General features: G+C 35.8%; 1 protein-coding gene and 1 long non-coding RNA gene across 3 annotated transcripts; both read right to left on the minus strand.

Annotated features, from left to right (window-relative positions):
• Positions 1-5,622: 5,622 nt before the first annotated feature.
• On the minus strand, positions 5,623-27,604 carry LOC149545169 (ankyrin repeat protein). 2 transcript variants are annotated; one of them, XM_089790551.1, is made up of 6 exons: positions 27,224-27,604; positions 26,230-26,300; positions 24,365-24,453; positions 23,981-24,088; positions 23,707-23,782; positions 5,623-6,185 (listed from the first exon to the last, which is right to left on the minus strand). In XM_089790551.1, the coding sequence occupies exons 3-6, from the start codon at positions 24,411-24,413 to the stop codon at positions 5,924-5,926; spliced, it is 495 nt and encodes a 164-aa protein (XP_089646677.1). In that variant the 5' UTR covers positions 24,414-24,453; positions 26,230-26,300; positions 27,224-27,604; the 3' UTR covers positions 5,623-5,923. The 2 variants fall into 2 exon arrangements, with proteins under 2 accessions (XP_089646677.1, XP_089646676.1); XM_089790550.1 differs by having other exon boundaries at positions 24,365-24,413; positions 27,224-27,599.
• On the minus strand, positions 16,878-20,015 carry LOC149545170 (uncharacterized). The gene is made up of 2 exons (XR_016353538.1): positions 17,170-20,015; positions 16,878-17,063 (listed from the first exon to the last, which is right to left on the minus strand). It is a non-coding gene; the product is annotated as an uncharacterized LOC149545170 (long non-coding RNA).
• Positions 27,605-72,089: the final 44,485 nt, after the last annotated feature.

Consider the following 72,089-nt stretch of genomic DNA (forward strand, 5'->3'; position numbering starts at 1 on the left):
GTTTGCTATGGCTATGCAAGAAGCTCAACTAGTATTCAACTCTCCCTAGAAATCTAGCCCAAACATGGAAGCTCCAAAATATATAGCAATTTATGGAAAATCTCACCCTATATCCTCATGTGGGAAGTTTGGAAAGAAAGAAATAGGAGAATATTTGTGAACGAAGAGATGACATTAACCTCCCAACTCAACAAAATGGAAGCCAGCATAACGGAAATATTGAATAACAACCTAAGAAACTCAATGAAAGAAGGGAAATTTAGAGAATGGGATGCCGAGATGTAGAAAAATTGGAATCACCTCATACACCCTAATGGAGCACTAACTCCATTTGTGAATCAATATTGGAGAAATGAGACACTTAATGTCAAAGATGTCATGGTCATGCAATAAAATTATTAAGAAGAGTGATAATGAGATTGGAAGCACTTTGGCCTAATAGATCACATAATGAGCTGACGTGATATTATTGTCTCTATAGGATGCACCATAGGTCATCACTGCCTAATAATTAAGGAAGTGAATAAAAAAGCAAGCAAACAAAGTGACACTAAGTACAGCAAGGCCTGACATCATATAGTTTAGAGGATCTTCAGAACTATTTGAACAAGTTTAAGCCATTATATTACACAATAATGGGGAAGACCCGTTATTTTTCTATATGTTCTACCCCTATGTATTCAACTACAGTTGGCATTTCGATACAGAAGCTAGCAATAAAGACACATATCTTTGGATGGGGCTGGTATAAATTGTAGTTTCTCTCTTTTTGTTTCTCAGAAGAAAGGAGATGGAGATTTTACAGAGGTTCTAGATGCAATCAATGCTTTTCCTGTTAGTAACAAAAGTCTTACTTTCATTCATGTCCAGCTTGGAACATTACTTGTTTAATGCCGAATTTGGAATGAAGTGAAGTGGAATCATGGTAGCCAGCTCATAGGTTATATTAAATACAAAGTTTATGTATTAAAAGGCATAGACATTCGACCAAGTAAAGTCTGTGTTGCTCTATGACGTCTTACAACATGTTTTTGAAAGATTAACAATGGTTGAAGCATTAATATAACAGAGGTTTTGAAATGGTATGCAAACGACCGAACAACAATATTGGGCCAAATATATAAGCATATAAGTTAAGTCCAAACAATGGCAGTATTTCCAGTAAAGAAAGTAGGGAGAAGCCTGTGAAGAATGAATGAGCTTCATCCGAGTTCCCAAAATATTGTTTGCAACACCTTTGATAAGTCACGAAAATATCAGACAATAGCACCTTTGAAATTGCATTTACTATAAAAGGAATAATAATGTACAGTGATGCAATTTTAATCATGAAGGACCTGCTATGAAGGTATAAGGATTGATATATCGGGAAAATCTGAATTGCAAACATTCACATGAATATTCTATACCTCACTTATCATCCAACACAAGCATTAGCGATGACAATGCCAATTTTACAGTCAGCATCAGTGTGCCAGACAAATTAACATTTAAAAAGATATATTGTTAAATTTGATGTTTACAAAAGAAATCACTAAGAACCATGAATGAAATCTCTTTCATAAGCACCATTTTTTGGGGGTATTTAAATCATATGTTCAAAAATGCATAGCGCATAGAGCAATGACGACGGCAAAGAATAATGGAAACACATATTGACAATGATGATTCGAATCTCGAGGATACCATAACGTGTTTTTTGCACTCAGGAATCATCGGCACCAATTAATATTGCAAGTTAAAGTATTAGAGAAAAGAAAAGGAATCATGAATGGGCAAATACTTTGTGATCCTATGTGTTAATGCAGAATAATCAAACGAAACTTTAGCCCTCATATTTTGTAGAATTGTTGAAGCTTTAATGTTTGTTGATCGATATTTAACATCACTCTTTTTGTTGCAGGTATATGAAGGAGCAGGAGCACTAGGCGTAAGTCGAGGCTTCGAGATCGAAATGTTTCAGTGATCACAAATTTGAATTATATTTTATAGCCTCATGAGGATATTCAACTCGCAGGACAAAGACTTGGATGCCTATAGTTTCCAATGCCTCCGGAGGTTTCATAAATAATTGAATAAATAACTCAAAAAACTGCGCAAATCATATGTAGGAACTACCTGATTAGTTAATCATTATGAAGAGGTGCAAAGTTTGATAAAGCAACCGATGCCTTTTGGTCCTTTATAAATATATGATGAAAAGTCAAAAAAGACACAACTCATATTATATAAAAACTCTGAATATTTCTGAAGCATATATGCTATCAAATTTCTTCATTGGCAAAAGAGTGGATTTTGAACCGAGCTCGTAGATGTCAAACTGTTGGGCATAAATCTTAAATGTTATTTGAGATCAAGTTGTGTTGAGTAGAGCATCAACGTATGAGTGTCTTCAATACAATTTTGCTACAACATAATCAATAGGATTTTTTATTTTATTTAAAACATTTAGTGTCATAATACTATATAGTTCATCCTCTTTGATTATCTCTCATTTTCTGTAAACAATTAGTTGTAAGTGGATTAAATTATTCATTGCCATTTGAACTTGATAAATACAAATATTGTGAGATACTATAATTGTTTCCTTATTTGTATCTATTTTGTCTTTATAAGAGTTAAAACATCATAAACTAGTTCAAATATGCATGAATACAATTGATTTGTCACATCTTGATGATTAAATTGTTTATAGATTTGATATACATAATATCATAGAGTTGTATGTGAAAACATATAGTTTTGACTCTATTGCCCCTTGAATTTTGGTACTAATCATTACCTTGCTCATAATTCTCAATCTATATGATGGCAATAATCTAGTCTCTTTCCTTTAAGGGTTTGATATCTATTTGTTTAAATAATTTACTTTTGATCTTATTTCAGCATTCACAAATTTATTAAAGTAATCATATCTTCGATGATTATTACTCACTTTAAACAATCCAAAAGTTTCCTAAACCTCTTATTACGTAGCTAGCCAGGGACCAAACTATAGTAGCGATGGCAGGCATTGATGGCTCCGGAAGCAATCATCGATCTTAGGATACTGAGTGAGCAGGGGCCAGCGTGTGCTCCACTCCAATTGATTGAGTAGCCTTTCTCGTCAGAATGAGCAAGTTCGAGCATCAAGTCAACTCCACGCTATTGCTATTCGATCCACCTGGTGACACCAGAAGAGAGACTAGGGATGAGGGAGATGTTAATTCTATGTGATATGACTGACCCGATCCCCTGTTCATTCAACCTCAATCCTATCACCATATCGAGATGAATAAAGGCCATTTCGAAAAACAATCATTGCATTAAATCTATCTGTTATAAACATTTTAGATCTAAGGTTGTTATCCAAGATTAGGTGCAACCGCCTTGGTTTCGCAGAGCCAGAAGCACAAAAGATCCATATCAAATTGATTGATCCTGTCAAATTGACCATAAGATTCCAATCTGCGATTTTGGGAACCAACACACCCTACTCAAACTTACCTCAAGTCAAACAAACAAGCCAAAATACATTGCTAATGGTAGACTCCTCCTAGAGGTTATATTATCCATATACCTGGTCATGGTATATTAAATAAACATCATCATCGGATACCTGGTCATGGTATATTAAATGGACATCGTCATTGGACCCATATTAATATACCTAGTCATGGTATATTAAATGAACATCATCAATCAAATATTATAGTTTATCATGTAAATTTCTATATCAATATAAATGGAATTATAAACTGGTTGTGCAAAGGTTCAATAGATAGTAAGACCGATTTGAATTAGGCATTTCATGGTTCAAGTCTGATCTCGATCTAATTAGGAAATGCTTTTAGATTATAGCAGCATAACTAGATTTAAATCATGACAAGTCTCAAGGTTTACGACTTTGTTTTATGTGTCTCAGAGACGTGCACAATGCTTCAGCAACACCTCAAAATTAGTTAAACATAACAACAGCTATTACCAGTGGTTGTAAAACTAATGTCAAGGATATAATACCAAAAGGAAATTTATAGACCCTAGCCAAATACTAGACAATTAGAAAGACAATCAATACTCATCAAAAGGAAGTAATTTCACTTAAATTTAACGTATGGTAATTGACTATAATCTCTATGTAATCTCCATACTACAGAATAAACCAAGGGAGCAATTATGGATTAACTCAATACAACAAGTTAGGTCCTAGTAAATACAATCAAAATGCATCATTTCAGAATTTTCTACAACTGTATTATATGGAGTAAAGTAATGAAATATAAACGGTTATGATAGAAGCAAATATCTATCCTAACATGAACACTAAACAGTAAGGACTAGAAACTCAGACTAAAACTTAAGAATGAGGAACCAGGTCACCTGTACTTAAACAGAAACCCAAACAGTATGAAGAATTTATATCTAAACAGTACTATTGGTTAACTTTGAATCCAGAAACCATTAAAATAAATAAGAACTAAATATATATTTTAAACCATACTCTGAAAAGCTCATTCCTTGCCAAAGCATTTCAGACTAACAACGCTCATAACAACAAATCTTAAAGAACAGAACAGATCCTTCTATGTAGCGTAATACTGGAATATGAAGTTAGCGATATAAAAAGGTATTAGGAGTTAACAGCAAATCTCAATCACCTATTCAAATAAATAATCAGAAGGTATGTTGAAATAATAAATGTATGCTAAAGAGGCCAAACTAATCAAGTTAAGCTAAAACAAACATATACAATTCAAAGGTTATAGAGATCAACTAATGAAAAGCACAAAAGCTAAAAGTTTTAAACTATAAAATTATGACTTATTAACATATTAGTAAAGACCTTAAAAAGATTCTAGATAAACAACTACTAGATCAAAAAATTGTTTCTAACCTATTTAATCTTGACAGTTAAATAGCATATATGTTAAAGATTCTTTGTTTGTAAATGATATAAATGTTTGCTAACAATGATCTTGGTCAAGATGAGTCATTATGCAGTGCCCCTCAAAACAAACGAATACATCTAAACCTAATAAACAACATGGAAAGAATAGATCCAACTAACTAACAAGGAATGGAAGACATAGCCAGCTTCAGATCAACGGAAAGGCTTGAAGTAACTACCGTAAAGGTAAATGCAGAAAAGAATGGACATTATTCATAAACTCAAATTTGAAGCATTGTAATGTATAAAGAAGAATTTCATAAAGGAAGGTATGCCTTCCTGAATTTTCTCAACGAAAGGGAAGAAATGATGTAAGCGATTATGCCTTTTACCGATCAAATATATATGATCTTTGGCCCAAGATCCTTTAAATATAAATATATATTATCTTAGGCCTACAATCTTTTGAATAAAATATATATATTATGTTTGGCCCACACAAATGTTTGAAAAAAAAATACAGCCCCTTATCAGATAGGGCAAGGAACAGTAACATAATATAAGTTGGCAATATTAATTATTTTTAAATCAAAATTTAAAAAACTAAAGATTTCTTTCTTACCTCAAATTGCCAATTTCTGTAACCAACCAATTCCAACACAAAACCTGAAACTATCGATACATATGTGGTGTAAGAAACTAATGAAGTTTATGTTTTTCAGTAGATAATAATTTTATAACTCAAATGCAAGATGTGAAAGAACTTCACTAAATTTACAAAGCTCAAATGCATTGTGCTGATACACTTTTACTCGGCTTCCAAAAGGTGCTCGCTAGTAAAAGATGATGTAACTCTTTGTCAGACCTCATTGAATATATAATAGCTTTGCTTATATATGCAAGCCTGAGCCCTACCATCCCAACATATTATACATTGATAAAGCAGTTCGGTGGTGAAGCCAGCATAAAAATTATGCAAATACTTGTAATTACTCACCAGATGAATCAACCCCACCGTAATTGTCAACTCAGACTTTATCAGATCTCATAATATATTCAATTTTCATCAGAACTTTCATAAGCCAATCCCAACAAACCTCCACTGGCTTGTTCTTTTGTGTCCCCTTGTTGGGATAAATCACTTCCTTGATTATTGCCAACAGAATTGACTTTCGGCACAACAATTTCTACTGGAGAAACTGATGATCCATTAGCTGCTTCTGGTGATTTACCTCTACTTGTAGTAACAGACAGATGACCAGACACTCGCTGTCTCTTGGGCTTTACCTCTAAAATATTCTTGAGAAGTACTTGCTGCCTGCAAAACACGTGAAAAATAAAACAGCAATGAAAAGCATACACTACTTATATTTTTCTTTGTAAAGGAGATTCATCAATATCATAGCAATGTAACGGCAACAGCATATCCATTATAAACAAACCTTCTAATGACAGAACAATATCACTAATTGGATCTGTGACTATTCTTGCAGAAAAAGACCAAGGCCTCTGATTCATTTGGTAACAAACTAATGCACCGGACTATTTGTATGATAGCAGTTGAATTCAAATGGTCACCATCTCAAAATATGATCATTGTCATACAAACTAGAGTACAACAGGGACTGATATTTTTGAAAGACATTCCCTCTTTTACTCACTCATATCTAAAATTGTGAAAGACTCGCTAATTACTTATAATAGGAATCAGGTAACGGAGTAATCATCCTCTTAAACACTGCTGGAAATCTGTTTGGAGTTGCATACAGTCTTTTTTAACCTCTGGGTTAAATGTTAATTCTAGAAAATTACCATGCATCTGCCATTTGTCATGTAGAATCCCTAGCATCTGCAGGCCACACTGACTGTAATGATCCTCCAGAATCAGAATTGTTTTTCTAAAAGACAATATTATACATATATATCATATTAATTATATTATATTAGTGTCAATATTATGAACTAATATATTATAATTAATAAACAATACACAAATTTCTTATAAATAGAACCCCAGAAGGTTTCTAATTTTGGGCTGCGGGTTCAAACCAGCCCAGGCAAATTTGAACCCAGGCCAAATCGAACCAGAATTTCAAACCGGTTCAAACCCAGGCAGGGTTCCTGGGCCAAAATGGTGAACCCGGGTAACTAAGCTAAAAAATAAGCAGACAACTTTAAAAAAATCTTAAACAACTATACAAAAGCATCAGGGCAAAAAATTAACTCAGAAAAATCAGAAATCTTCTTCCTCAATACACCATTAGAAAGAGAAGATTATATTTGCAATGAACTAGGCTATAAGAAAGGAACCTTCCCATGCAAGTATTTAGGAATATTTCTGAAAACAGAAGCTAAAAAAAACAAAGCTGGGAGCAAATACTGGAAAGAATAGATAAACACACGGAAGCATGGAAAGGAAAATGGTTAACCAAAGCTAGGAGAACAACGAAAATCAAAGCAGTACTATCAGCATTACCCACTTACCAACATGTCTTCAGCTACCCAAGAATATCAGTAAAAAAATAGAAACGGAATTGAAAGATTTTTTTTGGAAAGGTACAGAGGATAAAAAGAAAGGCAGCTCTAATACGATGGGACAAAATTTGTACGCCTAAAGAAACAGGGGACTAGGAATTAAAAATCTAGATTGGTAGAATGAAGCATTAGGAGCCAAACAAGTCTGGCGAATGTATCAAGAAAGAGACAGCAAATGGTCCAAAATAATGTATAGTAAATATCTGAACACAACAGACAGCACATCTCTATTGAGAACTAAACCCCCCCAAAGGTTTTGTAACTTGGAACTTCATGCTAAAGTGTCGCCCTTTGATTTCAAAATTTGTAACTTGGGATATTGGAAGGCAACAAAGCCCTATTCTGGGGACACTCATGGAATGGGCACCCCCCTAGATCAACCAGACATCTTTATTAATGCTAAAACTCTACTTAGTTCAGCATGGGGAACCAAGGTTGCAGATTATATCCTATATGACCCATCTAACGAAGAAAACCCATGGAGATGGAAATCCCTAGACAATGTGGGCCTATCGCCAACAAAACAGGAGAAAATTGAATCTATTCTTCGTGAGCACTCAATCAACTACTACAACAGGGAAGATAAGCTCATTTGGGTGGCCTCCAAAGACGGAATGTATAAGGTGAAGGATAGTTACAACCTAATAATCAATTCACAAAGATGGGAAGCAATAAGTATGTCATTAAACCTCTACTAGGACCCAACAGGGCTACCTAAAGTAGGTATTTTCTTATGGCCACCTTCACAAAATCGAATTCTAACAACAGATAGATTCAAGAAAATGGGATTTGAAGGCCCATCTAGATGCACCCTATGTAAAGAAGACTCAAAAACTACAAAACATCTATTTTATCAATGTAAATATGCCAAGGAATGTTGGGAGTGGCTTAAACTTAAACTCAACTGGACTGCCCCACTCCCGAGGATGTGGCAAGACCGCCTGACAGGATGGCCTAAAGAGACTAATAACAAAGTGTATGGAAAACTCGAGAATATCACCCTAGCTATCCTAGTATGGGAGATCTGGAAGGAAAGAAACAGACGGATCTTCAATAATGAAGAACTTAAAGCTACATCTCTCTTTAACAAGATTGAAGCAAAGCAACACAGAAGTTATAAAATGTAACCTTAGAAAGACGACAAAAGAAAGCTCTTTCTTGGAATGGGATGTAGAAATGAAAAAGAATTGGCAAACATCTAATTAATCCACCTCTCATTTATGAAAAATAGAATAGTATAGCCAAAAGAGAATGCAGATGGGAACCCCCACCTAGAGGATGAAAGAAACTCAATTTCAATGGAGCCTCAAGAGGAAATCCGGGGGTAGCGGGAATTGGATGTATAATAATGGAGGAATCCGGAAACTAGATCATGAAACGAGCTAAACCCCTGGGCATAGCTTCAAACAATATTGCGGAACTTGAAGCTTTACATGAAGGACTAAAACAAAGTATTAAATTAAAAATCAAGAAGATCATTATAGAAGGAGACTCAAATCATCCTAAACACACTCAAGAAAAGGAAAACCCCTAATTGGATCTTGAATTCTAAACTAGAGAAAACCCTCAATCTAATGGACAAATTTGAAGAAGTAAAATTTAACCACATATACAAAGAAGATAATATAGAAGCAGACCAATTGGCCAACAAAGAAACGGACGGAGAGAATATACTTCTAGTTGTCAACAATCTAGTTTCTTTAGGTAATCATGAATCTCAGCCCCTATTTACTTTCTTCACCTTTGGTACTAGGTTATATGATTAACTCTTCTTGTGTATTCTAAATAACGCTTAATACTCATCTCTCTAAGTACCTATTACAGTTAGAAAACATATTATAATCATTAAACTTACGCGCTGCTTAAGACCATACCCCGAAATGTAATTTGATATCGTCGCTGCTTACTTCTCTCTAGATCTTTCCAGACTACCGAGATAGTATTTATAAATTGGCAATGTGTCATTTTACCTCTGCGCATGTTCTGAGTTGTCTTGATATTGGCAAGGGTAATTGTTAGTATGGATACAAATATTAGCTTGTGTCATGCTATAGAGGTCTGCACTATGGCTTTTCGAGGTAATGTGAAGCCAAAGAGATGGAACCGATTGCTCAACCCTATAGATGATATGAGCAGGGTAGCCAATAGCCGAGTGCTAGGCGAAGGAGTCTTTAATTATGATTTTTCCTAGAGAACAAACAGCGATATTGTAGGAGCATGGATTGGGTGCTTAGCTAGGGCCAAAGTTGTGAAATGGGATATCATCCGGCTCTACTATAACGTTTTTGACCCAATATGGTTGGTAGGTTTAGAGCAAGTGGTATTCAATATGGTTGGAAGTTTACATGTCTCACCCACCTGGGAGTTTTGATTTAGCGGTTGTGCCTAGATGCCCAACCTTGGTCATTCAAGAAAACATCCTCTTTTTCCAAGAATGGATGAAGATGGAAGCCAGTATTCAATTCCTTCTTTGGTGGAGAGGTATTGTGAAGGATCCTTCCAAGGATTGGCTCCTACATTACCTCCAATCCTTCAATGCTTACATTCATCCGGGAGTTGATTTTGCTGACGTCGAAGCCGTGGAGTTCTGCCTTCCAAATTTAGACAAATCAAGCAAAGGTAGGAACACTTTTGAATTTCCTCCAGGATCCAGGGCCAGAGACCTAAAGGAAGCTGCTGAAATCATTATGGTATTTCGGAAGAAGGAAGGAGGAACCTAGATTTGGAATTAGGCCTGACAGAGATGGCTTATTGGTTTTTTGGCGCTTCTCGATGTCAATGTGCCTCCAGCTTATTTAGTGTGGTTTTTTTGTTAAGGCTGCTCATCTAGTATGTCAATTTAGACTTACTTGGCTCCTCAGTTTAGGGCAGTTGTTTTTCAGTACTTTGTAATTTTCAGCCATTAAGGCTTTCAGCATTCGGTCTCGGATAGTTTTCTCTTAAAAGTTAGTTGTTTACTGGTTACAATTTTGGCAAGCCTGGGACTAATCTATATATCTTGACTTCGATGTATACATGTTTATATTATTAATATACAGTAATTATTATGTATATTTATATCTTGTCTTACGGAACTTTGGTTTAATTTTCCTAATCCTGGCTTGATCACATTTCCAGGGCTTCTGTTAATTTTGTAGTTCTCTTCGGCATTTTTAATTTTCTATAACTAAGCTTAGTAAATATTATAATAAATACCTTAATCTGGTATATGACTCCTCATACTAGATCTTTACCTACCTTCTCAAGTTCGCCCCTGTTCGGTATGTATGACTTCCATGGTTTGCATCATGTTGTTGGTTTAGTTCGCCCTGTTCGGTATGTATGACTCCCATGGTTTGCATCATGTTGTTGGTTTAGATGATCCGTAAAATAGGTTTGACAATTTGTAGACTAATATTAATCATTAACTGGAGTATACAATATAAACTTTAGCCCAATCATATAGAAAGTAAAGTGCATAAATTAAGTGCTATTATATCTTTAACCTAAAAACTGGCTAAATAAAGCAGCCCAAATCAGACAACAGTAATATTTTAAATTAAGTTGAATGAAAGAAACTAAAGGATAACTAGCCAGGAAACCAGGGATATCAACTTTGACATTTTTTACTAATAGTACTATCATTATGTTCAAGTTGCATTACTTATCAACAGGTAAGCGAGGAGAAATTATTTTATGAGAAAGATAGAAGAGGCTTTTGCAAGTAAACTAAGAACAGGACGAATTTGTCACCCTCACCCCTGCTACTGACTAGTAAATTAGGATCGCTATATTGTATTGTAACTTCAAAATAGGAATCCAAGCATTAATATTGTATTCAAAAACTAAAATTGAAAGTTGGTATCTGGGGTATGCCCCTTTTAATCATGTAATAATAAAGGACTTCCAATCCCAAGCAAGACCTGGAGGTTTTCTTCTCCATTCTTTTTCGGCCGTTCACTGATCAAAAAAATTAAATTTAATACAAATAATAAATGAGACCATGTGAATAAAACAACAATAGTTCCTAACAGAATTAATATTATTTAAATAAGTCAATTTGGGAATTGTTACAATTTTGGCAACTAAATTTTATATTTTAAAAAGCCAGCCTGAAGATGGGACACGGCAGATTGGAACTGAATCAATTTTGTCATTGGTTGAAGATACAGCCGAGCTATTAAACTTGGAATGATTACTCCTTTCGCTAGTCCATGGCTGGCCTAGTGGAGGTAACGACACAGGGATTGCAAGTGAAGAAATGTTATTCCGCATACAGATGGTACCTTACTCCTTCCAGAGTTAACATATGGTGATTTACTCCTTCCAGAATTAACATATGGTGATTTGAGCATGTTGTTGGGTAAGAGATCAATCACAGTAGGCATTGTCTTTTACGGCAGGAAAGACATAATATGATCCCAAGTTGGAAAGTTATCAGGTAACTTGATTCCAATCTTCGCTTCAATAGTTTGTGCCAAAATAAATAAGAAGTGTGACGTCCCTAACCAGTACAGAAAGAGTTGTTGCTCATGAAGATGGTCAAATCATTGAAATGCAAAAGCAGGGATGGTATTTGGGCACTAAACTTGTTAGCACTACTTCAACAGTTTCAATTATTATCAAGATAAGAATGACAATATTACATTAAAGGAGGGGAAGACTTGAAACTCTGGAGATGTACATTAGAATGGAAAGGAAAGAATATAGGCAGCAGCACTCTACATTCAAAACTACCCAATTTAATTCAAAAAGGAATACAGGTGCACATTATTGTATTCTCATGGCAAACCAATTGTGTTGATTCTTGTTTCCAGATTTCATAAGTGAAACGAATTGTCTTGTAAGGGATAAAAAGTCAATTAAAACAATTAAAATCGTGCACTGTTATTTGACTTGAATATATGCCACAGAAGTTACTGTATTTAATAGTAGTTTACAGCCAAGAGCTGATACGGAAGTCTGAAAATTTTCTTTAGAAAAGTCTGAAACTTTCAGTAGAAGTCTGGAGCTTTACACTGACTTTTGTTCAACCATGTGTAGGTCATATAATGCAAGCAAGAAACTAAAATAAGGGTACATGGGCAATATGATCCAAAGTGAACAGAGCCTAAAACAAAAAACTCTCTGAACGGTATAAGATCTAAAGTAAAATATGTATTTATCAAAGATCATCATAGAATGTTTTTTCTGTATTCAATTTTACAGAATTCAAGGAGCTCGTCTTTAATAAATTAAAGAAATGAAGAAAAGCCATTGATTATTGAATTATGCATTGCCCTCTGCACTTTACTTGAAGATGTTTGTCCACACATTCCAGGAGTCCAGAGTATCAAAAACAGCAATTCACAAGTATATTTTTCAAAACAAACAAGTTATATTCCATAAAAGAGAAACCTAAAATTATCAAATCATAGAGGTTTCATTTGATTTCCTTGCCCTTCCCCTTATAGTTCTATGCTGGTCTATCCAAAGTGTACAGCACATCAAGGAGCCCATCTTTAATAAATTCAAGAAATGAAGAAAAGCCACAGATTGTCATATTATTCATTGCCCACTGCACTTTACTTAAAGATATGTGTTCACACATTCCACAAGTCCAGAGTATCAAAAACAGCAAATCACAAGTATATTTTCCCAAAACAAAAAAATTATATTCCATAGAAAAGAGACCTAAAATTATCATATCATAGAGGTTTCATTTCATTTTCTTGCCCTTCCTCTTGTAGTTCTATGCTGGTGTATCCCACGTATACAGCACATCAAGGGCAGTAAAGCATTCTAATATTTTAACTGTGGGAAAAAATATTCTACAGTCAAACTAAATGTAGGGTTAGCAGACCAATGCAATGTCTGCCAATGACACCAGTTCCAAATGGGAACCACTACATTTCTGTTAAGGAGTTGACCCAAGGGCATTCGTCATATAGATTAACTGAAAATATTTTCTACTCTTGCATTGTAATAAACACAACCAGCTCAGGACGGTACAAAGCAGCTCAGCATCTTAAAACTTAACATGGTATAATGTCCTATGATGCAATCAAGAAACTGTGTGTGCATGCAGCTATAAAATAAACATTGAACAAAGCCCTAAACTAAATACTTTATGAATGTATAAAGAAAAAAAAAACTATCAAAAGTCTGTAATCACTTCTAGTTGAAGCTGCCACAACTTTTAAAAACTTTTCCAATGGCATAGAATATTTTTATTAGTTTCTTGTTTTGCAGATGACAAAAACCTAAAATCTTAAATTAACAGAAGATGATTAAATTTACTTAAGTAATGATTGCAAAAGTTCTATTTCATCTTCTTGCCATCTTCACTGTTCTATGCTGGTGTATCTCATGCGTCCTGAATATCAGGAACAACAAAGCATTCCTAATATTTCCAACCAGGCAAACTTATTCTAGTAACAGTAAGCTAAATGTATGGTTAGCTCCTTACAAAACACCACAACAAGCACTAGTGCACCATGAGGAGACCAATTAAGTTCCCCATACACGATGCCAACAGGTGTGATGGCATGCCACATTTAACCTCTCCAATAGAATACCACCACACCATTTCTCTTGGAAGATAGCAATCAATATAAGGCAATCATCTAAATTAACTACAGACTTTCTGGTTTTGCCTTGTAACACTTGAACACAACCAGCTTGGGATGCTAAGAAGCAGCTTTTCAAGTCTCAATTCAGTATAGGTCATACAATGCATGCAAGACACTAAAATGAGGATGAGAGACTATAAGATCAAAATAAGCAAAAACCAAACTAAGAAACTATATGAATGAAACAAGATCTGAAGCAAAAATACATTTCTATCAAAATGTCTGCAATGGCTTCTCGTTTAAGCTGCCATATCTTCCAAATGCACTTGCAGTGCAATAGAGTGTATCTTTGCTTCTTGTTTTACAAGACAAGAAGAACCATAAATCTAATAATATCAAGGATGATGAAATCTATTCAGACATCTTAAGGTTAATTATGAATAAGGAAAGCAATAGAAGCAAGTAATAATTGTAAAGGATATATATTTCATTTCCTTGGACTGCTATACTTCTGTTCTGGCACATCAATGAATCCTAATATCATAAAACTGGAGAGCAAAATATTCTGTAGGGTTAGCTCTTCGCAAAAACTGCAAATCAAAGCAGTGCTGCGGCCTGAGCAGCCCAAATCAATTTTTGCCCATCACACCAAGCCAACAAGTGGGATGGTGTGCCACAATTAACCTCTCCCGTGGAATACCACGCCACTCCCTTTCTCTTGGAGCATGGTGCTCGGCCTAGGGCAATCACCATAAATTAACTGCAAATGTTTTCTGATCTTGCCTTGTAAAGCATTAGATCACAACCAGCTTAAGATGCTGAGATACTGCCTCTCAAGACTCAACATGGTATAGGTACCAGGATGCAGGCAAGACACTATAATGAGGGTAGGAAGCTAATCAATCAAAACTGGACAAAACCTAAAGACTATTTTGATGAATGATATAAGTTCTAAACCATAAAAAAATATCAGAAGTCTGTGATGGCTTTTGGTTTGAGCTCTCACATTTTATTTTCACCTTGCAATGCCAGTGATGTTTCTTTGATTCTTGTTTTATAGATGACAAGAACCCAAGTCTTAAATTTATTGAAAATGGTGAAATCTACTCAAAGAGGTCTTAGGTTCTTTCGAAATGAGAAATGCAACATAAGCATGTAATAATTACAAAAGTTCTATTTCATATACCTGACCTCTGCTCCGCACTACTTGTTCTGTGCTGGTGCATCCTACATGTACTTTATGTCAACAGCAGCAGTGCATCCTAATATGGTAAAACTGGGGAACAAAATGTTCTATGGTAACAGAAAATTTAATGTAGTATTAGTTCCTCATAAGAACTGCAAAACAAAGCAGCAGTGTGACCTGAGCACCCCAAATCCAGATCACCCATCACACACCATACCAACAAGCAGTATGGTATGCCAGATTTAAACTCCCCCACGGAATATCGTGCCAGTAAATTTCTTTCGGAGGATAGAACTCACCCGAGAGTAATCAGCATAAATTAATTTCAAAATGTTTTCTGGTCTTTGCCCTGTAAAATGCTCAAACTCAACCATCTTAACATGCCCAGAAACCACTTATTAAGACTCAACATGTTATGCTCAGAAACCACTTATTAAGACTCAACGACGTGGTATAGCTCCCACAATCCAAGCAAAACACTAAAATGAGGATAGGAGGTTTAGAGATCAAAAGTGAGCAAAGTCTACAATAAAGGAACTCTAAGAATGATATAAGGTCTAGAGCAAAAAAAATTATCGAATGTCTGTGATGTCTTTTGGTCTAAGCTGCAACTTTTTCTGAGTGCTCTTGCAATCCATAGAATGTTTGTTTCTTCTTTTACAAACTTCAAGAACTTCAAATCCTAAATAAATTGAAAATAACCACTGTTACCAGGAGACATGTCTCTCCCCCCCTCCGAGATGTGACGTGTCTCCAAGAGTTTCCAGAGACTTTGAAGAGGGTGGAAAACATCATGACGGAGTCTCCAAAAGTCTCCATGCCTCCAAACCAAAAAAATGGAGTCTCCCACATGTCTCCGCCTTAAAAATAAATTTAAGGCATATTATTATCGTCATACTAGATACTAGACAGATTCTGATTTTTGTTTATGACTTCCAATTTTTTGTTTGCATATCAGCAATTTAGCACCAAACTATATATTTTTCAAGGTTACCAGGAGACGGGGAGGCTTAGAGGTCTCTGGTACTGGTACTGGTACCAGTACGGCAATTTTTCAGAAAAAGGAGAAGGGGGTACTTGGAGACTGCAATTTTTTTTAATAGTTTAAAAAGTCTTTTACTAAATACAAAATTTGAAAATAGTAATACTGTAAAACTAAAAGACTAAAGCAAATAATAATAGTAATGTCACATTAACATAGAGTCAAATATTTGACAACTCACATAATCACAATATTGTATTTCATTGGTCTTAATTTTTGCATTAAAAACATTAAAATGAGGGCTAAAATATATAACATTATATTTTACATTTATATTTTACCAAGAGACTTCACTTTTTGGATTAGGAGACTGGGAGACTTCAGGACATTTCGCCATGAAGTCTCCAACCTTTTTTCAGGTCTCCGAAGACGAAAAGTCTCCAAGACTTGATATTTTTTAATTTCAAATTTCAATATGTAATGAATCTAACAATAATCTCATCCATTATTAATATGATACGATGATGATCATATGCGATATTCAGAAATCAGATATGACAGATATTAAATGTATTTTTTCAAATGTGCAAACTTCTAAATGTTGAATGTTAATATTTTTAACTTTTCAATGTTCACTATTCTTGTTTTCAAAGCACTATGTTATTTATTAATCTGATACGATGATGATCATATGTGATAATCAGATATCAGATATGACTATGAGATATGAAATGTGTTTTTTCAAATGTGCAAGCTTCTAAATGTTGAGTGTTAATATCTATAACTTTTCAATGTCCATTATTCTTTTTTTCAAAGCACAATGTTATGAATCATCCGTGGTATTTCTTAGGAATTTGAAAAAATGATATCTCCAAAAGTACCCCCATCTCCTGTTTGAAAAATAGCCGTACTGGTTCCAGTACCAGTACCAGAGACCTCCAAGCCTACCTGTCTCCCGGCAACCTTGAAAATAACAAAAATAAACTCAGATATTTTTAGACTGTTCACGGATGAGGAAAGAAATAATAAAGTAAAAAAGATTTGCCAGGGTTATATTTCATTTCCTTACCCAATGCACTTCTAGATCAGTGGTAGTGCATCATATATGTACAGTGTATCAGCAGCATAAATGCATCCTGGCATTATAAAACTGGGGAACAAAAAAAATTATATTAAATAAAGTAAATGTGGGATTAGCTCATTGCAAGAACTGCAAAACAAAGCAGCCCAGTTCAATGTTCGCCCATCACGCCATGCCAACAAGTGGGATGGTGTGCCACGATTAACCTCTCCTGTGGAATACTAAGCCACTCTATATCTCTTGGAGGATGGCACTCTGCCTAGGGCAATCATAACTGCCAACATTTTCTGGTCTTGTCTTGTAAAAACACTTGTAACACATACAGCTGAGGAAACTAAGAAACAGCTTTTCACGGCTCAACATGGTTATTTTAAGGCAGGGGTCCCATGAAGGGATCTTGGGCTCTAACTTTTTAGGAGAGGTCCCATGAGAATTTTTTGCGAGTCTTTTCCTCCAAAGTAGGAGCCCTTATTTTTTCGCCCTCTTAATTTGAGTGAATGAAAATGGGGTGGGGCCAGATATAACCCCCCCAGCTTAGAAAAAATTGCTGCCATGTGTCAACAATCTGCTCACTTTTTTCCTACTAAAAAAATCAATTTTGAACAAAAACAATGTTTTTAATTTTTTTATTTGATATTTAAAATTTAAAATTTCCCCCAACTTTCTTCATTTAGGAGCTGAAATTTTTAAGCTACAATACACTATATGATTCATGATACCACTCACCTTTAAACATGCCCAAACATTCTCAGTGGTGACTGCTCTATTTTTAAGGAAGCCTACCTCTATGGGACCCCAGCCTAATGCAACCAGGACGATAAGGGTAGGATGCTAAAAAATAAGATGTGTACAATGTTTCTTGTTTTTCAAAAATTAAGAACCCTGAATCTTAAATTTTATTGAAAATGTTGAATCGCACAAAGGAAAACTTAGGTTTTTTACAAATCAGGAAAGCAATAAAATTAATGATTGTAAGGAGTCTATTTCATTTCCTTGCCCTCTGCAGTGCATTCCTCATTGTATACTAGCACATCCTATGCATACTGTATATCAGCAGCAACAGTGCATCGTAATATTATAAAGCTGGGGAAGTAGAAAAAGAAAACTAAATGTAGGGTTAGCTCCTCACAAGAACTGCAAGACATAGCAGTGGTGCGGCCTGAGCAGCCCAATTCAATCTTTGCCCATCACACCATGCCAACAAGTGGCATGGTATGCCACGTTTAACCTCTCCCGTGGAATACCACGCCACTCCATTTCTCTTGGAGGATAGCGCTCGGCCTAGGGCAATCATCATAAATTAACAGCAAACACTTTATAAATGTGGAAAGCGATAGAAATAAAGATTGCAAAGACTCTATTTCATTTCCTTGCCCTCTGCGCTGGATTTCCCATTCTCTGCTAGTGCATCCTATGCATACAGTATATCAGGAACAACAGAGCATCGTAATATTATACAACTGGTGAATAGAATATTCTGTAGAAAAAGAAAACTAAATGTAGGGTTAGCTCCTCGCAAGAACTGCAAAACATGGCAGTGGTGCGGCCTGAGCAGCCCAGGTCAATCTTTGCCCATCACACCATACCAACAAGTGGGATAGTATGCCACATTTAACCTCTCCCGTGGAATACCACGCCACTCCATTTCTCTTGGAGGATAGCGCTCGGCCTAGGGCAATCATCACAAATTAACTGCGAACATTTTCTAACTTTTGCTTTTAAAACACTTAAAAACAACCAGCTTAGGTTGCTGTGACCAGTTGATCTAAGCTTTCCATATAATAAATATACTGTAGAAAAAGAAAACTAAATGTAGGGTTAGCTCTTCGCAAGAACTGCAAGACATAGCAGTGGTGCGGCCTGAGCAGCCCAATTCAATGTTTGCCCATCACACCATGCCAATGAGTGGGATAGTATGCCACGTTTAACCTCTCCCGTGGAATACCACGCCACTCCATTTCTCTTGGAGGATAGCGCTCGGCCTAGAGCAATCATCATAAATTAACAGCAAACATTTTCTAGTCTTGGCTTGTAAAACACTTTAAAAAGGCTTAGGTTGATGTGAAACAACCAGTTGATTCTAAGCTTTCCATATAATCAATAGAAATATAAATCTACTTAAAAATTATAATTTAAATCTAATGCTAATTTATTAGGAGAGAAAAAGTGGGGTCAAGACAGTGTGTGTGCTACTAGAATATAATCGATTACCAAGTTCAATAACCCAATCAGATAACTAGTTCATAAGATGACCAACCTAACACGCTATCTAATTAATTGTGCATATTTCAAAGGAAACAAGTTGACAAGTAATTTTATAAACTTCCAACTAATTAACACATAGTTCATAAGCATCAATCAGATTAAGACAAGATATTCAATAAACCCAAGGGACTGGAACATAAACTGCTGCACCTGTTCCAATTTAAGATTGCATTTCTCGATATGACACTCACTTTGAAGAACACTTCTAATAATTCTAACAATTTATTTAAATAAAAGTAGAGCCGCTCCTCACAAGCACTTCACAACAAAGCAATGGTGTGTCCTAAGCAGCAAGCTCAATGTTTGCCCATCACATTATGCCAACAAAGGGCAAAATGTGCTACTTTTCACCTCTCCTACGGAAAACCACACCACTCTATATATTGGAGGATAGCTCTCTGCCTAGGGCAATTGTCATAAATACACATACACATACATATTCTGTTGTTTTGTTTTGTAAATAACTTATTTTAAAATAACCATCACAGGGTGCTGACACACAGCTTCTTACACCATGCCAGTCACAGATTTGGCAAAAGAAACTAAACATGGCATGTGCAAAACCTAAAAGAGCTAACAACGACTCTGTCATAGTTATTAGCAAATCACGCAATACAAAAATGACAGATATGACAGCTTAGTCTTGAAGGTTTAGGAGTTAGCAAAAAAGGTGCTCAAACTACACTGCAAGTAATATTTACTGATATTACAAGTTACCCATACCATCTTCAGAAAATTAAACATTTTGCTCATTGGTACTACTTACAACAAGAAGATAATTGTTCTGTCCAAGCACATCAACCATTATCAGCAATGTTCCAAAAGATTTGAAAAATTGAAATAAATAAATAAATAAAATAGACATATTTCCTAGGATCTTTTAAATAAGCCATTAATAAATGTAATATCCTACAGTGCAAGATTAAGCACATAAAATACAAAACTCTTTTATAAGTCCATCACTGAAAACTTCTGAAGTTTTCTTCGTGAGGAATATGTCAACCTCTCTAGCCCTATGTCATAAACTCCAAAACCACTTTTACAACTCTCTAAAATACCTTTGGAAATAGACCAAAGCAAACTTGTCAGAATATGTACACTAGAAAAGCCAAGCATGAATACAAAACCTATGCAAGCAGAGCCTCTGAGGCAATTAATTAAAAAGCAGGGAAGACAAATAAATTTAGGTATCATTTTCCAAGCGGCACAAACTGTTGTGTAATCAACAATTTCTATATACTAGAGGATTCAACAAATAATTAGGGTTCTTGAACAATAGCTAACTAAATCTTAATAAAGGAAATACCAGCAACAATTACCCAACTCGAACGCTAGGAACCTGAATTATTCCCTTTGAGAAACAAACCAAAAACACAAAATAAGTGGAATGTTAGAAACAATTTGCTCAATGACGGGATGGAAGACAAAACCTGCCAGTATTAATTGATATGATCATGCTATCTCCTTGAGTTGTATAACTATAGACAACAAGTTCACATTACACTAAGTTACAATAATCTTGATTTTTTTGGATGTTTGGGAAAATGGTATAGAAGCACCCAAATAAAGAATCAGTCACTACCGAGCATCAGTTCTGTGCGAGCCAACTAGAGAAGTTTATCTTGAGATTTGTACAAGTCCTTGTGGGGTCGGTTTACCCTATTCTATATTGTTCAGGAACAGTCTATAAGCCATTTTGGCAAGAGATAAGGATCTAGATCTTTCTATAAGCCGTTTTGGTCTCGGAGGGTCAATTTTCCTATGTAATAATCTAGAATGTTCCCTAGACCATTTTAGCTTGTATAAATTGAGTCTTCGGGTTTAGAGTTGGACAAGTTTTTTTTGAGTGAAGTTGCTGTAGATAAAAGTTTTTGGATACAAAGTTACGGGGAGAAGAAATCTGTAGGAGAGCAAGTGTATATATTGTTCATTTGATAAATCAATTAGATGAATATTATTATCTCTCTTTCTGGTGCTGGTTCCATTGTGTTTTTGCTTCCGTTGAATTTATCTCTACATCATATTTTTTACTCCTGGGGACAATAGAATCCAAGTCCCTTGGATTGGCCTTCCTCTTTCAGGCCTTCCAATTCTTTGGTATTTGTTGTTTGTACTCTTGACCAGTATCCAAATCAACTGTCATATGTGTGTAAACTTTTGCAATATTTAGATGGAACTCCTGCAAACCTACAATGAATGGATTAAATGGAACCTCATTAAATATGACATCACCAATTTGAGTTACTGTAGGAACTGTTGCATCCTTTGTTGTGATGTCTTTATGCTGCAATATCTCCATGCTTGGAGACAAATTCATCACTATTGGAGCCTCCTCTATGCTCTTAGCTTCATCATAAGTCTTCCTTGCTACTAGTATCCTTTTGATAGGCTAGACCACCTTCTTTATTAACTTCAAATGCCATTTCTTAGTTGCATTAAGGACCATCACATCCAGCTCTTTATGAACCGTTTCACCACAATGCTCATCAACCATTTCAACCTCTTTTCTATCTTCAAGAACTTTTGTATCATAAGTTTCATCAAAAACATGTTGTTGCTCACCTTGTATATATGCATCACTGTGTTCATTTGGTATGTCAGCATCGATCTGTTCATCTAGTATATCACTATATCAGCATCAATGTGATCAGGTTGTTCTTTCAACGAACAACTCTTCTCTTCCAATGTCTCAATACAGGCTTCTGTAATATGAATTAGTTGATGCTCCAAATCTATATTTTCTTTTTCCATATTTTTCTGCAATTCCTCTTTTACTCACACTAAATTTTCTTTGCGCTTTCTCAGTTCCTGCGTTAGGAATTCCATTTGTTCTTTTATCTCTTGATCTATTATGGATTCCTCTTCTCTTTTCTTCCTTTTTTCTTCCACTCTTTTCCTTGCTTCTTCCTTCTTCTTGTTCTAAAAATCCCAATATGAAACCCATGCATCGAATAGTATCTTTTGATCATGAGATAAATCTCCTCTTGTGACCATTGTCTCCTATCTAGGTTCTCTCCACTCAACCTAGTCTTTTGGCCACACTTACAGGTTCTTTTCTCAACCCGTCACAAAATCCAATTCGCCTTAGAAGTTGAAAGCTTCCCCCAAGCTTTTCCCAAGCGCCTTAGGAGCTTTCCCCAAGCTTTGATACCAAAAATGATGCAAAGATAAACTCAATGGAAGCAAAAACAAAAAAGAACCAGCACCAGAAAGAGAGAGATAATAATATTCTTCTAATTAATTTATCAAATGAACAATATATAAACTTGCTCTCCTATAGATTTCTTCTTCTTGAAGGGAAGGGACTCCGAGAGGTAAGGGAAGATAGTCTGTGGGCCTCCCATCCTATCTAGAGAACTTGATACCGGTTGCCTATAGAATAATGGGACTTCCTTCTTTCTTTGGATCCTCTGGTTGAGCTAATACATACACCCTTTTAAGTTGAGACAAACCAACTGGGCCAATGCTACTAGATATGGGCAACATTTATCACAAACCTCGGTCGGATGCTCTGTATTCCACTCCCTTCCCCCTACAGCAGCTCGGTTTCTCATCTTCTTTACTCAACTATTATCGGGAATGGGTCACCCCTATAGAATTGTAGGCAGCCATAGAATTGTAGGGGCCCTTTAGAATAGTAGGGGTTTGGGTCATAACTTCATATCCAAAACAACTTCACTCAAAAAAAACCTGTCCAACTCTAAACCCAAAGACTCCATTTATACAAGCTAAAACGGTCTAGGAAACACTCTAGATTATTGCATAGGAAAACTGACCCTACGAGACCAAAATGGCTTACAGAAAGATCTAGATCGTTATTTCTTGCCAAAACGGCTTATAGACTGTTCCAGAACAATATAGAATAGGGTAAACTAACCCCACAAGGACCTATACAAATCCCAAGATAAACTCCTCTAGTCGGCTCACACAGAACTGACGCTCGGTAGTGACTGATTGGCATATGTACATTCTTTATTTGAGTGCTTCTGCACCAGAAAATAGGTATTTTGTTTGCAGTTCTTTGTTGCTTGGGATAACAGGTTATTTAATTTCAAATTGCATAGTGCATTGCCATACTCCCACTTCTTTTGCTAGTAAATCATTGCTACATTTTTTTATATCAATCTAATGCACACTATGTTGGTGCTTATGTTTCACATTCTAATTTTGCCAATCCTATCCAGAACCACAGGCAGGGCTGCAAAATACTATATAGTAAAGAGTTAAAATAAGACTTTACTGAAGAGAGCAATTATATACCTAATCCCACTCTTGGGCTTTGGTTCAACACGAAGTGGTTGGATTGATGGTGAAGAATCAGCTAAGTTGGCAGCTCTGTGCAAAGATAGTCAAGAAAATACAAGTAGTCCAAAAAAAATCAGGAACTTCTAACAATGTAAACATGTTCTAATAAGAATGGTCATCATGCTATGCAATTTTAGAATATTTAAATATATATAATATTGAAGACTAAAAGAATATTTAAATATATATAATATTGAAAACTAAAAGAAAATAGTTCAGCCAAAGGATATCTTAAAGGCTGCAAATGCACGTTTCTCAGTCCTCCTACGGAGCCGTTCAGCATCCTCCTCAGCTTCCATTTGCTCTTTTAAATAAAGCAGATCATCACTGTCTAAAGCTGCAGTACCCTCAACCAGCAATCACTACGTCAAATCAAATATCCGAAACTTCACAATAACTAAGGCAACCATGTTTTGACTCTCAATATGAGAGCTGCCACTCCAATTAATACCAAAAATTTGGGAATTGTTAAAAAGACATTCAAAATAATAATGTCAACACATTTATACAATGTTTTTCATCTCACACATACAAATTTAAAACTAAACAAGCTATATATGCAATACAAACATTAAATCAAAGATACATAAGCACAAAAATGAAAAGAAAATACCCCCTCGTCCATGCAAATATCCCCCACGTTCTCCAGCAACTTCTTGCATCTGTTGTTTTCAAAGCGTATAAGATGAGGTGCCAAGAACCCTGTCAGGGCAAGTTATCAGAAACATGTAGCCTATAGATGAAAGAAACACTAAATTAATCTATCTTAAAACCATAAAACTTTACAAAATGAAATTCACAGTGCTATGTCCAGCACAAAAATCTGGGACAAGACAAGTTATTTTAACTTGGCAACTGTTGTTTTCAAAAGAGATCCACAAGATATGCCGAACAACCATAAGAAAGGTCGTTTCTTGCATCACTAATTTCCAGAATATACAGATAACAAAGAAATTACTGCATCCTGATGTTTGCTAATGTTTGCTCATCTGTAAGATAACTCGTATCTTGAAATAATTGCTTAATAATAAATCTAAGAATGACTCCAGAAAATACAGGCAGCAAATAAATTACTACGTCCTGACCATATTTTCGCTGACTTTTGCTGATTGATGAGACTGCTGATTGCCTGATATGTTATATAATATTATTATATATCTAAAAATGCTAAAATTTTAACATTTCTGGATGTTTTATTTCATCAAGGCCTGACCTACAACTAAGCAGATTACAATCTATCGGCTATCCTAAGAAAACTGTCAAGAATTTGAGAATATTATATCTAAGAGATACTGTGTGCTTAAGTTATGAACCCACATGTAAAGACCAGTACTAAGTATTTCTGAGGGTCTATATTAATAGCAGGTCTAAAACCAACATTTGAATGCAAAGTTCGCTGACTCAGACTCGATGAGTAGTCGGTCTAAAACCAACATTTGAATGCAAAGTTCGCTGACTCAGACTCGGTGAGTAGTCAACAAACCCAAAACTTTCAACATGTGTTACTTGTAAAATTCAATTACACAATTAATAAAATTAACAATTGACATTTGAAGAGAGAAAATTCATGGTTGCATAGCAAATATATGTGAAAAACACATTTTAACCAGCAGTTAACCTGTATTGACATAACCAGCGGTTAACCTGTATTGACACTATTGCCCATGGTCCTTTGTGACTATAAAACAACAAGTTGAACTTGTAAAAATGCGCCGAGACGAAGAAAAAAAATAGAGAGTACTCAGCAACTCAGAGAGTTAGCAGACAATGATGGATCACAGAGTGTGATCAGAACATTGATTCAACAAATCAAACTAAATCTAAACCAGAAGCATTGTATAATTGTTATGCCAAACCCAGGGAAGGTGGGGGGGGGGGGGGGGCCACATGCCATATGGAAAACCCCAACCCCAAAATTGCATACAAGCCACTTTGTACCAAACTTACAAGTTTTATTAAAAAACTTAACCCATGCAAATGACAGACCATTAACAAACAAGTCTTACCACGATAGCAAGTTAAAAAGTGAAATCCACCCAGAATATATCAGGCAAATATAGCATAAAATATCAAGTAGTTTGACACAGCTTGAAACCAGGAGCGCCTGATACGGTATATTCAAAAACTTATACGACAGGCTACTAAATTAAGGTGAAGCTCCAACAGAAATCACAAAATACAACCGCCAAAGCTTTTATGATGATGAATGTAATAAATTAATATTTGCACTCAATAGGATCCCATCGCCTCGTTTCCAATGCTTTGAATGACAAGGAAATGAAATTACCCATATTTAACGGTTAAAAATTTATAGTGTCGCAACAGAATATTTATTCTAAAAAGCTTATTCATATCTTCACAACTCTAATGCACAATTTCATACAACTTTGCAGAAAGAAGCAAAATCAAAAACGTATAAAGTCATCCATTATCTAAAGCTGAAACCCAGCACAAATTCAGCAGGGCCGGTTCACTAACCTTTGCCACCATCCTCTGAAATGCAATATCTTCATCATCAACTTTATCTTTACCTTTCCCCCATTTCTTATCTGTCACCAAAAACATAAACATGAAGGCTTAAAGAAGTGAAATTCTTTAAAACTTGTCTGCAATAATTAGTAGCACAAGAGTGTGTTACCCTTTCTCCATTTCTTATCTATCACCAATCATCTAAACATCAAACAATAAAAAATGGAAAGTTATAAAAATTCTCTCCAATAATTGGTAGCACAAGAGTATATTTCCCTTCGCCCGTTTCTTATCTGTTACCAAGAATATAAATATAGAGCCTAAAACGATGCGTGATTTTTGTAAAACTACTTAGTTTCCAATTGTTGTTGGCATACAAGCAATGTCCTAGGTTAAAATTTAGTTGCAATGAAATCAAAAGTTCGTAGATTGTAACCCTGCTGTCATCATAAATAACACTTAAAGAATTAGCATCCCCTAGCAAAAATTAGAATTGGAAATTTCGCACTTCCACAGTAGACTCTCAATTCTTCCTTTATTTGATTAAATAAATACATTAAATCCGCTAACCCTAATCAGCACAAAGATGAAAACCACAATTTATGATGTTCATCTGTAACACCTCGAATGCAAACACATGAAATCCACTAAGCGTGATCGACACAGTAAAGCAAAGATGCATTTTATGCAGTTCCGCTGTTAAACCTCAAAAACCAAGATAACTTCACGGACTAAAATAGATACACAAAAAGAATGAAGAACAAAATAACTATATAAACATGCCAGAAAACGTCTGACAACGTTATATATACAATTCGAACGTTTTCCGTATACTGGCAAATAAGCACTACAAAGTGGTAAATTTTCAAATTTTAAAATCTGTTTTTTAAATATTTCAAGCGTAAACCAAAAACACATAGTTTAATCTACTGCATTTTTTCCCACATGTAAATCTAGTATTACATATTCCATACAATACAAAGCAACGGCCCTATTTGAATACCTTTGGGGTCGCTGAGATTTGTATATTCTCTAACCTCCCTACCAGCCATCTTATCTCTGCGAATAAACACCCACCACAAACCCTAATTTATTTCAAAGGTATTCTCTCTGCAAAATGAAAGCTAACACTTGCACTAGATAAATTTAATGCCTTTCTAACTGGTCTTCTACTCTCTCTAAAAAAAAACTGGTAACGAAAAAGGGCTCGTGCTGAGGAAGAGTTGCGAAAGGCAGGCAAAAAGAGATTATGGACGACGGAAAAAGGGCGTAAAGGATAGCTTCGAGAGTCTGTAACGAGCTATATATAATGCTCGACCTGCGCGAGACCCTTGTCGAAAGCAAACAAGAAATTAAAATTTTCCGCCTCCAATTTGACGGTCACCCAGTCACATACCGCTAAAACATAGGTACCACATAGGGAGCAAAAACTTGCTAATTTAAATGCTATTGGGGAGGCAACCTCATATTATCTCCAACCCATTTCATGGTTCCTTTGCTTGCATTTTGTTGAGGCATAGGAATTGAGAATAGGGATGCATAGGGACTAAATGTGAATATATATATTCATGTTCTCTATTTCAATTGACACACCAAACAGAAAATAGAAAATATATTCCTAATTTCTTATTCCTATTCCAACAACTAAATGGGCCCACTTAAGTTGGAGTCCCATGGAAGGAAGCTTCCGAAAAAATAGAGTTGGAGTCGCTTTTTTTTTTTTTAGAAATATTCTAAAGCTAGTGATGTCATGAAATTTATTAAGCTCTGAAATTGAAAGAAGTTGGTCTCTCAATAAAATAATAGCTTAAGTAAATATTGGCCATTTTCGCCCCCATTTAGCCCAGCATTGATAATCATCTAAGAGATCTTTGGCAAGTTGGATTCCTTGCAGAGGGATAACATCGCACTATGGTTGGTGGCTAACATTTCATGTTGGCTCGATTTCTTCGTTGACTGAGCTGGCTCGGTTTGTTCTTGGGCGGGTTAACTCATGCTACGAGATCCGACAACTCTTGAGTTTTCATGAGCTATTTGCACATTTTTGCAAAGATACAAGATGTCATCACGCGCCGCCATTTCGACATTTCCTCATACTGCGATGCTTTCTCAAGCTCTAAAACCCAAAATTCTATCACGTGGTGGGGGGTCACATCTCTAGAGTTTAAGTTAACCCAACATGCACATGCATAGATCAACGATGGAGATGCAATAGAAGATTAAAATATCATCATTTGATTTGTCAAACAGAAAAACATATGATGCTGCCACGCATTGGCTTTCTGATATATCGTCAATCCGCAGTGCTTCCGCAAGGCTCCAAGACCCTAAACTGCGTTGCATGGCGAGGATCCCCACCTTTCTTGCTATCCACTTCCTTTGCTAGGAGGAATCTCTTTGCTACATCTCATATGTCCACTAGAAATAAAGCTAATCTTGATCGATAATTGTGTTTTAATCTCTCATTGGGGAGATTTCCTTGCCATTTGGGTCGTCCATTTTAAAGGGAAGATCTACATCAATGACCTACATGTTTTCGTGAGATGTTCTTCTTGTTTTGCAAAAATGCGAGACGCATCTCCATTTCGGAGTTTCTTCACACTGCAATGCTTCTTCGACACTCTGGAATTTGGAATTGTGGCATCTATCGCAGGAGATCTACATTGACAGCTACAACTTAATCTTTCGTTGGGAGATTCCAGCAACATCTGTGTCATCTATTTCGAGGAGGATTTGCATCGACATCCAACATTCATTTTTGGGAGAATCAAATCCCCTCCCCCTCATAGTCAACCCTGCATGTTGCAAATGAATAACATGTCCTAATATCCCTCCTCGTGATTTTTTCCCATGGCACGCTATGAGGGCCAGTTCTTCAATGCCCAGCGACTTCTTGGGCCTTGTTTCCACGACACCAATGTACTTCATGCCTCTTTAATGCATGAAATGATAAATCCTTAGGGATTTGACCTCTTACGGCTCGATGCATCATTTTTCTCTTCCTGTCACTTCCAGCAGCATTTGCACTTCATAATGAGATTTTCTTTCTGATTATCAGTTATTGCTCTCCCCTGCAACTCAAATCCACCCAGTTGGGATTTGAATTCAATATAAACATCTGAGTTATGCTTGAACTCTATAAAGGTAAGTTGAAAATATTTCTCAAGGGTTCTTCTTTGTCGATATTTTGCAGCAGCGTTATGCTCTACAACTTTTGTCCTCCATTAATGAAATAGCTCTAGCTATCTTCCTTAGCTCTTCTTGCCATTCGTGATTTGTGCATGTATCCTACCTTGTTTTAAATGTTTCTTTCTTACTTCTTAGAGTTATATGTTGTGTTTAATCTATTGATGATTGTTGCACTATGAAGATATCCTTCCTTTCAGCATTTAATTAACTCCAAACCTGCATGTGAATTCTTAGGAAATAGAATAGAGTCAAGATCTGTGCATTCAAGTGTTTCATTAATGTTTGTGCAATTGTGAGCAGAGTTGTAATCGCAGTTCTATCTCGGTGCATCACCCCACTTTCCTTTTTTGCATATTTAGTTTATGTTCTCCTTCTTCCTTTTCCTCTCAAGTTGTAGTTTAGGTGCACCCTGATAGTGAGGAAGTCAGTCTTCTCAAGAGAGTCAACCTCAAAACGCAAGTCCCACACTTGGAGGTTGTTTCCATGTTACACAAGGTCGCTTGAGGGTCATACCTCAAGCAAGGGTGCAAACTTTTGTATCAACTGTTAAAAAAAATCTAAAATAGACCTTAAGCCCCCCTCATGGAACCCCTACCTTACATTTTGTTAGAAAGCTAGCACTTGCACCTAAAAGAGGTTCAAAGGATATGCTAATGGGAATTTAATTTAAGGTCCACTCACAAATAAAGGAAAAAAAAAAAAACATACTTTTGTTAATTGCTACATGAAACTAGCAATAGTTTGTGATTAATTCATTGATGGACTAATCTATAACATGAGGAGCTACAAAAATTCAAATGAATTCACAAAATTGTAGAATAAGGTAAAAAAGAAAATGACAAGCCCTAGAACAATCCAATTTTTGCATCAATCAAAAGATTTTGATTCTCATAAATGTCATTGCTAGCATCAAGATGCAAACACAACTTTCACAATAAATAAAAATAATTAACTATGCATTATCTCCTAACTCTACTTATTTACAAAATAATGGATAAGGTTGGAAACACATAAGCTACAATAAACTATTAAAGCTGATGAAAGATCAACCCCACAACTCCCTTTAGGAAAGAGCCTACAATGCATCGGTAAATTGCGAGCCTCTCATCAGGGAGGTCTTGGGTTCAAATATACTCGTGATTAACACATAATAATAATTAATCTTAATAATAATAAATAACTTAGGTTTCGGCCATTTACCTATAATAATAAAAAAATCCACAGCTCCCAAGAATCACCTACATGCAAACACCTGTCACGGAAAGAGAGTGGCAAAAACTATGAAGGCTAAAATTCTCAGATCCATAGATGAGACATTCTTGATGAGAAAAAAGAGAAATTGTTATTATCAAAAGTGAATGAATAAATTACAAAGAGATCAATCCTTATAAAAGGAGATCAAAACCCTAACAGGTAAAACCTAGGTTCCACGATAATAATTAATAAAAGAATTAATTATTATATGCCTAAAGCTCAGCTCAAGTAAAATAGAGATAATAAGTGACTTAGTAATTAAATCAATATGATTTAATTAATAAGTAAATACTTTGTTACTCTAACATGAACTCTTATGGGTGAATCATTTACTAGGTGAATCTCATTAATTGTCTTCAAACTCACTGAAACAAAATAGCTCGTCTTCTTTTGAAATGGTGGAAAACCTTAGAAAGACTTAGATTGTTGCTTGTTCATATATATATATATATTTATTTATTTATTTATTATAGGCAAGGTTACTAAGAGGGGAGGGGTGAATCATGAACCAATAAAACTTTAAATTAATTCACCAATCCTTCATATAATATTCTAATCTAATTGTATGCACATGAGAATGAAAGCAGTAAAACATTTATAGCTCTTTGAAACAAGATATTGTGACCTATAAACCTTCAAAATAGAAAGTAAAATTGGGGTGGGGATGATACCCACAATCTTTAGTATTGCAATAGAAAGTTGGTTTTCGGGAGAATCAAATCCCCCCCCCCCCCCCCAAGTCAACCCTACATGTTGCGGGCGAATAACATGTCCTAATATCAGTCCTCGTGATTTTTTTCCATGGCACGCTATCAAGGCTAGTTCTTTAATGCCCAATGACTTCTTGGGCCTTGTTTCCACGACGCCAATGCACTCTATGCCTCTTTAATGCATGAAATGATAAATCCTTGGGGATTTGACCTCTTATAGCTGGATGCATCATTTTTCTCTTCCTGTCACTTCTAGCAGCAATTACACTTCATAATCAGATTTTCTTTCTAATTATCAATTATTGGTCTCCTCTGCAACTCAAATCCGCCCAGTTGGGGTTTGAATTCAATATAAACATCTATGTTATGCTTGAACTCTATAAAGACAAGTTGAAAATATTTCTTAAGGGTTCTTCTTTGTCTATATTTTGCAGCAGCGTTATGCTCTACAACGTTTGTCTTCCATTAATGAAATAACTCTCTTCCTTACCTCTTCTTGCCATTCATGATTTGTGCATGTATCCTACCTTGTTTTAAATGTTTCTTTCCTACTTCTTAGAGTTATATGTTGTGTTTAATCTATTGATGATTGTTGCACTATGAAGATATCCTTCTTTTCAACATTTAATTAACTCCAAACCTGCATGTGAATTCTTAGGAAATAGAATAGAGGCAAGATCAGTGCATTCAAGTGTTTCATTGATGTTTGTGCAATTGTGGGCAGAGTTGTAATCGCAGTTCTATCTCAGTGCATCACCCCACTTTCCTTTTTTGCATATTTAGTTTATGTTCACCTTCTTCCTTCTCCTCTTGAGTTGTAGTTTAGGTGCACCCTGATAGTGAGGAAGTCAGTCTTCTCAAGAGATTCAACCTCAAAGTGCAAGTCCCACACTCAGAGGTTGTTTCCATGTTACACAAGATCGCTTGAGGGTCATACCTCAAGCAAGGGTGCAAACTTTTGTGTCAACTGTAAAAAAATAAATCTAAAATTAGTTTTCAACAAAAATCTAAATAAGACCTTAAGCCCACCTCATGGAACCCCTGCCTTACATTTTGTTAGAAAACTAGCACTTGCACCTAAAAGAGGTTCAAGGAATATGCTAATGGGAATTTAATTTAAGGACCACTCACAAATAAGGGGGAAAAAAAAAACATACTTTTGTTAGTTGCTACATGAAACTAGTAATAGTTTGTTTTTAATTCATTGATGGACTAATCTATAACATGAGGAGCTACAAAAATTCAAATGAATTCGCAAAATTTTAGAATAAGGTAAAAAATAAAATGACAAGCCCGAGAACAATTCATTTTTTGCATCAATCATAAGATTTTGATTCTCATAAATGTCATTGCTAGCATCCAAATTTAAACACAACTTTCACAATAAATAAAAATAATTAACTATGTGTTATCTCCTAACTCTACTTATTTACAAAATAATGGATAAGGTTGGAAACACATAAGCTATGATAAACTATTGAAGCTAATGAAAGATCAACCCCACAACTCCCTTTAGGAAAGAGCCTACAATGCATTGGTAAATTGCGAGCCTCTCATCAAGGAGGTCTTGGGTTCAAATCTACTCATGATTAATACATAATAATAATTAATCTTAATAATAATAAATAACATAGGTTTCGGCCATTTACCTATCAAGAAAAAAATATCCACAGCTCCCAAGAATCACCTACATGCAAACACTTGTCATGGAAAGAGAGAGGCAAAAGCTACAAAGGCTGAAATTCTCAGATCCATAGATGAGACATTCTTGATGAGAAAAAAGAGAAATTGTTATTATCAAAAGTGAATGAATAAATTACAAAGAGATCAATCCTTATAAAAGGAGATCAAAACCCTAACAGGTAAAACCTAGGTTCCATGACAATAATTAATAAAAGAATTAATTATTATATGCCTAAAGTTTAGCTCAAGTAAAATAGAGATAATAAGTGACTTAGTAATTAAATCAATATGATTTAATTAATAAGTAAATACTTTGTTACTCTAACATGAACTCTTATGGGTGAATCATTTACTAGGTGAATCTCATTAATTGTCTTCAAACTCACTCGAACAAAATGGCTCGTCTTCTTTTGAAATGGTGGAAAACCTTAGAAAGACTTAGATTATTGCTTGTTCATATATGTGTGTGTGTGTGTGTGTGTGTGTGTGTGTGTGTGATGGAAATATTATATAGGCAAGGTTACCAAGAGGGGAGGGATGAATCACGAATCAATAAAACTTTAAATTAATTCATCAATTAATCCTTCATATAATATTTTGATCTAATCGTATGCACATGAGAATGAAAGCAGTAAAACATTCATAGCTCTTTGACACAAGATATGGTGACCTAGAAACTTTCAAAATAGAAAGTAAAACTAGGGTGGGGATGATGCCCACAATATTTAGTACTATAATAGAAAGTTGGTTGGTTAAGGCTTGCAATTGATCACTTTTGATGATTTGCCTTGTTAAGAGCAATGAGCGCTGCTAGGTCCACGTTGTGAAAGGATTTATAAAACATACAATGAAGTATGTACTCGGTAAAGAGATTTGTCAAAGACTGTTAAGTCTACTCGATTAAAGGATTTAACTGATGCACCTATTAGGATGAACCAATGGCTAATCTCTATTCTACAACTCTAATTTATTGGTTGAGATTCCTTTGAAATGTAAAGATCACCTTGTTGTGATAGATAAATCTTTGTTGTCCCTTATACTGCTTGTAGCTTTCACAAATCATACTTTTGCTCTCTATATTCACTTCATACTTTCTTCTATTATTATTTGGATGTGATACAATACATTACATATATACCAATCCAAAACACAATTCATTAAAGTCAGCTACGACATAGGTTTACATCAAGATCACAAAGTTGGCCCAACTACTGGCACTCAGGTTCTAAAGACAAACTCAGTGAGGTTCTGATACTCAACAACCATTGCCAGCACTCAACATTGTCATTCACTTGGTAGACATAGAAGATTGATTCATACTAATCACTTCCAAGTAGCTTAAACTCAATCAACTCTTGTGTGACTCGGTAAGCACTACAAAACTTGGCATATAAATTGAATCACTTGGTTGACACTCCTTGGCTCGGTCAACACTAATATTGCAATCTTAGTATAAACTAAATCACTTGGTTGACACTCCTTGGCTCGGTCAACACTAGATTCACATCACTGATACTACAAGCTCGGTAGATACTGAAGACCATGGTTGATACTATGCAACTCGATTATTATTAAGCTCAGTTAGCACTGTAAGAATTTGCCTCAGATCAAAAAGATACCAAGATCAAGAAGCTCAAGCACTAGCACAATATGGACCAATAAAGTATGATAGGAATAACAATATGAAAATTGAATTGATGTACATACACACTAGGAGTGTTTGAATATAGAGGCCTCTAAAATGACTAGGAGTCAGCACAGTGATAAGTCTCACAGCTAAGCACATGTCCACTAAGAGTGGATCATCCTCCATTGAGCACATAAGTTAGTGCAATGATGAGAGGATAAGCTTAACATAGGTGTGTCATGTAAAAAGATGTTGTAGACACCATGTGCTAAATTAGAGTTTCTAACTCTTGTGTTGTCAACAAAACAACTCGTATGAGTATACATACTCCTAGGTGTCTAATCCAATAAATAATAAAATAATGCACTAACCTAAGTAAACTTAAGTAAAGTGTAATAATAATTAATTATTTACACTAACACCTCCCCTTAAGTGCAACTCAAGGGAATGCACTTAAGCTTATGAAAGCTATAATAAAAATGCATGATGGGTCCCAACTACTAGGCCATGTTAGGCACCCATGTACAAATGCAATGCAATCTCTCTGAAAAATGGAGAAAGAGGGAAAACCTCATGGGAAAAACCCTCCCCCAAAAAGAGAGATGAAAAGACAAGATGCATGGATGGATGGAGTGAATAAGACCCCCTCATTACAACATGCATCATGTATATACAATAGAGAAGTATGAGAAAGACAAAACCTCATAACAGGAAAAAGTCTCCCCCATAAGAGAGAAGAAGAAGAAGAAGGAAGACAAGGTAGTCCCCCCAAAATGTAGAATGTCGATTAGTGATAGTTGCTCTGAGATGAATGAAGAAGTTGATCCATGATTGCTAAATAATGTTCCTCCCTTTAGGAAGAAACAATGTCATAGGTACATATGAGATGCTTTCCCAATTTGTAGAAAGAATCCTAGAGATGAATGGTGTCTCTGAAACCTACTCAACTATCCTTGTGTTGATACTGATAGTCGCCCCTTCCAACATTACTAAAAAGAACAAGTACAGCTCTAGCAGGGATGGATGTAGAACATATCCCAAAGAACCATGTGTCTCCTCGAATGACAAAGAGACCTCCTACAACTGTTATACATATGGATCCACAATCATATCAACCTTGGAAGATTGATCGTGTAGAGAATGGACAAGAGGGTCAAAGTGGGCCTTTGCAACAACTGAAGAAGGATCTTCTTCATCGAAGAGAAGATGTACATCACCAATGATGTCTCCCAAATCTGCTATGTAGGACTCAACAAACAAGCCTAAAATATATGTTATGTAGTCATCCCCTGATTCTGGAACCGGAAGACAACGTGCACCCAACTATTCTAAATTGCATGGACCTATCACTGTAGCAATGTATGCATGTGGAATGTGCTAATGTTGTGACCTTGTTCTTCATCTATCAATAGGATCCCCCATATTTGAACCTATTGAATCACTATCGCCATTGTCACTATCAATTTCCATAATGTATGACGTATGGAGAGGATTAGAGGATAAGCTAGGTGAACTTTCCTCAAACTGAACATTCCTCTCTATGAATATTTCATGAGTCTCAGGTTCCATAAGTCCATATGCCTCAACACTGTCGTCATATCCAATGAAAGTACAAGACCTTGGTTGTGGTGCCTTACATTCCCTTGAAGATATGTGTGCCCACTCTAAACAACCAAAAACTCTAAAGTGTTTCACAATTAGTTTTCTTCTGCACCATACCTCAAAAGGAGTCATTCCATCTAAGACATTATGAGGAGATCTATTAAGGATGTGATTGGCACTACTTATAGCCTTGACTTCGAGTGATGGATCAAGAGACTTAGCTTGAATCATGCAACTTGCCATTAACTTAAGAGTTCTAATCCTCATTGTTGCAACACTTGTCTTTTGTGGTCTAGATTCTACTGGATTATGAAGATCAATATTGTCAAGTTCACAAAATTCTCTAAGCCTTGAGCTTACATATCTACTTTCATTGTACATATGAAGAACCTTGATGGCTTTTCTTGATTGCTTCTCAACATGACTCTTGAAGGGTAGAAAATTATCAAACACTTAATTCTTGTGATTAAGAAAGTAGAACCATGTGTAGCATGAAAAGTCATCGATGAAAATGAGGACATAGTGACCCTTGCTAACTGATCTCACTAAAAAGGGGCCTGCTAGAACCGTGTGAACTAACTCAAGAACAATTGATGCTCTCCAAGACTTCCCTTTGTCGACCTTTTCTTCTAGATGCATATCAATTGAACAAGTTGAACATTCACCTGTAGAAAAGTTGATTGTAGGTGGACCTTTGACCATATTTTTTGAGCTAAGTTGATGAAGATAGCGAAAGGCAAGATGTCCATACTGCTCATGCCATAATTTACTTTGTGAATGTGAATGTGTCAACGAGGCATGTGAAGGAGACTTATGCACAAAGTGGGAGAAAGAATAAAACCTTGTGTCATGATTGACTTTGCCCACTACAACCAATGAATCATCCTTAAGATTTTGTATCATTACTAAATCAAGAAGGAACTCAACTTTATTGCTACCTCTATAGTAAGTGATTTGGTAAATTGAAAGGAGATTAGTGCTAAGGTGAGGAACATAGAGAACATCTTTGAACTCTCCATTTTCCATCTCAACTTGTCCTTTCCCTTCAACTTCCACTCGTGTAGCATTCCCTATAAAGATGTGAGGTACTTTAGACTGCTTCAATGAAGAAAAGTTTCCTTTTGAAGAACCCATATGATATGAGGCACTCGAGTCAAGAATCCATTCCCTTGAAGAACTTGAACTTGTCATAAAGGCTTGCCCTTTTCCCTATGAAGTGGATGGATATGAATCCTTGGAAGCATTTGGCACATTGATTTTGTTCTTCCTAAGTAAGTTTTCCAATTCATCTATTCTATTAGTCTTGCAATGATGCTGATTATGATTTAGTTTCTTGCAATATGCACAAAATAGTTTGTCCTTCTTGTTGTCGTTTCCCTTCTTATTGGAAGAAGAATTGCCTTGTTGTGAGGAGGAAGATTGTTGTGTCTCTGATTGTGATTTTTTCTTTCACTACTTGTTCTTGTTGTTGGTAAAACTTTTCCTACCTTGATTTTTTTGGTTCTCATTACTAGCCACCAATGCTATAGACTTGGATGACTTGAGAATTCCCATATCTATCAACTTGGATTGTTCCAACATCAAAATTTCTGCAAATACATTTAATGAAGGCTTAGTGAAGGCACTTCCCATGGTCAACCTGTGAGTGTTGTAACTCAAAACAAAAGATGCATACTCTGAATGTGATGAATCAATCTATCATCTTTTATGGGATTACCACAATCTTTAAGTAGTGCTCTCAATTCATTGGCTTTGTTGAAATAGTCTTGAATTGTGTCAAAATTCTTAGGATCCAATAGAAGTAGATCATCCTCAATTTGGGATCCCTTTTCCTCATCCATGTAATGTCCCTTTTCTGATTTGATATGGTATTTCACACCTCTAATCAGATCTTTAAGACCAAACAACTAATATCACAAAGATCCTCCAAATTTCTCAAGAAACCCCAAATCGGGTATGCCAGAAATGGTGCCAAAAGCTTCACAGCTTCACCTATTATTAATAAATCTGAAAATGGATATTTTTACAGAAATTTCAGCAGCATAAAAGCCTACAAAATGACATTTCCAGATCTATATAGCCTTTACACAACAGCTCACAAATGTAGGACAAAAACTATGCTCATCGGGCTCCCGAAATTAACACAAAAATGCCCGAAAACACCACAAAAACACTAATAAACTCTCTCAAAAGTTTAATCACGTCCCAATACATATATTCAGCTCTATTTTAACATCTTAAAGTTTGAAATACAACAGCAACCAAAACTGATATGAAATGCTCAACTGAAAACACCAAACTCATGCAAAAAACACACCCAAAAACCCACAAATCTACACTGTTCAGCACAAAGGCAAACTCTGTATGAGCATGCACATGGAATGGCTTCAAACTCCCATCCTTAGCCTTCCTGGAAACCTGAAAATTCCCGTTCTTGGGTCTCCTTCTCCACAAGTTTGGCAGCCTCTGAAGAATAACAAAGAATGAGCAAAAATCAAGTTCTGTTCCCTGCCCAAAATGCCTCCAAACCCCTTAAAAGAGGCCATAACTGTAACTCACGTCCAAGAGAGGTTAATGAAACATATTTTAATAATAATTTCATTTATTAGTCCAATGGTTTCCAAAGATTAACCCCCCCCTTTTTCCGAAACTTCACTTTCTTGGGCCTGCCTGTCTTAGCAAAGATTATTATTTTTTTATTATTTGAAAAGGGGACATGACAAGTCCTCCCCTCCCCAAACATTGTTTGTCCTCAAGCAATGGCTGAACAATAAACCAATCAATCCACCTGGATCCCAAATGTAGTCATGAACTATACTACTACCAATTAACACAGGCTCCTGCAATATCCTCTGCAATATGACCAAGAGGAATCCATAATCAAACTGACAATTATAGCTCAACCAAACTCCAAAATCACCACCACCATAGTCAAAAACCCATGAGACACAAACTCTTAGAACATCAGAACCCAAGTAAAGTGGACAAATCAAACTGCCAACACAATAAATACCATCAACGCATCCCACTGGCCTATACGAAATGTACAATCCAACTCTGCAACAATGGTGAAGGCTCTCATATGAAACTATACCAAGTATGGAGAATCCACACACTGTACAACTCCTGCAATCAACACAACTCTGTAGATCATCAGCCATTGTCTCATAACCATAACTCCCATGCACCCCTGATGGTGAAAAGCCATCACAAGATGAACAACAAGAAATGGAACCCAAACCAAATTTTCCTACCATCAACTCCTCAACACAAGGATCAATTGCTAACTGATGTACATATCCTGCTGAAGCATCACTCCAAAACTCCTGCTCTAAGTCATGTATTATCAAGCTATCAACTGCAGGACCTATCACCATGTCGTGCCCATCACAACTCTCATCCCGAGGCATCAAACTATTCCATAACTGATGATAAGCACTAGGAACCAAAGTACATCTCTGTATCATAATCTCATTAACATGGTCATCAAAGGTAAATTGATGAGCGCACCTCATAGTGTAATGCCGATAGAATGCGCCAATCTCAGTCAGTGGCTTAGACTGTAATCCAGATGAAACGAACTGCAATTGATCATTAACCATGTTGGAATTGACTACTATCTCTGAAGATATCACCAAGGGAGTAGTATTACTAGTAGGAACCATGCCAACTGTCGACTCACCAACATCACACATGCTCTTTGATACATCTCTAGTCTCTGTGCCATCAGTACTAGAGGCCACCACCATGTCAGGCATACAACAATCTGCTACAAAACCCAACTCAACTGAACCTGACTCTAGTGGGAATGAACCTGATATGCCAATGTTAGTGTCAAGGATGGATGCATCCCCATCTCCACTGTCTCTGAAAATCTCAGCCATGGACATCCTCGGATCACCAAACACCATAGCTTGTGACTGTATAGAATCAGGTAAAGACTGTAGCCACTCTAACTCCATGGTTGCCTTAGCCAAATGAAACTGTGACTCCTTGAAAGCCAACTGTGTACTCTCAAGAATCTCAGAAGTCACCTCAAGTTGCTTAGTAAGCTCACTCACCTCATCTTCCTTGGCCAACAATGCATCATATGCTGTACTGCCCCACTCCATAAGATAATCTCTGTCAGCTACCAACTGCATATAATTCTGTCTCAAAATCTGAATAGCCTCCCATAAAGAGTGGATCTCTGTCAAGGAAAGATAACTGCCTTCCTGCTCATCACTAGTAGGAGAACCCCATCCATAAACTACTAACAACTGACGAGCAGCATCAAAATGCTGGCAAGCGATAGCAATGTCTCAGTCACTAACTCTTAACTGATTAGGCACATGATGGCACTGGCTTGACTGTCTCCTACAAACCTCCTCTGATGCACTGTCTTAAGGAGTATCCTCAAAGTCACTAGTCTCTAGAGTATTACAATCCATACCCTGTGAATTAAATCTAAAGCTCATATCAACATACGGAGTATCAAAAACATTAGCACTGCTATCCAACTCCTCTGTACCCAAGGAAACTAAGTCTTCAAAACTGCCCACTACATCCTCCTGGATGTCATCAATGCCAATATGATCCTGGGACTCATCTGTACACACTGCCAAATATGAAATATCATCAACACATTCCAGCAAGTATGGTTGACTAGATATATGAACAAAGCCCAACACCAGTGTATAAAAACTAATACAAACATCGGATAAGCTCCTGGCACAAGAAAAGACAACACCGTGCAATCTGCTAATCAAATCCGTGGTAGCACCCAAACAATCACTGCTACCAAAAAGTGTTAATGATTTACAGTCAACTGAATCCCAAATGCCAATATAAGAATCTCGAGTCCATATTTGTAAACTAGAATTAGCTGGTAACTCAAGCAAAATCTTGACTTGAGTAATATGACCAATACCAACTAACTCCACATACCTGTCATGATGAGATAATGTAGTGACAATACTATCTTCACACACCTTCAGCTGGCGGGATAAATCATGTGAAGTACTACTAGCCTCAACCTCATGTGACGAAGCATCTAACTGTGCCTGGTACTCTCTCTCAGAAAAGTCATGAATGCTCAATGTCTACTCATCTACACTAGGTATCTCACCATCATGCACAACAACATCCTCATAATCATCATCCTTGAGGTCAAATCTATCTATCACTCTTTGACTAAAATCATCAAATGTGGTTACCTGATCATGACCTTGAGTAGTCATTCCATGATACCACCAATCATAGGCTGCATCTTCCAAGTGTAGACTTGCAATTTGAACAACATCACTCTCCTTCATGGGGTTAAGTGTGAAGAAGGTCTGTAATTTTTGTAGCCATGCTCTAGCTGAAATTTTATTTGCTCCATCAAAAGTAGGTGCTATAAACTTGCTTATTTTATTTTTGAGCTCTCTTCCACTTATGTCTTGCTCCCTCCTGTACTCTTTCTTGGGCATCAAAGTGTTCATCATATCCACATATTCTCTAAAAGGAACTGAACTACGAAAGTCATCATCTAAGCCATTATAAGTAGCTCTTAATGTAATCAAGTTACCTATAACCTCTTCCATAGGATTAATGGCTGGATTTGGTACTGGTGGCTCATCTGCAGGCAAGAAAATAGTTTTGGTTGATTTAGATGGTGTGGATTTCAAATTTCTTGGCTCCTCTGAAGTGCTCCCTTTCTCATTAATAGATGCAACTCCTTGTAGTTTTTCTGTCAATATTCGCAAAGCCTCTCTAGTTTTTGCCAAACTATCCACTGTTTGCTTCTGAGTATTTTGGATGTCTTGGAAGAATTTCTTTGCCATCTCATCTGGATCAGCCATACTTTTCCCTTCCTTGTATTTTGTACTTTTACTTTCAACTGGAGGTTTGATCAAAATTTCTTTATTCTTTTCTCGCTGCAAATATCTTTTTTCTCTTTCACTTAGTTGCATGCAACCATAAATTTTGACATGCAGCTGATTAGAAGCAACATGCAACCACCAAATTCACCAAGAACTAACATGCATATGATTAGAAGTAGAATGCAACCATAAATTTTGACATGCAAGATTTGGGTAGTTATCAAAACTGACATGCAAGATCTGGGTAGTTGTCAAAACTAACATGCAAGATCTGGGTAGTTGTCAAAACTGACATGCAAGATTTGGGTAGTTGTCAAAACTGACATGCAAACTTCTACAACCACCAAATTCACCAAGAACTAACATGAAAATGATTAGAAGTAGAATGTAACCATAAATTTTAACATGCAGCTGATTAGAAGAAACATGCAACCATAAATTATGACATGCAAAATCTGGGTAGTTGTCAAAACTGACATGCAAGATCTGGGTAGTTGTCAAAACTGACCTGCAACTTCTACAAACCCTCAGGCTGGCAAGATCATGGCTCTGATACCACTGTAATTTCCCTTTTCTAATTTGATATGGTATTTCACACCTCTAATCAGATCTTTAAGACCAAACAACTAATATCACAAAGATCCTCCAAATTTCTCAAGAAACCCCAAATCGGGTATGCCAGAAATGGTGCCAAAAGCTTCACAGCTTCACCTATTATTAATAAATCTGAAAATGGATATTTTTACAGAAATTTCAGTAGTGTAACAGCCTACAAAATGACATTTCCAGATCTATATAGCCTTTACACAACAGCTCACAAATGTAGGACAAAAACTATGCTCATCGGGCTCCCGAAATTAACACAAAAATGCCCGGAAACACCACAAAAATACTAATAAACTCTCTCAGAAGTTTAATCACGTCCCAATACATATATTCAGCTCTATTTTAACATCTTAAAGTCTAAAATATAGTGGCAACCAAAATTGATATGAAATGCTCAACTGAAAACACCAAACTCATGCAAAAAACACACCCAAAAACCCACAAATCTACACTGTTCAACACAAAGGCAAACTCTGTATGAGCATGCACATGGAATGGCTTCAAACTCCCGTCCTTAGCCTTCCTGGAAACCTGCAAACTCTCATTCTTGGGTTTCCCTGGAAACCTGCAAACTCCCGTTCTTGGGTCTCCTCCACATGTTTGGCAGCCTCTGAAGAATAACAAAGAATGAGCAAAAATCAAGTTCTGTTCCCTGCCCAAAATGCCTCCAAACCCCTTAAAAGAGGCCATAACCGTAACTCACGTCCAAGAGAGGTTAATGAAACATATTTTAATAATAATTTCATTTATTAGTCCAACGGTTTCCAAAGATTAACCCCCCCCCTTTTTCTTCACTTTCTTGGGCCTGCCTGTCTTAGCAAAGATTATTATTTTTTTATTATTTGAAAAGGGGACATGACAATCCACCGTACCATACAACCCTTCAAGTTTGTCCCAAACACCCTTGGCATCCTTAAAGCTGGAAATATGGAAGAAAAAATCTCTATGAATATAACTCCTAATAATTCCTAAAGCCTGGTTGTCTTTAACTTGCCAATCAACTAGTGCAACAACATCAGTGGGTTTTACAATTATACCATCAACATATAGATTTAAACATTTTTTTTCCATTAGTCTACTCCACACAATATATTTCCATGTAGTATAATTGCATGAAGTTAGAAGTGGATTTTTAGAAGAATCCATGATGCAAAAAATGAAGAGCACAAGAGAGAAAGAGAGACACAAGAGCACAAGACCCCCCCCCCCCCCATTCACTCAATCAAAGAACCCCTCCAAAAATGATGCTTTTGGCACTTTATATATAGTGCTTTTACAATAGGCGACTTGTCAAAATGGACAAAAGTGGGCTTCTGATTTTGCTTTTTACAACCCCCTTTTGGAGTTCAAATATGGTACTTAGCAATGTAGCTTAGATGTACAACAAATTTGAAGTTTTATCAAAGCAATACAATGCAAAAAAAAGGACCTATTTATGAAATTGTTATTTATGTCCACACAGGCCTATAATTTGATTGTAGATCTAGAAAGTAGACAAAAAATTAAGCACTTTAAAAAAAGAGAACTTGAAAATGTGTCTAGATGAGCCCAAACTAAGCCTTTGAAATTACAAAAATTCGAATTTGCAATTTGCAAAAAAATTTAGGAACAGGGATCTCAAAAATCCTGTGTCAATGTGTAGATCACGAAATTCTACCCAAAAAAAAAAATTTGCTCAGAAAAAGGGGTCCAAATGAGGGAGATATCATTGTTTGAAAATCACCTCTACCATTATTTTTCCTGAATTACCACTGTCACACCTCCAAAAATCAATTAACTCTATATTTCACCTTAAATATCTGATTTTGACGAAACAAAATTCGATTTGGGGGTTTTTTGACCTTCTGAATATGATTTCAATATCTGTTTTGCACCAGCAAGTTCTACTCTTGTCTGCAAAAAATCTCTCCTATTGGCCTAAAAGGCCAATATTTTCGCAAAATTTCATAAATAAAATCCAAATCCAAAGAGTAAAAATGCAGAGATGCAAAAATATTAAGATCTAAAAAATTAATTTCATAGATCTAAAAATGATCATACCAAATTTGCAAATCGGGCCTTCAGGTTCTGTTTGCAAAAAAAATTTGCCTCAATTTTGATTATGGCCTAGGGTGGGAAAATTTATAGTCAAAATTCACCGAATCAACACTCCAAACACAATGGTGAGGTCTATTTTGGATCTAGACACCCCCAATAACTACAGATACTCTGGATTTGAATTGTGGTCCTCCTAGAGATGAAGCAAAAATGGTTTTTAATGGCTATGTGAGGAGAAGCTCCCTCATCTTCGATACCGTGTAAGAAATTGCCTTAGGGAAAAATGATGCCAAGATCAAGAAGCTCAAGCACTAGCAAAATATGGAAAAATATAGTATGACTAGAATAACAATATGAAATTGAATTGTTGTACATACACACTAGGAGTGCCTGAATATAAAGGCCTCTAGAATGACTAGGAGTCAGCATAGTGATAAGTCTCACAACTAAGGACATGTCCACTAAGAGTGGATTATCCTCCATTGAGCACATAAGTTAGTGTGACGATGAAAGGATAAGCTTAACATAGGTGTGTCACATAAAAAGATGTTGTAGACACCATGTGCTAAACTAGAGTTGCTAACTCATGTGTTGTCAACAAGACAACTCATATGAGTATGCATACTCCTAGGTGTCTAATCTAATAAATAATAAAATAATGCATTAACCTAAGTAAACTTAAATAAAGCGTAATAATAATTAATTATTTACACTAACAAGCACTATCACAAATCAACTTGATAGATACTGCTCGTCATGAACTGTATAATGATTCTAAAACTACGAGATAAGCTTGGTAACAACTTAACCAATTGACTAAGTGTGAGTCACTAATAAACAAACTTTGACCTTAATGTCAACAATATCCTTTGTAACCAACAACGTATGTGAAAGATCTTGTTGATTCAATTAGTATAACTAGTTATAAGTGACATGAATGATGTAAGTAGAATTGTATGTACCTGGCTTGTATCTCATTGTCATTGGTTCTTTGTTTGAGGTAGTATAACACATTTCTATCCTTACTATGATATAACTTGGCAATTGCAATCCAAGATGGGTAATTTTTGTAGCATGTGACATTTTTCTTATGTGTCAAATATTAGAAATATATAAAAGAGTATATAATGTTGATTTGATTAAATACTAGCACTTGTGCCATAGGAGGTGCAAGGGAATAACTGATAGGCAATTTTGTACATGTTTTAACTTAACTAACTATATGCCTAGCTGTGTAAAATTGAACAAATTATCTAGGTAATTCCTATTGTGTGCATCGGCCCCATCAAAGAGCTTTCTTGGCTCCTATAGTCAAGGCATGAAAAATATAGTTTCTCAATAGATAGGTTACTTTGCCACAAATTATTGTCATGGCAAATGGATCCAATAACTCAAGAAACAAGAAAATGAAAGGTATGTCAACCTGCTCGATTGTCAAAAATTTCAAGAAAAACCACCATGCACTATCTTGCATCTCAAATTTATAGGGAGCATCAAATCCATTCTCCTTCATTGTGACATTGAAGGATGTCTCCAAGACAAAGTCTTCTTGTCTCCCTTTCCATTTGTCATGGTTGTATTGGAGCAAGAGTGATTTTCCTTTTAAAGGTTCAACACTCTTTACTTGGTTCATAGGAAACTTGATAATTGGAAGTGACAAACTATCAGGTTCAAAAAAATTGATTTAGAGCATAACCCCAATCGTCCTTTCATGTTTTGTAGCTCCTCGCTTGATGGTTTAATATTTTGAGAATCGGCGAGTGAACCTTTCCCATGTGTTTCTATCCAATCTTAGACATATAACTCCCCTTCATCCCAAAGGAGGTATGAAAAACATTTTGATGACCACTGCCAGAATCTCTCTACATAATTGCAAACCTGTAGATGCAATAAGAAGAGAAAATTAAAGTAACACCACTTAAAGACTCTCATTGTTGGAAATCCTAATGAGAAGTAAGATATTGAGAGGAGGTGGGGGGGGGGTGAATCAGGATCTACAAAAACATTTAACTCCTTCTAACAAAACTAGTACATTCACCATTTGCCCATCTTGTTTCTTAGATCATATACCATATAACCATATAACCATAAACTTGAAATACTGAAATAAATCTAACTATGCATCACATCCATCAACATGAAAAGTAAATGTAAACACATAACACAATAGATTTGGTTATCCAGAAACCCTCTAAGGTGAAGGTAAAACTGGGGTGGGGATGAAACCCATAAATCTTCACTACTGCAGCAATAAAGTGTGCATGCTAAAGCTACAATGTTTGATCACTTATAATGATCTACCTTGTGAGGGGTCTGCCATGTTAAAAGTTTTACAAGACTATTAGATCTACCTTGATTAAAGGATTTAAACTTACAACTAAGTAAGCATTATGTTAGGAGATTTAAATAGGTCTGTTAGGACCACTCTATTAAGAGATTTACCTTGATCCACTTGTTAGAATGTCTCAGTACCTGATCCTTTCATTAGCACTTGATGCTAGATTGTGGATCTCCTCTGTCCTTGTCTGAATTGATCTCCTAATGTGATAAACTCTATTGTGCTCTTCATTGATATGTTGCTATGTTTGATCTATGTCTTTGATTATCAAACCTAGCCTTCCTTCCCTTTGTCCATGACCTTCTCATGCAAACACAATCATCCTTATGATTTAGGGCTTGATCCCTTCTTAAATAGCCAACTAGAGAAAGTTCTAGATCATGATCAATGATCTAGAGTTCTCCCTTTTGTAGCTCATTCCTTCTATTTTTTTGATTGTTTACACTACCTTCCTAGGGATTGATGTCCTTTGAAAAAATGTGTAATTATCTCCATAGTTGTCTCTACAATCTATAAATTAAGTGTAGAAGTCGGCTAAAATGATTTACATAAGTGTATGTGACATCACAAACTCATATATCAAAACTAATTTACTCAGGAATTGAATATCTCGATGCTCGGTCATAAATGACATTCATGTTGTCCCTCGGCTTATGTATGCTTGGTAGTAACTGACTCATTTGACATATATTATCTCTACTTTGCTCGACTTCCTTAACTTTACTCAACATATACTATGACTCGGTCTATACTGTGGTGCTTGGCAACCTTAGACTTGCTTGACTTGTAATGAAGATATAAACAACTCCATAAATTCCTCTACCTTCATTAGGTGGCTCAGTCATAGTGATGACTGACCAACTCTACCTAGAAAATGACCAAATATTGGACAATAATAGGCAACAAGGCTTAGAGATCAACACTCATTTGTAGAAAAGTAATTATTATCGAAGTTAGCTCATACCAAGTGTCTATCACAATCTACTTTTGATATAACTCATAGAGATGTTAATAAAATATTTTGCATATAAAGTCATTAAATCTTGATCAAAAGGTTTGAAATGCAAGGAAGTAAAGGTTAGTACACCCAAAGAAACCAACCATCCATGTAAAAATCACTTACTAAAATTGAATTCAAAATAATTGCAAGATTCTTTAGAGGACTAATTTGAACCTAAAATCATACCACACAGTAAACAAAAAAAATGTTACAGTCTAAAATATAGGTATATATTACCAAGGGACAAATTCTCTTCGACAAAATATATTGGGTCTATTCAAAGGGCCTTGAAACACAAACTCACAAATCCTGAATATCAGTGCCCGCAAATTTGTTCCATTTTAGCAGTAATTAATATATTGAATGGACAATTGATACTTAACACTATACAAAATAGACAACTACCAAAATACTAACAATTAAAAATCTAATTTGAACTTCATTCATATAAATATGTTAAATACCTTTCAAAATGTGAGTCTTCTCAAATTTATGGTTATTTGAAATACTTTGACCCTATATTCATAAGCAAAAGTCCAACACAAGATTTATGCATAGTTTTTAGAAAAGAAAAATAATACTTAAGAAAAAAGATGGTTTCTTATTTTATTTATTATTTTAGAGATTTACGAGTCTTATATTATTTATTCTAATTATGGTATTTTTTTAAAAATAAAATAAATAATTTATATTAATTATTTTAATTATTGAAAAAATAAGTTTTTTAATTTTTATTTCCAAAATTATTATTTTTATTTTTAAATTAATAAAAATCTATTTTATTTTGTACAAATATATTTTATTTAGTATTCTAAAGATTTAGATATCTTAAAATTATTTATTTTTATTTTGATATTTTTATTTAATAAAAATATATTTAGTAATGAATAGAGAAAAACAATTGTCTATTGAGAAAAAAATTATTTAATTTTTAATATAAAAAAATCTTAAATTTAAGTTTGTTTAAACTTTTAAAGTAGACGATAATTATTTTTATATGAAAATAAATTATTGAGAAACTATTTATTTAATTATTCATATAAAAAGAAATCTTAAATTTAGTATATAAAAAATTTCAAATATTATTATAATTTGTTTTATTTTTATTTTTATCAGTAAACGACTTAGGCCATAATAGTTGATTAGAATAAATAAGATACAATGGCATTCCTCCATTCAAACGGGCACTAGTAGGAAAGAACGGGGAAAGAAAACCTCCAGTCTAGCCTGGAACCATAGTCCTTTATTAGTACAGAATAAAAGGGGCATACCCCAGTCCAAATATCCATAATACAATACTTCCAAAATCAAATAATGATGAGCAGTACGAAAGAATTACATTTCTTAGAGTTCTCAATCACCTCTTGATGAGGATATAAAATTTCTCTTACATATATAGAATTCGAATATATTTGTCCCTGTCTTATCACTCCAAACAATCCGATTAAAAAATAACATCATAAAAAGCCAAAACCTCTTTATTTCTAATTAAAATAGGAAGAATCCTTTAAGAGAAGATTAATGGAGAATCCAAAAACAGAGTTAACCTAAACTCCATACATAAAGAAAAGGCTTGACCATAGAAGGAGAGATAGGCATCTACCCGAATATTCTCATGAGGAAGTTAAAAGCATAGCCCAAAATTTTATTTAAGTCATAAACCTTATTATCATAAAGGCCAACAACATACCATCATTAAAAGCCAACCCTCCCAAACCTAGGGGGTAACCAAAGTGATCATATATACTTATCAAAATATTGTTTCAGCTCCTAATACTAACCTATGCATGGAATGATGACCCTACACCAGTTTAACATACCTAACAATATTCATATCCATTAATGATTATGCTTAATGAGAGAGGACAAATATTACTACGAAACACGTCACCAAATATGTACTCTCTGGAGATAACCAAAAAAGAGAGGGGCCAAAGCCATCAGAATTCCCTACAATCCATATCCACTCACTAAAACTCATAACCCAAATTGGAGAGAAACACCTGGTCCTTTAATTATCTATCTGATCCTACCATCTACATCTAAAAAACAAATGGGATACTTCGCCAAACCAAACTATTATCTAATTTGAAACATACCTCATAATATCAATATTTGTGCTGAAACAAAGCACTATGAAAATAAATAGATATCAATCTCATTATCCGTTAATTTGAGACTAATAGATTACCAAATATCTAATCCTTAACCAATATTACTTTAATACCAAATATTGCATCATAAGGGGTGAACCATAAAAAATTCATGCAAAATTTGAAAACCATCACCAAGATTGAAAACATAAACCATAAGAAATTGAAGAAGTAGCTACATAAAAAGTATAATCGATATATTACCATTATAATTGCTAATGCCAGTACATATTAAAGGAGTTGCAAAAAATCTCGTTACGATTGTTGTAAACGTATTTCATATAACATAGTATGATATGCTACTTTATATAACAAAATTTATAGATTTTAGTCCTGAATAAACTAAAGTAGATACTATAATCACTAGACCAGAGTAACACTATTATATACAGCCTACCCCTTCCCACCCGCATTACATACTAACTGACTTAGCACCCAAGACCTCTTATTTTTGATATACCATTATGACCTCAGAGACTTCATTAGGGTTTTCCACTTGAAAATATAGGGGGAATTCAAAATCGAACTTTTCCCTGCTTGTCTTCTCCATATTAGGTGTACAGAAGTTAAGGGCATCCAAATTCTCAAAGGTAACCCCAGGTTCAATGTATGCATTGAAGGTGTTGAGATAATTGGTAAGCCAAGATTTGTTCTCATCTGCCACAATTCCTATCCATCCGAGCAGGAAATGGATGCTGGCCTCCATCCTTGGCCATTCTTTATAGAATGCATAATTTTCGTGATCAACCAATGAGGGACGGTGAAAAGTGACCTCTAGCTCTGGAGAGCCTGGTGGAAGCTCCATGCATCTCTTTGGCAAAAAGATTCATAATTTGTCATCGATGCTTCTAACAGCCTGTTCAAGCCCCTTTCTCCATGTGGGATTGAAGATGCTACAACAAAGTTGGATGATTGCTCCTAGTTTGACCCTCGCTCTAGCCATGCATCCAATGAAGGAACCAATTATATCGCTATTTGTCCTCCAAGTAAAGCTATAGTCAAAGATGCCTTCTCTAATGGCACTACTCATGACTATCCTGGCAATGCCACCTAGAGGGTTTAGAATTCTACTCCACCACTTCGGCTTAACATTACCACAAAATGCCATGGTGCAAGGCTCCGTTGTGTGGAAAACATAAACGTTGGAATCCATTGCTCAGAGGACAAAGCTAACCGCGAACTTTGACAGTGACATGGAGATAAATAACCCAAACCAAAGGATTTAGAAGCCTCCTAGCATGACCTCATGTTAAGGTGATGCTAGCAGCCCGAGGCACGAGCTAAAAGCATAAAGATGAGATAAGTAAGCTAGATCCAAAAATGATGATCAAGCCACCTAGACATCCAAAAAGGCAAGTTCCCACCTTTCACAATGATTTGCAGGGGTGGCATACTATTAAAAAACACTATGTAAAGATCAATAGATACTACCAACTACTTATGTCATATAAAGGATAGCTCCCCAAAGTAAAATAGATCCTCTATACTATGACTTAAGTGAAATTGACCTATTATAACACAGGATAACAAATTAAGGAGAAGGTTTAACATAAAACCTAGGGCCATTAAAACTCAAAAAGAGTATTCGCTGTGATACTTTGATAACTTGGAGATTTACACCATCCACTCCTTTGTTTGCTAAAGTATCCACCTTATGGTTTCCTTCTCGGAATATATGGCATATCCTAGAATCAGTGAGCTGATTAATAAGCATAAGAACATCACTAAGTTTAGAGTTTAGTACCCAATTTGGGGTAGCTTGTTTCCTAATTGCATTAAGGATGATCTAAGAATCACCTTCTATAATGACTTTTGTCAATCCTAACTCGAGGCATAGAAGGAGACCTTTTTCTAGGGCTTCTAATTTTGCTAGATTATTGGTTGTAGGCCAAATCACAAGGATTTTTGGCAATCCAGTTGCCTAAATCATCATTTGTAATACAACCAATACCTGCCATTCCTGGATTGCCTCTAGTTGCTCCATCAAAATTGAGTTTATGCCATCCATGCATGGGATGGGGGGGGGGGACCATTTACAGTCTTCCGTAGCCTTCTTGCTACTCTTGGAATATACTAGAGGTGGGTTGATCAGCTTACTCCAGTTCTTCTTCATGAGTCCATCCTAAGAGGAAAAGAAACCTTATTCTTTTCTAACCTTCCTGAGATGTGAATTAGTGACTTCTACAATGCTAGCTTCTATCTTAAGAAGTAAACCTTCCAACTCCATTTTAGCATCTCAAAAAATATGCTTGTTTCTCTCCTTCTAGATTTCCCAGGACACAATGGTCGGGCATATGTTCTAAAGCTTGTTATAGATCCCCTTTACCACATTAGTAGGCCATCCTTTTAGGATCTTGAAAAAGGATCTCGACAATGGGGATGACCATTCTAACTTTAGTCTAAGCCATTCCCAATGGGATTGGGAAAATGGGCATCTATATAATAAGTGATCTACATCCTTCATATTATGTTTACATAGAACAAACATGGATGGGCATTGGAAACCAAATTTATTGAGCCTATCTTCTGTCAAAATCCTATTTTGAGAGGCCAGCCACGGAAAGAAGCCTGACTTGGGCAAATAAGCAGCATCCTAACATAAATTCAGAGAAATTTATATATGATCCCATCTTTGTGAATGAATCAGGGTATTGTATCCATTCCTAACACTGTATTTGCCATCCTTCAAAGCTGCCCAAATAAGTTTGTCTTTTCTCTCGATTCGCTGAACTCTCTTGTCTAATAAAATCTTTTCATAAGCCTCTCTTACCTCAGAGTTTATTCCAACTCCATCCAAAGTTTTCCACACCCATTTGGTTGATCCTTCAGAAGTGATTTTCATCTTATAGTCACTTACTTTTTCTCCCCAAATAGAAACTAATTTATCTTTGAGGTCCATAGGGAAGGGTCTAGAGACTATCGGGGGGAAACCATCCCAAGAATCCTCCCAAAATAAGGCCTCATCGTTCAATCCTACATCCCAGGTTAGAAATTTACTGATAATGTGACGACATTTTATCATGAAATTCTAACTTTCAAATCCCTTGGGAAGGTTCGTCGTTCTAAGAATCAACAGAGGATCATCCACATTAAGATATTTATTGTATAATATCTTTGCCCATTTATGGTTTCTTTCTTTAAACAAACACCAGATAAGTTTGGCACCTAAGGCTTCATTTTGCCATTGTAGGTTCTTAATCCCAAGACCACCCAACTCCTTAGGTTTGCATATATTATCCCATTTAATAAGAGCTAGTTTCTTATCTTCTTCCTAATCCTTCCAAAGGAAGTTTCTAAGCTTTGATTCCAATTTTCTCAATGAACTTTTTCCAGCTTTAGAGAGTCATTTATCTTTCCAACTCCCAATCCTAGTATCAACTTTTTCAATGGTGTTCTGCTAGATGTTGCTAGATTTAGAACCCTTTTCCAAAGCAATGCCCAAATATTTACAAGGAAACTGACCTTTCTTGAAGCCCATCACCTTGTAGATCTAGTCTTCTACTTCTTTATTAGTGTTTAAGAAGTAGATCTTTGATTTGTACTTATTTACTTTTTGAGCAAATGCTGCCATATAGGAATTAATTATAGATTTTAAATTCAAGGCTTCTTTGACTATACTTTTACCAGGCAGGATTGTGTCATCAGCATATTGTTGATGTGTGATGTTGGGCATATTGCTTGCCACAGTAATAACAAAGATCTCCTAATTGTTATAGGTATCTGTCATCGCTCTCCCAAAGGCTTCTACCATAATGACGAAAAGGGAGGGGGATAAAGGATCACCTTGTCTGATGCCCCTTAATATTTCAAAAAAACCCTCAGAGGTTCCATAAATTAGGACAGGAATTTTTGGGAGTGGAGATGAATTTGAAAATGAGATTGATCCATTGATGCAAGAAACCAAACGTTTCAAGCACCTTATGGAGGAATCTCCAATCAACCATGTCATAAGTTTTTTGAATATCAAGTTTCATGAACATACTAGGCTCTTTACTTTTAGAGGCAGAATGAATGGTTTCTTGAATAGTGAGGATACCATCGAGAATAGATCTACCTGAAACAAAACATGTTTGTTCCTCTAAGATTATCTTTGGGAGCAAGACCTTGAGTCTATTTGCTAAGATCTTGGAAAAGATCTTATAAATAGTGTTGCAGAAAGCAATAGGTCTATAATTGTTGGTCTCAAATTGGTTTTGACATTTGAGTGTCAACACACTTAACCAATTCTTCAGTTAATGCCAAGTATAATACAGAAGTTGAGCTATAATGTATGTCAAGCCAGAAAATTCAATAGGCGTTGAGTGAACTTTAGGTGTCGAGTAATCTTTAGGTGCCAAGTGAAGTACAAGTGCCGAGCAAAGTATAGATGTTGAGTCACTATAGATGTCAAGTGAAACAAAATTGTTATAGGAGTTAAGTGAGCTAGTTTTCCTATATGTGTCGAGCATCAATAACTAGTATGTGTTGAGTAACACAAAATCAATATATGAGTTTGTGCCTTCACAAACTCAGATGTAATCCATTTTTGGAGCTGACATGTGATGAATCTCAAAGGATCTTGAAGATAAGATCAAATCTTTTGCATTACCTATGTAATCAACATGCAGCCAATAAGAAAAATGCAAAAGACATGCAACCAATAGGAAAAGTGCAAGAAATGAGTAGGAAATGAATATCTAATATTGATCATAGATTCATACCTAACCTTAAGTGTTTGAAATATTTAAAAAGAGAACGAAACCCCATTATGTGTGCACAGGAAAGGATATGTATGGGTGAAATATAGCAAAGTGCATAAGGGTAAAAGACTTGGTGAAGAACAAAGCAGCATAACATAATCAAGTTTTTGAAAGAACAGAGTATCAGAACCTCATAGAGTGGCATATCATATCAAGCAAGGATCGAATCAATAAGAGTAGAACAAGGATCTAGAATCAACAATTAAAGATTGCAAAGTTATCAGGTCAAAGCTTTCTAATACTCTCTAGCAATTGTATTAGATATGGAAATCCTATGAACTTAGGTTAGCCTAGCAGCCATTTGTAAATCCTTTAACATGGTGGCATTTCAAGTGAATGTACTAAAGTCCTTTAACCAGGCCTACTTTTAGTAGGGTAGTGAAATCCTTTAACCATGTCACTTTTTACAGAGTGTAAAGTCTTTAACAGGATAGGCCTTTCACAGGGCAGACCATTGGAAGTGGTCAAACATTGTAACCTTGAACAATTACACATTGTTGTAGTGATATTTTGTGGGTGTCATCACCACCCCAGTTTTACCTTCTCATTTTGGAGGGTTTATGGGTCACCATAATTGTGTGTTGTCTATTTTCATGCATGTCTTTTCTTTCATGTTTATTAGATAAATTAGATGCATGTGAATGGTTTTAGTTAAAAAGGATTTGAAAAGGTTAAAGTTAGTTACTTCTGATTCACCTCCACCCACCCCCCCCCCCAAAAAAAGTAAATCTTCCCACTAGTTAATTCCAACAATTTTGACAAAGAAAGTTTGAAAGTCGTTTGGGCCTAGGGATTTATCAAGGTTCATATTGAAAACAACCTCTCTAACTTCCTCCAAAGTAATAGCTTTATTGAAGAGTTTGTTATTTTTGGGAGTGATTACTTTTGGAATAAATTTGAGTAATTCAGCTTGCGCCTCCTTGTTAGACCCTTCAAAATTATTTAGAATCTCTTGATAATGTGTAACAAAGGTGTTTGCTATTTCACTTGGATTCTCAATGAGGAATCCCATCTTATTTCTAATACTAGTTATTTTACTGTTCGATCTATTGTATAGGGAAGAGTTGTAAAAGAATTTTGTATTCTGGTCCCCTTCATCTAACCAATTCTCCCTAGATTTTTGTCTCTAGAATATTTCCTCTTTGGATAATATATCCTCTTGTTTGGCGAGTAATTCTTTTTCTAACATATATCGTTCATTATTCATGCCTTTCTTAATTACTTCCATATTTAAATCCTTTAGTTTCTCTTCTATATCTAATTTTTAAAAAAGATATTATTGAAATGTTCTTTGTTCCATTTAAGCATCCGTTCTTTCATCATCTTCATTTTTGAAACAAAAAATGAACATTTTGGAGCCTTCAAAGTTATCTTGATCCCACCATTCTTTTATATTTTTAATAAAATTAGGATCTAAAAACCACATTTTTTCACATTTAAATGGATTCCTCGTTGGTTTTGATGGCTCTACAAATTCTAGTCTAATTGGGTAATGATCTGACCTAGCAATGGGCAAAATGGTAGAATGAATGTTAAAATTATTCCCATCCAAATTGCCTTTAAAGAAAAACCTATCTAGTTTTTTCGCTATTTATGCAAAATCTTTCCTCCTGTTATTCCAAGTATACTTCCCATTATTGATTGGAATATCAATTAGATTATGTCCATCACACCATTGTTTGAAGACCAGGGAGGATTGCAAGAGATGGCGGATACACCTACTTTTTTAGATAGATTTAAGACAATATTAAAGTCACCACCTACTAGGCATGGATCATCCTAATGATATTGATAACAAAACTAATTTCATCCCAAACTAATTTCTTTCCTAAATTACTTATTGGCCCATATACATTAATTAACATGAAATGAAGATTAGATTTCAAACTCTGAACCCTTACGTTGATCCAATTATTATTGCAAGTGAGGAGATCTATAGAAACATTCCTAAGGTTCCACAAGATTCCTAGACCCCCAGAGGCACCTATTGATTCTCGAAATGTGGACCTCTAGAAACCAAGCATCTTTTTAAATTTCAATCCTTCTGCCTTACTTAACTTTGTTTCCTATACTAAAATAATATATGAATCAAATAATTTAAGGTTTTGTTTTAGTAACCTTTTTTTGCTAGGGGCATTAAAGCCCCTAGAATTCCATGTTGTAATCCTCATGGCTCCTTGGGAAGGCTCTTCCCCTTCCCATTATTAATTAAATGATCTATCTTCTGATGTTCCCTGCTGAGTCCATCTGCTTCCCTGAGTTCCTTCAAAGACTTTCTGCCTCTCTTCTCTTTCACTCTCCCATATTTGGGTGAATTTAGTCCTTCCTGATTCATCTGTATCCCTAGATATTCCATATTATTTTGAGCACTAAAGATTTTCTCACAGACCTTTCCTTTCGTTTCATCAACTTCCAATTCTCTAATGATCTGGTCTATTATGCTTGGTTGATCTCTTTCTTTTGAATACAGGTCTTTTTTATTAATCTTAGCAATCCCTTTGCCTTCTTACTCTACATCCCTTGCATATTCTTTTGACTGAATCTGACCTTGCTTGTTATCTGCATCCTCAATCTTCTATAAATCATGCCTTAGATCTTCATAAGTGTAATTGTTGCCACCAAGTTTAAGAAATCTCTGCATCAATTCCTCCTTTTGAGCTTTTGTGTTGTTATCAATGTTCTTAGGACAAAATAATTGAACTAGTTCCTTAGTTAGTTGCTCAAGAAACTCATCTTCAAATCTTTCAATTGCCACTTCTGAGTCCAAAGCACTGTCCTTATTAAGGAAATTCTAGAGCTCATTTGCCATGGATCTTTCTGTTGTCTCTGTACTGTGGTCCTCAACATTTTGGTTGTCAACTCGAGTGAATGGTGACCCACCATATTCTGTTGGGGTTTGCCAAAACTTAGATCTGTTGCATACCTCTCTGATTGGAGTTATGTCTCTATCTTCTAAAACTTGTAACTAACATTGCTCCCTTTTGGGATCTTCCTCTGGATCTTTGTGATTTTCTACATTACTTGGACTTAATTCAAATAATGAGTTCTCAATATCTTCTATGTTCTTTTGACCATTCATCCCTTCTTCTTTGGATTGTTGAAGAGATATTTCCTTTGATTTTGGAGTTACCTTGCCTATACCCTTAAGGTCATTATCCATTGATATCCTACAGAGGGGAATTTCTAAGTCATGTTGCTTAAATCTTACCAAATTCCCTCCTCGCTCATCAGATTTAGACTGATTTTGAGTACTTTGCAAATTAATCTCACAATCTCCTAAACCTTTAATCTCTTTTAAAGACCTAATATGCTCTGTATTACTCTTTTTGTCTTCTTTCCTTCTTTTCGACCTTTATTTTGCTTTCAATTTGTTCTTTTGAGTCGTGTCTAGATTCTTCTTTGATTCCACCACTATGATTGATTTGAGTCTTTTTTTGGCTTCTAGATTAATCTTATAATTCTCCATGACATTCCTTTCATCCTGCAGATGCTTGATTAGACTTTCCTCTTCCTGATTATACTGTGAAGATGTCTCTTGAATTGCCAAACTTAACCTCAATTTCTTTTTCTGAATTTTGATCCTTGGAAAACTTTTGAAGGGGAAATATCATCAAACAATTTTTTTTTGATATTTCCCCTTCAAAAGTTTGAAGATTTATGTCATAGGATGCTTTGTTGGTTATAATCTTACTATGAGTTTGAACTGGTTGATTCAGCTTGGTTCTAATGAGGAGTTTCACATTATTACAATACTAAAATGGGGAATCAATGCCTATTAGATCTCCCAATGCAAACCCTAATGACCTAAGAATCTCGATTTGGATAAACTTTGGTGGTAAAGACTGAATGTTGTACCACCTAGGACACGAAATATCTAACCCATCTATACTAAAATTCAAACTCCATTCTACAAAATTAACCAAATAGCCATTGAAAAAACATTCAAAAATAGATATGAACTCTTCTTTGATGGATTCATCTGTACATCTCAAATAAATGATTCTTTCCAAAAAGTGAGAGATACTTACATGTTCTTTGCAGTTATCTTCTACCTAGTAAGAAAGCAAAGCAATATCTTTCTTTGGGCCATTCCATATTGCAAAAACTCCAACTTTTTGACATTCATTCCATAATTCTTCAATTTCTGCATTAGAGATGCAGACGGGTATCTCAACAATTTTGGGACTCTCTTGAGAATCTAGGACACCACTAGGGTTTTGTGAAACTCTAGAAACCTTGGCCATAAATCGACTGATCCGGTGGATAATTTTAGTGAAAATTGAAGTGTCTTCAAATCTCTAGATTTTTGCACCATCAAAAAGATCTTAGCGTCCTGATTCCAATGCAACTTGAACGGAGCAAAAAGGAGTTTGTTTGTGCAAGTTATGCTCGGTCAAAGTTTTGGTCAATAGGTAGACCAGAGGCCTAGATAAGGGGCAAAATCAAACCATCTCAAAAGTGGTCAAAAATGGATTTTAAAATGAAGAGCTTGATGAGAGCTTTCCAACGGTGTTCATTTCGTTAAAAACGGACTTCATATGTGAAAGTTATGGCCGTTTGAATTTTGGAGGCAAAATGTAATAGTGATGATGTCATCATGATATCAGCAGCTTAGGTGATGACACATGTCAAAAATATGAGCAAATAAAATAGTGCCACATGGCACCTCAAGCTCAAATTTGGTGGTTTAAAAATTTGTTGAGGAGGTTTGAACCTCCAACTGTTGGAAATATTCAAGATATAATAGGTTACTGAGAGGGGAGGGGTGAATCAGTAATAATAAAACTTTTAAGTCAATTCAGAATAACCATATACAACATTCACTCATCTAGCTTGCTGCATAAAAGAACTATTAAACATTTAAACCATATATGCACAGAGATTTGGTGACCCAGAAACCTTCCAAAATAGAAAGTAAAACTGGAGTGGGGATGATACCCACAAAGCTTCGTTACTGCAGTATGAAGTTGGCTGGTTAAGGCTTACAATGATCACTTTTGGTGATCTACCCTGTTAGGAGCACAGAGGATTGCTAGATCCACCTTGTTAGAGGATTTACAAACATACTTTACAAGTATGCACTCTGTTAGGAGATTTGAATAAAGACGGTTAAGTCTACCCTGTTAAAGGATTTACAAAAATGATTCACCTGTTAGGATGAACCAACAGATCAACTTACAACTTGACTGGATTCTTTATTGTAGATCACCTTCTGTGATTGATGAAATCATTTATGCTCCTTGTAGACCTTGCTGAGTATTCTTTACTGCTGATGAATTCGCATTATCATAATTCCATATATTCCACTTCTCATATCATATCTTATGTCCCTTTTTTTTTGTGCAATATTCTATATCTTGTATTTCTATTGAATGATATAATACATTACATATATATACCATTCCAATAATTATTCATGCAAGGTCAGCCAAACACAAGTAAACAAAATATAACTGAGTTAGCCAAATAGTAAAATAAACTCGGGTTCTTCAGACGGACTTGATGACCTTCTGATACGCGGCATCCACTACGTTACTCGGCATCGTCATGCACTCGGTAGAGGTAGGGGCTCGGTTCATACTAGTCATACAACGTTGCCTGGAACTCGGTAGATATAGTGTCACTCGGTAGAAACTAACTTCTTCATTAACCTCCTGAGCTCGGTTATCACTGAGTCCTTCCTCACTCGGTCAATACTGAGTGCATCTTTACTCGGTTAACACTAAGTGCATCTTCACTCGGTTAACACTAAGTGCATATTCACTCAGTTAACACTAAGTGCTTCTTCACTCGGTTAACACTAAGTGCATCTTCACTTGGTTAACACTAAGTGCTTCTTCACTCGGTTAGAACTGTGTCTTTGACGCTTGATTTGGACTGTATCTTTGACGCTCGGTTTGAACTGTGTCTTCAGTGCTCGGTTTGAACTGTGAGATGAGTGTTGTCACTAATGGAAAATAACTTTATACCAACAATCTCCCCCTTTGGCATTAGTGACAAAAACAATTATGATTCAAAGTTTATGTGCAAAAATTGACATACAATTCTGAATTTTCAAAATTGATCTTTGCAAGTCTTATTACACATATCTTTCTTACATGTATCTCCCCCATACAATATGCACAGTTTACACATATCTCTTGCACAATTATCTCTTGGAGTGTGCTATCTCCCCTTTTTGACAATAATGCCAAATTAAACAATATATATTTACACAGAGATTCCAAAATGAGAGATAAAATCAGAATGTACCTTGAGAATAAGAGCCAATGTCTTATTCCAATTTTCTTGCAAAAGTTTGCTAGTGGAGAGTGCTATTTGAACTTCTGCAGAGAGTTCAATCATATGATTTGCAATTGAGAAGTTTTTGTCATGAATCAATGTTTTGGAATGGGCAATATGCTTCTGCATTGTGTCCATGATAGGAAGGATCATATTTTGGATGTCAATTAGAGTACACCTGATCCTTGCTTCCTCTCTCAACAATTATGCCTGTTTCTCTGACAAAAATTTTATTCTGAGATGATGGGATGAACTTGAACTGTGGTCAAGCTGCAACATTTGGGCACTGACCTTCATATCCTCATCAATTTTTTTCAACTTTTCTTTGATTTCCTTAGTATACTCGGTAACATCACAAAGTTTGCCAAAAAGTGAAGTTACATTATTAAAATAATGTTCAAAATTACTCAAAATTGTAGACAATTCTACCTGTTTTAATGCAATATGCTGAGCAATGTGCTCAAGCACCTTATTGTCGAATTTCTTCTCTGCCTTTTCAATCAATTTTTCTTGGCCGAAGGTATCCTCATTGAATTTATATACAGCCTCTTCTAACTGAATCAAAATGTGTTGAGTAGAATCTACTTCAACATCTATAGCCTTTATTAGAATATTCTTAGCACTTTCAATAATACTATATTCCTGGTCTCTCTCATGCCTCAGTTGTTTTTGCCTTGCCTTCTGCTCTAATAGCTGACTGATCATTCTCATTTCATCGACTGATGCAGTATCCAGATCTATCTTAGGAATGACAATGTCCTTATCCAAGTCTATTTCCTCATCCACTACCTTGCTGGAAAACATGTATCTCTTTGATTTTCCTGTAGTGACTTCACCTTTTCCCTTTGAAACTGAAACAATAGTTGATGAGGCTGGACTGGCTGACAAAACTGGAATAGGACTAACTAGAGGAAGACTGAGATAAGTGCTAATGGTATCAAAAATTGATGTTCCTCCCAAGATTGATGTACAGGTTGGAATGGGAGAACTAACAGATGCAAAAATTGGAGCAGATGAAATTGTCAAAATTGAAGTACCAGTGGGTACATTTACTGTACACTCTGCAGTAGAAGTTGATATGCTTGATGAACTTACTACTGTAGTTGATGATGACTCGGTCAATGAAGATGGTTGTAGCTTGGTTGATGAAGTGGTAGACACTTGCATAGATGGTACCCGGAGCTGAGAGGAGATAGGTGAAGATTGAGCAATTGATGAAGCTGTTGTGCACACAATCTCCCCAGTAGAAGCTATCTCCACAGTTGATGTAACTGCTTTAGGTGGAGAGTGAGGAAGAGATGCAATGACTTTGGCTGCAATTTTTATAGGATCATCTTCCTCCTTAGCTTGTTCAGCTTCTTCTTCCTCCATTTCATCTTCCTTGTCTTCTTCCTCAACATTTATCATCATTGAATGCAGATCCCCTGGAATATCTTCAATATCATCATCATCACTGTTGTCATTGTCCTTGATTTCAACAATATCCTCACTGGATTTATGTAGATGATAGATATTTTTCCACATGTTTGTTGCATCATTTACAACATGCTCAATGTCTTTAATTAGTATCAAACAAGTGTGGAATCTAATCATCATATTACCTTCATGATCTTTCAGTGATTTGTTCACTTCTGCATCAGTGAGACTCGGCAGGAGATTCTTTAGGGTTTGCTCAAAGATATCCTTGATAGTCTTGATTACAGTTTCCCATCTTGGTTGCAACCTCTTCAATAGCTCTTTAGGGATCTGAGAGGCAATCTCGTCCAGAGAGTATTTCCATCTTTCCATTTTACTCAATACTAGTTCCTCAATCTGCATTTTCTCCTATTATGTTCTTGTTTCAAACTTCAATGCTTTGAAGTTTGTGAAGCTAGCACCTGCTTCTAATTCCTTCAACCTTGCCTCAAATGTGAGTGGAGGCTTGACAAGTACAGTTTCCTTCTTCCCCTATCTTGTTCTCCTAGAGAAGACTGCAGTAGCTTACTTTTTAGGTTTGGTGATAATCACCTTACCTTTCTTCTGTTGAGGCTCCTCTTCTTTTTCTGTCTCAATTTCCTCTTCTTCTTCATCATCTTCTCCTTTCCCTTCAGTAATCATCAAAGGAACAACTTTTTTTTTTAGCTTTGCAATCCTCCTCTTTCCTTTGCTAATGACCTGAGGGATTTTGATTTGAAGCTCAATTTTGGCCTTAGCTTCATCATAAGTTCCAAAGACTGGTTGCTTTGGGTCTACTGGTTCATTCACCAGTGCTTCTATGATATCTCTGGTTTCATCAATATTGACCTTATAAGGAAGAGGTTTCACCCATGTAACTCGGGGCCTGACTGCTTGTATGTATACTTTATCACAATCTACCATAAAGCATACATCTTCTTTGTATTCCTCAACCAGTTTAGGTGGAATCTGAAACCTATTGTTCATTCTTTCCTTAAAATCTTCAAAGTAATTATCCAAAACACTGTCAAAATTTTCACCTAACTCTGCAATGAACTCATTTATTTGATAAAGAACGGGAATATCTTTTCCCCATACTACTGATCCTTTTGATGGAAAAGACTTTTGAACATAGAAAAATAAACAGATCAAAAGTGAACCGAATTTGTAGGAGTTGTTCTTTGAAGTCCTTATGCTTTCCATATTTTTATTAAATTGAGACAAAAGCAATTCAGACAGATCAAACTCAACATTCTTCTTTACTACCTTATATGCTAAATCTATTGCTTCATGAGGTACACTGTTTGGACAGCTCGAACTGTAAATTTTATGAGCAATGACGTGAATACCAAATCTTAATTCAACGTCAGCTACTATACTGAGCTTAAGTCCTCTACCATCCCATTCTTCTTGGGTTAGCCTTTGCAATTCTTCCCGACCTAGGGTTTTGGTAGACTTAGCTTTGCTCAACATGGGAAGGCCAGTAATCTTGTTAATCATTTTCTTTGTGATAAGCACTGGTTGCTCTAACCATAATTGCCCGTTGTGAACCCGACTGAGTACATACCTGACCTATTTAACTTGAAAATTCCTTGGCAAATGTGAAATGTGGGTTAACCCTTTTGTTTCAAGATGCTTATGGTCGGGTTTCAAATTTCCATCTACGCTCATTTCTCCTAGGGCATTATCAATTTCTAGGTTTCCAAGTTCTTGAATGGAACATTTGAAATGAGAGCGAATGTCATTTATAAGGAGTACCTTTGGAGGAATTTGAGACTGAGCACCGTTAGGATCAAGTGATTCTGCAATTGCTGGTGCCAATTTGAAGTTCGGCGCCTTCCATTCCACACCTTTAACCAACATTTCTGAGCCTCTCTTTGCCTTGGAGCTGCTACTTCCGAATGCCATTGCTGCTCAGTAAGTGAAGAGAAATTATGAACAGATTCTTTGCCCTTTAAAATTTGCTCGAAATTGCTTTAAGCTTGCTCTGGAATCACAGAAGACAACTTAGCTCTAAGTTTGTAGTGAAGAATGAGATCAAATTTTGCCCTTTTTGACGAAAAAATTGTCATAAATGCTTGGTACGATGATAGATGAAATGACAGGTTCTCATCCACTTGCTCGGTAGATACTATCAACTCAGTGATCAAAAGAAAACATTGATGTACCGACCTAACTCGGTAAGGTCACGAACTGACCTTGCTTGGTTGATATAACTCGGTAAGTGAAACTTTATTGCACTCGACCGAACTCGGTTAAGTCTAGGATCAAAGTGTATCTGAATATTGTTCTGATCATCTTTCTTCTTGTGGAACTGTTTAGGATAATTCTTGGAGGACGTAGTTCCATACTTTCTTTTATGAATATTAATCGAAAATGGTGGAGTCACTCATTTCTTGAGTGATATTGCCATTGCTTGACTTATCTTGTTCGGTAGATTTTGGAATCCACTGTTGCTTCATTTGCTTCCGAATGTTGTCTGCTTTGATTTTCTTCTCATCTTCAATTCTTTCTATATTCATGCAATTTCTAGCTATATGACCAAGTTCTATACATGTATAGCACCTTACAGTAGTGTCCTTCTTCCTTAGGTGATGTCTTGCACAATTTATGCCAGTATGTCCATATTCTCCACAATAGTGACATTTGCACCAGGTGTTGTAGTCCCATCCAAATATGGCTTTGACAAGTTGTTCAGCTGGATCGAATGATTTGGATCTGCATTGGAATGCCTTGTGACCATGTTTTTTGCATTTGTGACAGTTGCCTTCAAATTTTGGTTTTTCTTTGCACTCATTTGCTTTGTGACCATGCTGATTGCAATTGAAGCATTTACCATTGAATTTTGCTTTTCCATTGCTCCAACATTTGTTTGATGTATGACCTAACTTGCCACAGTGATTACAAGTGGGTTTTTGATTCCTTTGTTCACCTTGTTTGGAGGATTCACCTTCTTCCTTGTATCCAAGACCAACTTTACCTTTATGTCTATAAAGATTTTCCTCATTTTGTTGATTTAATTGATTCATATCTGCTTGGGATTTCATCATTATTTCATTGACTTGCCTTTCAGAGATTAGATCATTTTCCAAGCTTTCATTGATTTGTCTCTCAGTTCTTAAATCATTCTGTAGACTTTCATTGATTTGCTTTTCAGTGTTTAAATCATTCCTTATTCTTTCATTTTGTACTCTAAGAATCCTGATTTCTTCATTTGCATTAGAGAGTTGGTCTATAAGGTCTTCATGCTGATGGGATTGATTATGAATTTTATGGCTTTTATCTTCCAATTCTTCTTGTGCTTTGTTTTTTTGTTCTAAAACTTCACATAGCCTAATTGACTGTATTTCTTGCTCTCTTTTAAGCTTTCTTACCTCTTCTTGCAGAGATCCATTCTTTTCTAGAAGTTCTTTGATTGCCTTGTCAGCTTCTTCTGAACTACTTGATGGTAACAAATCTTCAATCTTTTCTTCAACATAGTGATGGTCATTCATTTGTCTTGCAAGTTCATTTCTTCTTTTTAGGGATTGAGAAAGATGCTCCTTTGCTTCTTTGAGTTGAACCATGGCCATTTCTAGATCTAACTTTTCATTTTCAATAACTTTCTCCAGTCTGAATATCTCCATAACTTAGATCTTTCCTCAAGCTGTCAAACTTTGTCCTGAGAACCAAAAAGCTCTGATACCAATTGTTGGAAATATTCAAGATATAATAGGTTACTGAGAGGGGAGGGGTGAATCAGTAACAATAAAACTTTTAAGTCAATTCAGAATAACCATATACAACATTCACTCATCTAGCCTGCTGCATAAAAGAACTATTAAACATTTAAACCATATATGCACAGAGATTTGGTGACCCAAAAACCTTCCAAAATAGAAAGTAAAATTGGGGTGGGGATGATACCCACAAAGCTTCGTTACTATAGTATGAAGTTGGCCGGTTAAGGCTTACAATGATCACTTTTGGTGATCTGCCCTATTAGGAGCACAAAGGATTGCTAGATCCACCTTGTTAGAGGATTTACAAACATACTTTACAAGTATGCACTCTGTTAGGAGATTTGAATAAAGACGGTTAAGTCTACCCTGTTAAAGGATTTACAAGAATGATTCACCTGTTAGGATGAACCAACAGATCAACTTACAACTTGACTGGATTCTTTATTGTAGATCACCTTCTGTGATTGATGAAATCATTTCTGCTCCTTGTAGACCTTGCTGAGTATTCTTTACTACTGATGAATTCGCATTATCATAATTCCATATATTCCACTTCTCATATCATATCTTATGTCCCTTTTTTTGTGTGCAATATTCTATATCTTGTATTTCTATTGAATGATATAATACATTACATATATATACCATTCCAATAATTATTCATGCAAGGTCGGCCACATACAAGTAAAAAAAATATAACTAAGTTGGCCAAATAGTAAAATAAACTCGGGTTCTTCAGATAGACTTGATGACCTTCTGATATGTGGTATCCACTACGTTACTCGGCATCGTCATGCACTCGGTAGAGGTAGGCGCTCAGTTCATACTAGTCATACAACGTTGCCTGGAACTCGGTAACCATTGGTGACTTGGTAGATATAGTGTCACTCGGTAGAAACTAACTTCTTCGTTAACCTCCTGAGCTCGATTATCACTGAGTTCTTCCTCGCTCAGTTAATACTGAGTGCATCTTCACTCGGTTAACACTAAGTGCATCTTCACTCGGTTAACACTAAGTGCATCTTCACTCGGTTAACACTAAGTGCTTCTTCACTCGGTTAACACTAAATGCATCTTCACTTGGTTAACACTAAGTGCTTCTTCACTCGGTTAGAACTGTGTCGTCGACGCTCGATTTGGACTATATCTTCGACGCTCGGTTTGAACTATGTCTTCAGTGCTCGGTTTGAACTGTGAGATGAGTGTTGTCACTAATGGAAAATAACTTTATGCCAACACCAACCTCCCATTTACCACTTTCCCTCCTTGCCACTAGACCACGTGGAGCTTTTAATGACTTTAGAATGAATTTTTCATTTAACGTATGAATGCCACCAAAGACTTTTTAAATGGCCACCTGTGGGGTTTGAAACCCTGACCCCGCAGATTCTAAAATAAGCATGTGCCGACATGCCACTTATGCAAGTTAAGACATTAATAGCAAATGTTTTATTTAACCTATAACCAAATGTTGTACCCACCTTAAAATAGTCTTTTGAGGTTATTTGGTTAATTATTTAACCACCAAAATTGTATAAATGCCAAAATGTAAAAATGGCAAAGGAGATTTTCGAGGGGGGGTGTTTTGTTTTATTCCCTATTATTAAATTAATTGGTTTTGAGCCAATTTAAGCAAATTATTTTGTATAAAAAGGGGGGTAGGATGTCATTTGGAGGCAACGAAAATTAAGGGAGACTTGGAGAGAAATTTCTCTTGGTGAAGTTTTCCAAAGGAATAGGGAGAATTTTTTTAGGAGATTTTTAGAGCCATTTTTGTACTTTGGAGAATTGCTATGTTGTCGAAGTGCAAGAAGAAATGGTCTTGGTGCATAATTGTAATTGATTTTTGGAGATTAATTGGATCAGTCGTACTCTATTGGAGTCGACTCGGAGACATAGTCACGTTTATGGTGAACTCTGAAATCAAACTTTGTTTGCACTTTCTATCTTCTTTTCTCTCAATTCTATTTCTCATCTTAAGTTTTGATTTCATTTATGATAAATGTATTAAGACTTCTGCTAATTTGATTTTAGTTAAGCACTCAATACTGCAATTAGTCTAGATCTGTCCATCAGATCAAGTGGTATCAGAGCTCAGTTGACTATTATTGCAGTTGTTTTCTTAAATGCTAACAAGATCTAGGATTCAGAAGGGCGAAGGCAAGCTTGAAGAATTTAATCTTGAGATTGGGAAGCGAAGAATATTTTCAAAGATGTCTATTTCTGGAATGGAGGTTCCTGATGAGATCAGCGAGCAGGAATTTTAGAGAGCATTCCTCGAGATGAAGGCTAAGGTGGACATTCTTATCCAAGAGAGACACGAACAACAATTGAGAAAGGCAAATAAGGCTAAGAAGAAGGAGGAAGCAAAATCCTCATTAAAGGATGACAAAGCCAAAGAAGTAGGAGGTGGTAGTGACCCTCCTGAACCTCCATCCCCATCTTCATCATCTTCTTCATCTTCTCCTTCTTCTCCATCTTCTCCTCATTCTACTTCTTTTAATACTTTCAAGAGTGGGTATAAGCCTAAGATCAAACTGGATGTAAAATTTGACTTGCCTAAGTATTGTGGTGAACTTAATGCTGAAAATTTGGATGATTGGATTCAGCAAGTAGAAGTCTACTGTAGAGTCCAGAACCTACTAGATGATGTTGATAGGATTCAATTAGCTATTCTTTGGTTAGGAGGTACAACTTTAACTTGGTGAGAGAGTAAGACTAAGGTAGAAGTTTCACAACATGGTAGAGTCAGTTTAACTTGGGAAGAGTTTGTTAATGCTCTTAAGAAGCAGTTTTATCCCCTAGGACATATGCAACAGTTAATGATGGACTGGCAAATGTTTAGGCAAGGGAAAGATCAAACTGTCCAAGAGTACACCCATGAATTTAGGAAAAGGGCTATTGCTTTGAATGTTCCTTTGTACACCTAGGATACTTTGTTGAAGTACATAGGAGGTCTTCATTCCTACCTTAGACATTCTATTTTGGTATTGAACCCTTGTAATTTGGATGAAGTGTCTGTTCAAGCTACACACTTAGAGTCAAGGGGTAAGGGATCTTTTATTGATAACTTTGATAATGATGTAAAGAAATCTTCTAAGGTTGTAGAGACAGAGAAAGGAAAGAAGGCAACTACAGTCAAGAAGGATGAGAAACTTTCTTGCACTCATTGTGATAGGAAGGGTCATGATGAAGAACATTGTTGGAAGTTGCATCCCAAATTGAAGCCTAAGTGAGCTTAAAAATTTGATCAAAAATAGAAAGGTAAGGAGAAAGCTGCAAATGTTGTTATGGATCTTTGTTCATATTCAAATGACGAGACGAAGATAACAACTATGGGTGTGAAAGGTAAAGCTCCTATTTCTAGTGTTTCTGTTGCTAGTTGTGCTTCTACTTCTACAGTTAATGATTTCCCTAAAGATAAGAAAAGGAATGAGTTGTTTCATTTAAGGGTTGTTGCTAAGAACACTAAAATTGATGCACTCATAGATAGTGGTTCTCAAGTGAACTTGATTTCTGAAAGTATTGTGAGAAACTTGGGATTGAAAACCACATTACATAAAAAACCTTATCCACTAGGTTGGATTTTTGAAAATGATAAGTTGCAAGTAACAAGACAATGCACCTTAAGATTTGCAATCACTAGTAAGTTTGTGGATAAAGTACAGTTTGATGTGGTTCCATTGGATATCTGTGGGATAGTGCTTGGTAGCCCTTATCTTTATGATCGAAAAGCAATTTTCTACAGGGAAAAGAATCATTATCACTTGTTTAAAGATGGCATTCAATATATTGTACATTCTCATAGGTTTAAGACTAATCATTCTTTTGCAAACATAGGACAGTTAAAAAGGGTAATTAATGCAAGTAAAGAGTTAACTCTTATGTCTGTCAATACAGGTGGTTCTACACTTGAACTTGGAGTAGCTAACCAGGGTCAGATGTTGCAGGATGCACTTGTAGTACAACATGAGGGAATGATGATTGAAAGCATTGATGGTTTCTTGGGTAAAAATGTTCCTGTTGTGAAGGATCGATATGTTGTTGATTTATTCTCTTTCATTTTTGCATTATTGTTTAGCTTGATGCTAGTCAATGTTTATTGGTTAGTGGCTACAACAGTTGATGTAGATGCTTATGGAAGTGATAGAATAATGTTTATAATCAACAGTGTTGTTGTTGCAGTCTTCATTGTGCTTGTGAGCCAGGTATTCAGATGTACAGATGATACAGGACAAGTGGGGAGGCCAAGTCCTCACTTAATGTCAGAGTAAATGTCACTTTTGGAGGTCCAAAAGGTCTTCAATGGGGAGGCCTGATTCGGTGGATAATTTTAGTGAAAATTGAAGTGTCTTCAAATCTCTAGATTTTTGCACCATCAAAAAGATCTCAGCATCCTGATTCCAACGCAACTTGAACGGAGCAAAAAGGAGTCCATTTGTGCAAGTTATGCTTGGTCAAAGTTTTGGTCAATAGGTAGACCAAAGGGCTAGATAAGGGGTGAAATCAAAACATCTCAAAAGTGGTCAACAATGGATTTTGAAATGAAGAGCTTGATGAGAGCTTTCCAACGACGTTTGTTTCGTGAAAAACGAACTTCGTATGTGAAAGTTATGGCCGTTTGAATTTTGGAGGCAAAATGTAATAGTGATGACATCATCATGATATCAGCAGCTTAGGTGATGACACATGTCAAAAATATGAGCAAATAAAATAGTGCCACATGGCACCTCAAGCTCAAATTTGGTGGTTTAAAAATTTGTTGAGGAGGGTTGAACCTCCAACCTCCCTTTTACCACTTTCCCTCCTTGCCACTAGACCATGTAGAGCTTTTAATGACTTTAGAACGGATTTGTGATTTAACCTATGAATGCCGCCAAAGACTTTTAAATGGCCGCCTGTGGGGTTTGAAACCCCAACCCCGCGGATTCTAAAATAAGCATGTGCCGACACGCCACTTATGCAAATTAAGATATTAATAGCAAATGTTTTATTTAACCTATAACCAAATGCCATACCCACCTTAAAATAGTCTTTTGAGGTTATTTGGTTAATTATTTAACCACCAAAATTGTATAAATGCCAAAATGTAAAAATGGCAAAGGAGATTTTCAAGGGGGGGTGTTTTGTTTTATTCCCTATTATTAAATTAATTAGTTTTGAGCCAATTTAAGCAAATTATTTTGTATAAAAAGGGGGGTAGGATGTCATTTAGAGGCAACAGAAATTAAGGGAGACTTGGAGAGAAATTTCTCTTGGTGAAGTTTTCCAAAAGAATAGGGAGATTTTTTTAAAGAGATTTTTAGAGCCATTTTTGTACTTTGGAGAATTGCTATGTTGTCGAAGTGCTAGAAGAAATGGTCTTGGTGCATAATTGTAATTGATTTTTGGAGATTAATCAGATTGGTCATACCCTATTGGAGCCGACCCAGAGACGTAGTCACGTTTGTGGCAAACTCTGAAATCAAACTTTGTTTGCACTTTCTATCTTCTTTTCTCTCAATTCTATTTCTCATCTTAAGTTTTGATTTCATTTATGATAAATGTATTAAGACTTCCACTAATTTGATTTTAGTTAAGCATTCAATACTGCAATTAGTCTAGATCCGTCCATCAGATCAAGTGGTATCAGAGCTCAATTGACTATTAT

This window comes from Cupressus sempervirens, chromosome 7, assembly GCF_028749045.1.
Source record: "Cupressus sempervirens isolate cs-2001-9-10 chromosome 7, ASM2874904v1, whole genome shotgun sequence".
Classification (NCBI taxonomy): domain Eukaryota; kingdom Viridiplantae; phylum Streptophyta; class Pinopsida; order Cupressales; family Cupressaceae; genus Cupressus; species Cupressus sempervirens.

Bases quoted from the DNA above. Each gene is read 5' to 3' on its own strand.
- LOC149545169 (XM_089790550.1), bottom strand. From the start codon at position 27,272: ATGGCTGGTAGGGAGGTTAGAGAATATACAAATCTCAGCGACCCCAAA. The intron at 26,301-27,223 runs GTATTCAAATAG...TTTTGGTGACAG, and splicing joins AAATCTCAGCGACCCCAAAG to ATAAGAAATGGGGGAAAGGT. The intron at 24,414-26,229 runs GTTAGTGAACCG...TGAAAACAACAG, and splicing joins TTCAGAGGATGGTGGCAAAG to ATGCAAGAAGTTGCTGGAGA.